At 37.2% G+C, this 72,089-nt stretch overlaps 3 protein-coding genes across 3 annotated transcripts; 2 read left to right on the top strand and 1 right to left on the bottom strand.

The window, feature by feature from the left end:
* Positions 1-30,332: 30,332 nt before the first annotated feature.
* LOC129754042 (zinc finger protein 16-like) lies at positions 30,333-31,385 on the top strand. The gene has a single exon (XM_055749899.1). The coding sequence runs from the start codon at positions 30,333-30,335 to the stop codon at positions 31,383-31,385; it is 1,053 nt and encodes a 350-aa protein (XP_055605874.1).
* A 13,792-nt stretch (positions 31,386-45,177) lies between these two features.
* Positions 45,178-46,230, top strand: LOC129754041 (zinc finger and BTB domain-containing protein 14-like). The gene has a single exon (XM_055749898.1). It carries the CDS (start codon positions 45,178-45,180, stop codon positions 46,228-46,230), a length of 1,053 nt encoding a protein of 350 aa, XP_055605873.1.
* A 12,785-nt stretch (positions 46,231-59,015) lies between these two features.
* On the bottom strand, positions 59,016-64,316 carry LOC129754040 (uncharacterized). Its single transcript, XM_055749897.1, has one exon. The coding sequence runs from the start codon at positions 64,314-64,316 to the stop codon at positions 59,016-59,018; it is 5,301 nt and encodes a 1,766-aa protein (XP_055605872.1).
* Between the last annotated feature and the right edge of the window lie 7,773 nt (positions 64,317-72,089).

The following is a 72,089-nucleotide window of genomic DNA, read 5'->3' as shown; positions in this document are numbered from 1 at the left end:
GTGTTTCATGTATCAAGCACAATACCTGAAAGTTATAACTAAAACTTGTTGTGAAATTCAATAGTGATGATATTTCTTATCTTGAATGTGTACACATTGTGTAGATAGGCTCGAAAATATGCACTATTTAAAAACTCTGTCGTTTGATTTGCAGTATTTAACTTCCGAGGTTAATTTTTTCACGCGATCCTACGAAAATATCATAGATAATTATTACACGTGCTATACACATGAACGTGCAGTAGTTAGAAAAGTTCTTTAATTTAGTGTACTAAAACAAATACACGTTCTACTATAGATAGTCCTTTTAAGAAAATAACGTGAATTTTTAAGAACGACAAACCGATGAAACAAAGTGTGATGTAATAGAGATCTCTTATAACAATAAATTTGATATTGATATTATGTTCAATAGAAAAAACCAAAGCTGTTAGATAACGTATATCTATGATAACAAATAAATAAGCCATTAAATTTATTTGATTAGTAAACCATTCTATAAGATTACGATTTCATACCATATTGCATAAGCAATTGTGCATTCCATTCATTCATGTTGTAAATTTTAATTTAAAGCAGCTGAAAATCGGGACTGTGAGTTGTATTAAAAAAAAAAATAATAAATGCGAGACGGATGGCAGCCCTACTTTACCTGTATCAATTCATCGATTATCGATTACTCTATGCGATGAGAATGAAACCCGACCGACTCACTGATGTGAAAATTAAGTTGATCGACTTCGACATTAAAGTTGTAGTACAAATTTCTAAAGCTGTCAGACGGAAAAAGCTCACTGGGAATTGGAAATGTGTCTTGATATTCAATTCAATGTTTTGTCATACACGACTTCATGAATGTTACACTAACACACTTAAGAAATAAAAATAATACTCATCTTGCTGATCCTTTGTGACTCGACGATGAAACATATCGGTGGGGTAAAACATCGCATCAAATTTAGCGGAGACACAGTTGTGAAAGCTTTCACAAATCGCACAATAAGCACCACCTGGTTTTCACATACTGTAAGCTTCTACTGAAATTTTTTTCTCCACGTAATCGATCAAACATTAATCACAACACAAATCACATATTTCCCGTTTTCTACTTAAATAACATGATCCATTGAAAAAATTCACTGTACTCGCGACCACTAGAATTTCATGCGTCGAATACGTTTTTTTTTTTTTTTTTTTTTTTTTTTTTTTTTTTTTTTTTTTTTTTTTTTTTTTTTTTTTTTTTATATTTTATAATACATTAAACTAGGTGTTCAGCTCAATAATGAACTGTTCATAGCCCTATAAGTAACTAGATTATAAAAATTTATTTATAAGATTTAAATTTGCTGAACGCAATCAAGTTTTTAATGTAGGAGAACATCCTGTAATAGCAAAAATATTTTATACTTAAAACTAAACACTATCTTAAAATTAAACTAAACATAAAGAGAACGAATCTCTGCGATGGAAGACTGCATCGATTTGCCTCTGAAGTTGGAGATGATGTTGTTGGCCATCTCTTCGATAGATTCTATGCCTGCAATCCGATGAAGATCTTCGGTGCTGTGACAAGGTGGAAGCCGCAAAATCATTTTCAGAACTTTGTTCTGAATCCTCTGGATGGCTTTCTTCCTCGTCGCGCAGCAGCTAGACCAAATCGGAACTGCATACATGATCGCTGGTCGGAAAACTTGTTTGTAGATGAGCATCTTATTTCGCAGACACAACCGGGATTTCCTGTTGATGAGAGAATAAAGAGATTTAGTGTATTTATTACATTTAGATTGAATATCTTCAATGTGCTTTTTAAAAGTAAGATTCCGATCAAGTGTGAGTCCCAAGTACTTCACGTGATCAGACCATTCTAATGAAACCCCATTAAAAGTTATGGAATGATTTTCATTAGGTTTTAAAAAATTTGCTCTTGGCTTATGGGGAAATAAAATAAGTTGAGTTTTGGAGGCGTTAGGAGAAATTTTCCACATTTTCAAGTAATTCAAAAAGGAATTTAAATTTTGTTGCAATCTACTGCGTACCACCCGTAAATTTCGACCTTTGGCTGAAAGCAAAGTATCGTCAGCAAATAATCTTCTACCTTTTCCTTCTGGGACATCAGGAAGATCAGAAGTAAAAATATTGTATAAAATAGGCCCAAGTATACTGCCTTGAGGGACACCAGCTCTAATGGGTGTCCTTTCAGAGCATGAATTTTGATAGCTTACTTGTAAGGTTCGGCTAGTCAAATAATTTTGAATAATTTTGGTGAGATATACAGGAAAATCAAATCGAGCTAATTTAGATACTAAACCTTTGTGCCAAACACTGTCAAAAGCTTTTTCAATATCAAGAAGAGCAACACCAGTTGAATAACCCTCAGATTTGCTAGCGTTAATCATATTAGTTACACTCAAAAGTTGATGTGTAGTAGAATGTCCATGACGAAAACCAAATTGTTCATCAGGGAAAATAGAATTCTGATTAATGTGAATCATCATTCTATTCAAAATAACTCTCTCAAATAGTTTACTTAAAGAAGGAAGCAAACTAATTGGTCGATAACTTGAAGGCTCTGAAGCACTTTTTCCAGGTTTCAAAATTGGAGTTACTTTGGCATTTTTCCATTTATTGGGAAAATAGGCCAAGAGAAAACATTTGTTGAAAATGTTAACTAAAAAATTTAAAGTGCTTTCAGGCAACTTTTTAAGAAAAATATAGAAAATCCCATCTTCCCCTGGAGCTTTCATATTTTTAAATTTTTTGAAAATCAATTTAAGTTCATCAATATTTGTCTCACAAGAACTTTCAAACACATTTTGCTTAGAAAGAATATCATCAAATTCAAGGGAAATTTGAGCATCAATTGGACTTACAACGTTTAAATTAAAATCATGAGCAGACTCAAATTGTTGGGCTAATTTTTGAGCCTTTTCTGAATTAGTTAAAAGAAGTTTATCCCCATCTTTCAAAGTAGGAATTGGCTTCTGGGGCTTTTTCAAAATTTTAGTTAATTTCCAAAATGGCTTTGAGTAGGGTTTTATATCCTCTACTGCTTTAGCAAAATTTTCATTACGAATGAAATTTAAACGACGTTTGATCTCTTGTTGAAGGTCGCAATAAATAAATTTTAAATAAGGATCCCTAGTACGTTGATATTGGCGTCGACGAATGTTTTTCAGTCGTATCAAAAACTGAAGATCATCATCGATCAAAGGTTGATTGAATTTATGTTTAACTTTAGGTATTGAAGCGACTTTAGCATTGACTATTGCAGTTGTCAAATTTTCTACAGCCAAATCAATATCTTCTATTGAATTCAGTGGAACGTTTACATCTAAATTACGTTCAATAAAATTCATATATCGCTCCCAGTTAGCCTTTTGAAAGTTAAAAGTTGATTTTAAAGGGTTTTCAATGGGACTTTGGGATAAAGAAAATGTTACTGGAAGGTGGTCGGAATCGAGGTCCGCATGAGTAACTAATTGACTACAATGCTCGCCTAAATCCGTTAGAACCAAATCAATTGTGGAGGGATTTCTAATTGAAGAAAAACAAGTATGCCCATTAGGATATTCAACAGTATAATAACCTGCAGAGCATTAAACAAAATATTCCCATTTGAATTTGATGAAATATTATTCCAAGATCGGTGTTTTGCATTAAAGTCACCAATAATAAAAAATTTAGATTTATTTCTGGTGAGTTTTTGCAAATCTCCCTTCAAAAAATTTTTCTGTTCGCCGCTGCATTGAAAAGGCAAATATGCGGCAACAATTATAATTTTCCCCATAGAAGTTTCTAATTCAATTCCAATTGTTTCTAAGACTTTTGTATTGAAAGAAGGAAGAAGTCTAAATTTGAGACGACTATTGATGACAATAGCTACACCCCCACCTTGTCGATCAAGTCGATCATTTCGTAAAATTTTAAAGAAAGCATTGCTTTTCAAGTTATTGTCTGGCTTTAAAAAAGTTTCAGTGATGGCAGCAATATGTATGCTTTGAGTTTTCAAAAATAAAAAGAATTCATCTTGGTTAGCCAGCAAAGATCTAGCGTTCCAATTCATAATATTTAAACATCTATTTGGATCCATGAGGGAATCGCAAAGTCATAATAATTTTGTTAGCATAATTAAAAGAAGTTTGAAAAGCTTCAAACATTGAATTTGCTTTCAACATAAGTTGCATCATTTCCATTAAATTTTGATGCAAAAATTTTAATTTTTCCTCAGTAATCTCACCCAAATCAACAAAATTGTTAGGATCAGAAAATGAAGGAGAAGAAAAAGTATTTGAATTTCGGGGATTTTCCCAAGCCTTCGCATGAACGTTGAGACTTGGTTTTTTCCCATTTTTATTAGTTAAACCTGAAGAGGGCAACCCATTTTCAACCACCTCTGAGAACGATAAACAACGAGTTTGTGGCGCAGAATCAGCCCAGGTAACATTAAATTCACTTCGGGTATTACCCAGCCGTGATTCCAATGTAGGCCGAGGCTGACCGCGAACAGGCAGGTTGTTTGCCGGTCTGACTAGTGAAGACGAAAGAGTGGAAGGAGGAGAAGAAACTTTTCTGGAAACTTTGGGATTTTTCCTAGAAGCAACAATTTTTGCCCTAACGGGACATTCTAGAGAATTCGAGGAATGATTACCTGCGCAATTCGCACACTTAAAAAATTCTGTTTTTGGCTTATCACCACCAAAAAGGCATTTAGACTTTTCATGATCGAATGAGCCGCAAAACATGCATCTGGCATTCATTCTACAATTTTTAGTGCCATGACAAAAAGCTTGACAACGACGACATTGCGTAATATTTTGTAAAAAATTGGTATGGGATTTACGAAAAGGTTCAAATTTTACTCGACAATGAAACATAAGACGAGCCTTTTCCAAAATTTGCAAATTATTGACCTGATCCTTTTTAAAATGGATCAAATAAAGCTCAGGAGCAAAACCAACACTACTGATATTATTCGTGTTGGTTCTTTTCCTCATTTGAATTACTTGAATTGGAGAAAAACCTAACAAAGAATTTAATTCAGCTGTGATCTCATCCGGTGTCTGATCGCCGGTGAGACCACGAAGTACAACTTTAAATGGACGATCACTTCTAGTGTCGTAAGTAAAAAATTGATGTTTTTTATTATTCAAATAATTTAAAATTTTTTGAAAATCATTAAAAGATTCCGCCAATATACGAGCAGTTCCCCTTCGACCGATTTGAAAAGAAATCTTCACATCCTTAACGGAAGTGACGATTTCTTTTCGAAAGGCATTGAAGTCAGGAATCGTGACCGTTATTGGTGGAATCTTTTCGTTTTTAAGAGTATAAGAAGAAGAAGGTTTCTTAGTACTCTTATCAGAATTAAATATGAATATTTCCTCATCACCGATGTTATGAAGGACATCGAATGAATTGGAAATTTCAACTTTTTTGGGCGATGGACCTGAATTAGTTTCGGCAATTCGCTTTCTACCAGCCCTTGACCCAGCCGATGACTTCCCCATGCTGGAAAGAAAAGAGAAAATATGAATAAAAGAAAATGAAAATAATTTAAGCACTGAAAAGTGCTGATTGAAAAACAGGTAAGGAAAAAAATAAATAATGTGAAATGTTCCTGCAGATACACAGCAACGATACGATGCTCCGGCGTACGTGTTGACGGCTCAACGGTACAGATGGAAGTCGCGTCGAATACGTTAAATCAATATATTTAAAAGCCATCACAACACACAATATCGATTCAAATTTTATCGCTTGAAAAATTCGCGGCGTACTCTAACCAGTGTTCCCAATCTCTCTTCTGAATTCTTAATGATTTAAATGGTAGAAAAACTCATAAAAATGACTTTATTTTCCATCAAAATATAAATCAATCGCGTAGTTTTAAAAGTAAAACATGATCTTCAGTGGAACTATTTTGGATTTTGAGCGGAACTACTATTTAGCTTTCGAAATCAACTGCTAAGTGCGCTGCCTTATGCCTAATATATCTCACGTAGTTTTTACCCCTGAATGTATGCATCACCACTGTAATTTTCTACTTGTATCAGCTTCAGGTACATGAAAGATGTAAAATTAAGTTCGAATAGATCAAAAATTACTAGAATTGGTGTCACAGTGTACCAAACAAGATGTTTGCAAAATGTTCTAATGTTTCAATATGGTTAGTAATTTTTATTTTTTATTTCAATTTGATGACTATTTTAAACCGTTTTTGAATAGCAGCCAACCAATTGACTGATCAACGGTCAAAATAGAGAGCCAAGCACCACTCAATCGTTTTCTGCTCTACCCGTAAAACGTGAGTTTATTTGCATCAGTTTTTCACAACCCACGAAGGCCAATCCAGACCGCGCCGCCATGCCACTTGTATATCGTTACATAATTCAAGCAGCCTGATTCCAACCCCAAAATCCCAATGAAATAATCATATACACGAGCGCACTCGCAAATAAATTTATTTTTTTGTTTTTTTTTGTTTTCTGTATCTGTTTTTATGCGTTCGCTTCCATATCTGATTTCCCCAAAGGCCCACAAACGCACTGTTGTTTTCACATAACCGAATAAAATCGCCGGCCGCCCAAACAATTGGTGGAGGAAATTTTGGGTGGCTGGGTCCGAGCTTCTGTAGTGGGTGGAGTGGAAAGTCGAATGAGAAGGGGGCGGTCAGCAGGGGGCGCGTCGGGAAAATTGATTCGATTATTTTATCGTTTTACCTCATACCAACTCCCTAGCCTTACTAACGGCTTGTATTTTCGAAACAACACAGAAAAATCCCTAGGAAGTATTCAAAAATTCCGTCCTCGTTTCATTTGTGACCTTACATACAGTTAGAAGTAAGAAGTTAAGATTACTTGATTTTGTTATACAGGAATAATATGTTTGTTAGGTTAAAATAAACTCAGTTTTAGGGATAGTAATATTTAGAATTTTTAAATTATAGGACGTCCCCTAGCCTTAATCCCCGATACGAGATTTTAAACCGGGCAGCAGTATCATTGCAAATTTCCCAACAGAAAATTGACCCCTCCGAAGCGTGTTAAATCTGCAGGGAAGACAATCAAAAATAAAAGTACACAATTTCGTTTGCGAATCGAGCCATTGGGGGTCTGTTCAATTTCCAGCCGGCCTCTGATCCCGAAACCCTTCAATTACGTAACGTGGCGTAATGAGCCGCTGCATGGTTCTATCGGGGATTTCCAACGTGTACCGGTGCGTGTGAGTTTATTGTTATTTTCCGAAAGTATTCAATTGAAAAATTTGAAAAACCAAAAAAAATAAAACACACAAAGATATAAGGGCAAACCAAAGCCAAAAGATGGCCTCGTTCGGCATGACGCTTGAGCTGGCTGACTGCCTGATCTGTTTGGCTGGATGCTGGGTCGGATAATCCTTTTAATTGCGTGCTCCGAATTTCACATTCTGCGTTGTGTTGTGGTTGAGCGTGGTTAATGAATTTACGATTGTTTTCAATCGTTTTGTCTCTTTTTTCTGATTGCTGGAAGGGGTTTTGCTGGGCGGCTGCTGGAGAATTTATTAAATTTTATGAATTAACTGCGAGCGTTTTGGTTTAATTGTTTTCAGCTGATCGGTAGCAATCAAACTTGGCTGTTGTTTGCTGTTGGGTTGCAATTATCATAATGAATTGGGTCTTACAGAGAATGTTTTGAAGGTGGCCTCTGAACTGAAAGAATTTTTCGATTTTATGTTTGATGCAATCGAAGCATAAACTTTTGATTATCGTGGCTTTTATAGAAGTTATTACCTTTTGCAATGGAATGGATAAATTGAAAATTTTCATTTAAAAAAGTTTTTTATTCTACTTTTAAATTCTCTACTTTTTGTAGTTTGGTTTCTAGATCTTTTAATAGAATAAATTTAAAAAAAAAATCGTGAACTTGATTAACTGACCAACATTTTTTATGTAAAATCGGGCGCTGAATCCGAAAATGAAAGTCAAAAAAATCTCAGTAAAACCGTTTTTGAGTTATGCTCCAAATGTGAAATTTCGAAAAAATTAAAAAAAGTTCTTATACTCAGATTAAAATATCTCGAACGGCATAACAGTAATTTGAAATCCCTCTTTTGCATATTGAAGGTGAATAAATTTTCTATCGATCATCTGAACACTGTTTTTGCGTTTGACCAACAGTATTGTTGATATTAGTGACTTAATGAGAAAAAAAATTATTAAAAACGCATTTTTTAGAGAAAATTTTGTTTCAATGAAAGTTTTAGACTCAATGGTGACATTTAAAAAATTTGATTTTCTTATGCGCTTAAATGTCAATTCAAAACAAAGAATTCAAGTGGTTATTTATCAAAATCGGTTGAAAATTGAAGAAGTTATGGCTACTTTACAATAACTGTAATTTTTGCAGTTTTTAATAATTTAACGAACCGCAGTACACTTATAATAGTACAGGAAGAATGAAACTTGATAAATCTCACTCGTTCCTAGTCAAAATTATTTATTAGCTTACCAGAAGACCACATGCCAAGTTTCAGGAAGATCTGACCATAGGGAGGGGTTCCTTGAGTCTCAAACGTGAATAAAATTTTAAGGTTTTCTGCCCGGAAGGAACAAAAAATACTGGTTTTTCATCAATAACTTTTTTCATCACTAGCTGATTGTTTTTTATGGTTAAGTTTTTAAAAGCCTTAGTTAAGACAAATATTTGACCCGAAGACTGCAACACGATTGGACTTGAAGTAAAAAAGTTGTTGCAGTTCAAAGGCCGCAAATTTTGTCCAACACGCAATGATACTTTTTACGCATTGCGTTTTATACGATAATTTTCGACCAAAATACATTTTTTGAACCGCAATAACTTTTCTGTTTCAAATCCAATCGAGTTACAGTCTTCGGGTGAAATATTTGTCTCAACTTAGGTTTCAATAAAATCAACCATAAAGAACAATCAGCTAGTGATGAAAAAAGTTATTGATGAAAAACCAGTATTTTTCGTTCCTTCCGGGCAAAATACCTCAAAATTTTATTCACGTTTGAGACTTAAGCAACTATGGTCAGATCTTCCATAAACTTGGCATGTGACCTTCTGGTAAGCTAATAAAAGATTTTGACTTGGAGCGAGTGAGTTTCATTCTTCCTGTACTATGATAAGTGTACTGCGGTTCGTTAAATTATTAAAAACTATAAAAAATACTGTTATTGTAAAGTAGCCATAACTTCTTCAATTTTCAACCGATTTTGAAAAATAACCACTTGAAATCTTTGTTTTAAATTGGCATTCAAGCGCCAAAGAAATCAGGTTTTTTAAATGCTACCATCGAGTCTAAAACTTTCGTTGAAACAAAATTTTCTCTAAAACAATGCGTTTTAAATAATTTTTTTTCTCATAAACTCACTAATATCAGCAATACTGTTGGTCAAACGCATGTGACCCTTCAACCTATTCCGGCCACTAAAATACACTACTTCCCGTCGACCCATGAACCTCCAACTTAGAAAAACTTAAACTCCGCCGAATCTCCCGAATATTTTAAGAACTTCTGTTCTAACGATCGAGTTCTACCGCTCACTTACCCGGCTCAAACTTGACTGCCTCTCCTCTTCATCTCCTTTTTCTTCCTTCCTGTCTTTTCTTCTTATTGCTTCTATCGGAATTAGGGTGGTCCGTTACAACACCCCCTTCCAGCGCAAACTAGCGAATGGCACATTTGCCGGTTTCGTGACTTCCTTAAGATTCACCATTCGCGGATTGATATATATTATTCTTCTGAGCGATCATAAAACGGTTTCAAAAGACTTATATGAAACCGTCTTCGCTCTTTCCGATTTTTAGGGTAGACCAAACAATAAACGTCTTCGTGTAACACCTTTGATATTTGATACGGCCCCTCATAAACCATGAAAAACTTCTGTATTTCACCATCTTGTTCCGAAGACACAGGATTGGCCTTCACTAGCACCATGTCGCCTTCTTGGAATCGTGGAGATGGATTCGGTGCTCGACGATTTCTTTTTCGCGATTTGAGCAATAATGTCGCCCGAACAACGGCCACATCAACCATGTCTTCGCTGCCCGGAGGAAACTCAAGTAACTGACGCAGAGTATCCAGTGGCTTTTTCCCAAACTGTAGCTCGAACGGAGTACACTCAGTTGACTCGTGACATGCAGCGTTTAAAAATTCAGCGAACTTATCAATTTTGTTCGCCCAAGTTTTATGGTTACCTTGACAATATGTTCTGCATAAACGTGACAATTCTCGCATGACTCTTTCCACCGGATTAGCCTGTGGGTGCCGTACGCAAGTATGAATCAACCTGATTCCAGCATCCTTGCAACTGTTCACCCAAAAGTTTGAAGTGAATTGTGTCCCTTGATCACAAAGTATTGCATCCGGTTTACCATGATCTTCCGTATACTTTTCAAGACGTCGCCACAATACTACGGAAGTTGGTCTCCGCACTCCGTAGAAGGTCACAAACTTAGTGAAAACATCCAGCAATACCATGATATGCTTTACTCCGCCCCTGCTTGTTGGCAAAGGTCCATATAGATCTATTGAGATTATCTGGTTTTTCCGCTGGGGAAGAATGCTCCTACACGTTCCCGTAAGTTTGAAGTTTTGATTCTTAGCTAATTGGCAAGTCAAACATTGCTTTATGAACGTTTTCAGATCTTTTCGCATTCCTCGCCAATACATTGACTGTTTCATCGCTCTGTAGGTTTTGCCTACAAAATGACCTTTTTCTTCATGGTAGTACTTGAGGACATCGGAAACGGCTTCACAGGGTATCCATAGCCGCCAAACCTTGTCTCGTTTCTGACGCAAAAATAATACACCCCCTTCCAGCCGATAGTTTGCATTTTCATCATCGGAGCTGATCAAGGTTGATTTGATTTTACTAATCTTCGAATCTTGAGCTTGTAAGGTATCAATATGCTTCATTGCGGACCTGAAGTTTCTCTCTATTTGCGATGTAGGCTTAATTGCAGCAATATTAATCGTGGCCTGAGCGGCCTGATGCAGTGATATGATTTTGCCCTTCCGGATAGCGAGATAACGTGTCTGCAATGGTGTTTTCGGTGCCCTCGCAGTGTTCGATGTCAAAATCATACTGTTGCAAAAATAGAATCCACCTCGTTAGTCTACCATTAAGCAGCTTACACTGTTTCAAGAATATGAGAGCTTTGTGGTCCGTTATTATGGTGATGTGTCGTCCTAGTAAATACTGACGCCACTTGTCCAGAACCCAAACTATTGCCAACGCCTCCAGTTCTGTGACCGTGTGATTGACTTCTGCTGGCTTAAGTGTTCGACTCGCGTAAGCTATCACCATTTTGTTCCCAGAGTCGTCTCTTTGAAAAAGAACTCCAGCCAAACCTCTTGTCGAACTATCCGTCTGCACCACGAACTCCTTATCTAAATCTGGATGCCGGAGCATAGTATATACCATGAACAACTCCTTTAACTTCCGGAAAGCCATTTCTTGTTCCTCTTTCCACCTCCAAACTCGGCCTGCCTTAAGAAGCTCATAAAGAGGTCCTGCGATGATCGAAAACTGGAGAACAAAGCGCGCTACGTAGGTGGCCAATCCAAGAAATGACCGCAGATCGTGAACAGAACGTGGCAGAGGAAAATTTTGGATTGCCGATGTTTTTCCAGGGTCGATTGATATCCTTTCAGCTCCAATAATATGACCCAAGAAGGACACTTGAGATCGGAAAACAGTGATTTTGATGCACTGATCTTTAATCCTGCCTTTTTGAGTCTGCTAAAAAGTGTTCTGAGATGCTCCAAATGCGGGAAAAAGTAGTGGAGTGAACTAGCAAATCGTCCACATATTTTTCTACAAACTCAAGAATTTCTGCTCCCAAAATTTGGTCCATCGCTCTTGAGAAACTAGCTACTGCAGTACAAATGCCGAACGGTAGAACATTGAAAACATAGGTTTTCGAGTTGTACATAAATCCAGTAAATTTCCTGTGTTCCGGTACGATAGGGATTTGCCAGTAAGATGACGTTAAATCGACCGAAGAAAAATATTTTGCACCATCAAACTTTTGGAGAATCTCCTGAATGTTCGGGGCCTTCTCATGATCCTTAACCAAGACTTTGTTGAGTTTACGTGCATCCAAACAAACACGTACATCTCCGGTTTTCTTGATGGTAGTTACTAATGGGCTGACATACGATGTAGGGCTCCGAGAGATAATGCCCCACTCCTCCATTTGCTCCAGTTTTGATTCAACAATACGTGCTCGAGATATCGGAATTGGATACTGTTTCATATTGAATGGTTTTTGATCCGCGACGTAAATTTCATGATGGTATTCTTCCGTTAACCCCGGTTTCTCCTCGGAAAAAATGTTCAAAAATTCGCTCTGAAGTTCAGACCAAAGCTGTTGCTCTTCGGAGTTCAGCTGTATGTGGTTTCCAATGGATTCGTCTATTTCTTCCTCTTCATCCAAACTACCTTCGATAAAGTTCACCATCCGTTCACATAGAGAAATTTTTTCTGAACAGTTTGCTTTATCAGTGTTGCAACAAAACGGTACCCAGAATTCCAATTTGTTATGTATCATTCGGATTCGTTTTTCGTCATGATGAACCCAAACAGCGTAGTTTTCTAGAAAGTCTTCACCCAGAATAATTGAATTCATCAATTCTCGGACAATTATGAACGAAACACCTATTAGCTGATTTGCAATTCGAAGAGTAATCAAGACTTGTGAAGTTACCTTCTTACTCTTTTTACCGAAAGGACCGCAAACAGTAATGGCTTGAACTGGAAATTCAGCCATAGAAATTTCGGCAGCTCTTAATCTGTCATACAGGTCACCTGAGATGCATGAAAGCTCACAACCACTGTCAACTAAAGCTTCAATGTAAATTTCCGAAATTTGTATCGCCAAATAGGGTGACTGGTGAACTCGAGCGATGCATTGCTGCTCCTCTGCCTTGCCGTCTTCCTCCAACAGCTCTTCCCTTCCGACAAATACCGTTAGCACCGCTGATTCCCGTTGATCGTTTCCTTCCTGCTCCTCCACCGTGGCCAAGCGAATATTACCTGATGTCGAGCTCCCCCCCTGACTATGGCCATTATTTCCCGACCTTTGATACCGGCCTGGAGTGGATTCTCTCCCCATTTGCTGATTTCCGGAGTTAGCATATGGTCTGGTATTGGTATTAATGAACCGATCTTCGGACTGCAGGATTTGATAAGCTGAACCTATTTCTAAACACGAACCCAATAGATGCTGAACATTTCGGGGAAAGTGACGAGAAATGTTTTGAATGAGCTCACGCTCCGTTAGGGGTGGAGTCAAGTATCTTGCCTTGGCAACAATATTTAAAAAATATTCTGCCATGTGCGAACGATTCCGCTGGATATATGAACCTCGCATAATTTCCTCTGACACTTGACGTTGGCTAACTTGCCCCCAGAAGTTCTCTCTAAAATAGTAGACGAAGAACTCATAGCTTTGAAAAAGATGTTCAAAACCCCTAGCCCAAGTTTTCGCTTCGTCAGTCATACACGACAAAGCTACCAACAGTTTTTCGAAAGGACTGATAGAATTGTGCAGAAAATATCTTTCGAGACTCCTTAGAAATTCCACTGGGTGCTGCTCATCATTTGTTCCCTTGAAGGTGGGTTTTTCAACACAAAACCCTCTGGGTGTAAACGTTTCCGTTACTTCCGGCCTTGGTAAATGGTTTGTTGACGCTTTTTGATGATGATAAAGACCCGATTGATTCCCTGGCCCTATTCCCACGACATTTATACCTGGCCAAGTCCCGTAACTATTTACAAAAGGTTGGCCCATTGGCAATCCTGAATTAGGTTGATAAACGTTTGTTTGAGGCCAAATCGGAAAAGTCGCTCCCCCAATGGTTGTTTGTGGAGATGCTCTCATCGAATTCGGCGCCTGCCTGCTACTCCCGGCGCATTCCATGTTGTTGTTGATTGCTGGCGCAGTATTAGGCGGTATTGAGCAATCGTAGTTTCCTCTGGGAGGATTTTGATGAACCTTCGCCCCGCCTAAATTGTTCTCCAAATCCTCGATCCGAGCGTTCAGAGCTTGAACCATGTTCAAAAGGATGTTCTGCCCACGAAGATTTTGTTCTAAAAGGCTTTGTGTCCGTTGTTCATCCGATATTTCCCCGATCGGCTCCGCATTCCGTTCAGCGTTCTTTCCAGCCATATCATTTTCATTCGCAGATCCGTTCTGTTGTTGGGGCCTAGATGCGTCTCCTACCTCTGGCACCACCTGCTGCGTATCCACTACTCCTGCTTGATTTGTCGGCATAACAACATTCCCCTGGCTTCTCGGGGTCGAAGCAAACCTTATTCTTGGAAGCGGATTTTGTTCCGCCGTCGGTGGTATGCTGAGCCAAGAGAAATCATTGTTTTCCATTGCAGTACAAATGGTTTGTTTTGCTTCCCGGTTTGTTTTGATTAAGTATTCGTAAAAATCATACAAACACCTATATCTGGTCTCCACTTCACTAATATTTATCAAATCAATAGTATTCGTTCCACACAATATTCTCTCACTACAATACCAATCCCGGAGTTTAGTCGGCTAAGCTCTCAAAACCCACACTTCTCAAACACTTTTGTTTTCAATTATCTTCTCCTATAATTTGACGCACTGCACTGCTCCAATCAGGTCTCCTGCTTCAACGTCGCCTTTCAATACGCGCCTCGGTCAAAAAGCGCTCACGTGCTCACCAATGTTGTGATCTCACTCGTTTCTGCTCGTCTTCCTAAAAACTCTTTGTCGACACTCGTATAGAAAGCTTCTTACAGACCAGACGTCTGATCGCGCCAATTCTTTTTAGATCTGTTTGGCTATTTATTACACTTTTGTTTCCACCATTATCTTGCATCGAATCCACACTCAATATTCTGATGGGATTAATCCCGGTTGAGCCCCCAGTTGTGACCCTTCAACCTATTCCGGCCACTAAAATACACTACTTCCCGTCGACCCATGAACCTCCAACTTAGAAAAACTTAAACTCCGCCGAATCTCCCGAATATTTTAAGAACTTCTGTTCTAACGATCGAGTTCTACCGCTCACTTACCCGGCTCAAACTTGACTGCCTCTCCTCTTCATCTCCTTTTTCTTCCTTCCTGTCTTTTCTTCTTATTGCTTCTATCGGAATTAGGGTGGTCCGTTACACGCAAAAACAGTGTTCAAATGATCGATAGAAAACTTATTTACCTTCAATATGCAAAAGAGGGATTTCAAATTACTGTTATGCCGTCCAAGATATTTTAATCTAAGTACAAGAACTTTTTTAATTTTTTCGAAATTTCATATTTGGAGCATAACTCAAATACGGTTCTACTGAGATTTCATTTTCGGATTCAGCGCCCGATTTCACATTGGAAATGACCTTCAGTTTACTAGAATGCGCAATTAAAACAGAGCCAAACAAATTTTGAGCAGCGAAGCTCGCTCAATTGAGCTTGATTTTCAAACCCTACAAAAGGGGCATCATGCAACTGCAGGAATATAAAATATAGTTTGAAATTTCCTTTTTTTTCCACAAAATTACGAGCAGTGTTTTTTCTAAGACCCACCGAGAATGCAGCTGAAGGTATAAACAATAAAATTAAATGTTGTTTCAAATCCATCTCCGCTTTGTTCTTACATTTACAAATAAAAGAAAAATGAAAACTTTCTGAAGACAATCGATGCCATTCCTAGGTGAGTCAATGAGTGGAAATAATTTTCTGTTTTCTCACAAAATTTGCGGTCAATCGATGTACCACCTCACTATCCCACAACCTCAGTTAACATTCGTCTCTGGTTTGCTAACCATCCTATAAAAGGATAATTTAAGTAGATGTTATGGTTCAATAAGCGAACATTTTCCGGTAGAGAAAAAAAAAGTTAGTTAAAACTGAGCTACAAAATCGATAGATCAGCATAACTGTGGAAGCAGCAAGAAGCAACGATAACTTTCCTTCCGGAGATATTAAGATGTTATTAGTCGGCGCGCCCGGTAAAAGGAAGTGCTCATCTTTATTGGCAAAAAGTCAACAACCAAGAAGAAAACACCAGAACGATCAGTTGAAACAATGTTAGCGATGGCTGGCTGGCTGGCTGTCGAAGAAAACTTTTCGACCGAACCGAATAGTGGCAGTCTTCAAAAAGTCATCGGAACAAAAAAAAACTTGAGGGGTTGCAAAAAAGTCTTTGGAAGAGAGGAAAAAAATCATCCCAGGGAAGGTTGCACGAAAAGTTTTCGAAAGTCTGATCCCAGCTCTTGGGTTGTGAAGCTACCCAATGGGTTTGTGATTTTTGCTTTTGCTCATCTGGCAAGCGCTTCAGTCGGTTGTAGGTATCTTAGCGGAAAAGTGTGGAAAATTTTTCAAGGAAATTGAATTGAGTCGGGTAAAAGTTTTTTACCGATTCAATGGGTTTCTCTTTTCTTTTACTACAGAGTCAGGCAGCTGGATTTATGTCTTCAGTGGCTATTTGAGGGAGTTACATCAGGTCGATATTTTCATTTTTATTTTTAAGCCATTTGTGTCTTAATTTAAAACATTTATATTGTACTAGCTGACCCCTTCTATGCCCAATTTGCTCAATCATTTCTCGAGTTATTTGAAAACATAAATGGGGGCACCCCTCTTCCTTTTTTTTCAAGAAGTAGGGAGTCTTTAATGATCATGCCTTTCACAAACTCTCCCATGCCAGTTTTGCCCCATTTGCTTAAAAAGTTATCTAGCTTTAATTTGCTTTAATTTAATGTACTAAATTTGGTATCTTTCCTATGATTTATTTTTTTTTTTTTTTTGTTTCGATTATAGTCGTTTTACCATCTTTATGGCATTCGCGACTTTATCAACGTTGCAGTTGGCGGATCGTTATTGAAAAACTATCGTTACAACTGTGTTCGATGTTTACTCTTGGGCTCGAACTCGCGGACATCGGCTCAGGAGACAACAGACTTGCCAACTGAGCTATATCACAAGCCACTAATATGATTTATTCTTTTGATGTGCAAAAATAATGTTTAGATCTCTCGTCTCCTCTTCTTATCTCATTCAATGGAAGATAAAGGGGCCTCAAACAATCATAAAATGATGATCGTACCCAAATAACCACCTACGCAAATTTGGTCTCATTTTATCGAATAGTTCTAGAGCTATGCAATAAACTGCGTACCCTACCTACCTCCTAGGGGTCTAAAATAATCATAGAAACGTTACTCGTATCAAAATACACGCATACCAAATTCGGAACCTTTTGACCCCCTCGCCTCTTCCTATCCTCTTAATGGAAGTAGGAAGGGGTCTAAAACAATAATATAATTTTTTCACATATCTAAATATTCTCCCATGCCAAAATTTGATTGATTTGCTCGACTTATTCTCGAGTTATTAAAAATCAGTATGAGTGCCCCCCTCTCCCCTTTCAATCTCTATAGTTAAAGGAGTTAGTTACCATCTTTGAAATGTTTCAGCTACTCAAATACGCTTGCATGTCGAGTTTGGCACCATTTACTTGAACAGTTCTCGAGTACTGTAAACATTTGTCTTATGTATTGAAGGCTCCCTTCCCTGTTCCTATGAAGAGGAGATGTTTAAAACCATAATAGGAACTTTCCCCGGCCTCAAATACCCTCACCTGCCAAGTTTCACGCATATCGGTTAAGTAGTTTCAAAGTCTATAGGGAACAGACAGACAAACAGGCAGAAAGAAATCCAGACCCGATGTGCTTTGCTACAACTTCTTAAATTGATGGAAAATTAACTAAAGAGATTAACTCTTGTTTTCTTGAATATGCTTTTCTGTTTTCCAAACCTGTCTTAAAATATGTTTTCCACTCATTATTTCGTATCTAAAATAAAGACTCTGTATTTTTTTTATTCATAAGTTCCTAAATTCTGTCACAATAAATGTTTTAGTTGTGTAAAATTCCTCTACCAAGCTAAATTTGGTTCCATTTGCATGATCACTTGCTTGATTGCCTTCTTTGCAAATCTTGGCCGATCATTTCTCGAGTTGTTGAAAAAAGAATGGGTGTTTTTCAAATTATCATTTCCATATACTTTCCTATGACAAATTTGACCCCATTTTCTTAAAATGCTATCGAGTTATGCAAATATGTATGAGTGCGCTCCTCTTTCCTATTCATCTCTTCATTGGAGGGTGCCCGAATAAGCATTGCATTTCTACATCCCAAAAACTCCCCCCCACTAGAGTTCGTTTCTTTCGAGTAACTTATTCTATACATATGCAACAAAAATGTATAAGGCTTCCGCCTCTTCTTCCTATCTCACTCAATGGAAGAAAAGAAGGACCCCAAATAAAAAAGGATCCCAAATAACATCACTCGCCAAAATACAATCTCATACCGAATTCGGTGCTTTTGCACTGATTAACACTCGACATCTTAAAAAAAACTGTGGTAGCTCCCTCTTCTCATCCTATTTGTTTACAGGGATCAGAAGGGGCTCCACAACTATAGAGTCGTTTTCCATATCCAAATATCCTCTCATGCCAAATTTAGTTCCATTTGCTTGATTATTTCACCAGTTCTGCAAAAAAATGTATGGGAGACCCTGTCCATATAATGTTTCTCTAATGAAAGGTGGGAAGAGCTTCAAACTATCTTGGGAACATTTCGTTCACCCAAATACCCTCGCATGCCGAATTTTATTCCCCTAGGTTGATCAGTTAACCAGTTTTGCAAACATTTGTATGGGCTGCCTCCCTTCTTCCTATCCTCCCAATGCAAATCGGGAGGTGCTTCAAATAATCATAGAACCTTTTTCCATATCCAAATATCCTCTGAAGCCAATTTGGTTCCATTTGCTCTAAAAGTTACCGAATTTTGCAGTAAAAATTGTATGGAAGCCACCCTACCCATTTCAATATCTCCACTGGAAGAAGGGAGCATTCTCAAATATAATCATTGAAACATTTTCCGTATCCAAATACTCTCACATGCCAAATCTAGTTCCATTTGTTTGACTAATTCTGGAGTTATATAAAAAATTATAAGAGAGTCCCTCTCCCCCTTTCTTTTTCCCCTCTGTAATTAAGGAGGAGTACCAAACATTAAATTAAAAATATTTCTCGCAAAATCCCCTACCATGCCGAATTTGGTTCCATTTGTTTGAATGGTTCTCAAGTTGTGCAAACATTTCTTTCTGCTTTGGAGACCCCCTTCCAGAAATAGGGATGGGTCTCAACTGTAATAGGAACTTTCTCCGGCCTAATAAACACCCACTTACCAAGTTCAAGAAAATCGGTTCAGTAGTTTTCGAGTCTATAGGGAATAGAAAGACAGACAGAAATTCATTTTAATATAAGGACTGTATTCGCAAAAATTTTCAAGTGGTTTTGAGATAGCATCTAATAAATAAGTTTATTGGCCAAAATGTTTTGGCAACATCTGTGCCATCTATATTGCATACTTTGAACTACCGTTTTTATACGTTAAGGCTATTTTTGATGACGTTTTGCATTTCCTAGAGCTTGAACTCAAAAGAACTCAAATTTTCTAATTAACCGAAGTTATTTCTGCAACATTTTTGACTTTTTATCATTCTACTACAGTTTTTAAAGATTTTATCGATTTCAGATCTAACCAAAAAAAGGGTATCAACTAGAAGAAACCTTCGAAAATGCTGCGGAAGGAAAATGGTCTGTTTTGTAGAAATTTGTTCCGTATTTTGGCAGTTAATTTTGTCGATCGTTTTGTACCACCACTTCCACTGATCATCATTCAAATTTAGTACTAGATTAAAATTTTTTATTAATTTTTCATCTGTTTCTTCTCCGGAACATTCAGATGAGGCTTGTTAACAAAAAAATTCTGACAGGAGGTCTGCCCGCTAGAAAGTTAGTTTTGATATCCTTCACGAAATTTTTCAAAATTTGACCCTGCTAACAGGTTGACCATTTTTCGCACGATTTAACCATCGTATTAAATTGAATAACTTAAAAATGTGGAAAATTTCTCCTCACGCTTCCAAAACTCAACTTATTTTATTTCCCCATAAGCCAAGAGCTAAATTTTTAAAACCTTATGAAAATCATTCCATAACTTTTAATGGGGTTTCATTAGAATGGTCTGATCACGTGAAGTACTAAAGACTCACACTTGATCGGAATCTTACTTTTAAAAATCACATTTAAGATATTCAATCTAAATGTAATCAATACACAATATCTCTTTATTCTCTCATCAACAGGAAATCAAAGTTGTGTCTGCGAAATAAGATGCTCATCTACAAACAGGTCTTCTGACCAGCGATAATGTATGCAATTCCGATTTGGTCTAGCAGCTGCGCGACGAGTAAGAAAATCATCCAGAGGATTCAGAATAAAGTGCTAAAAATGATTTTGTGGCTTCCACCTTGGCACAGCACCGAAGATCTTCATCGGATTGCGGGCATTGAATCTATCGAAGAGACGGCCAACAACATCATCTCCAACTTCAGAGGCAAATTGATGCAGTCTTCTATCGCAGAGATTTGATGACAATTAGTTTAATTTTTGGGTAGTTTTTAGGTTTAGGTTTATTATTATTTTTTTGGACATTACAGGATGTTCTCCTTCATTTAAGTACTTAATCATGCTCAACAAATTTAAGCCGAATAAATTAATTTTAGTGATTAGAAATCTATAGGGCTCTGAACAGTTTGTTATTGAGATAAACACCTAATTTGATGTAATAATGTAATATAAATGTTATGATAAATTGATACAAATGAAGACATATTTAAAAAAAAGTCTCTTCACTAAACAACTTTTTTCTTTCATTATGACTTTGAAAAAACATTAGCTTAAATGTGGAATGGTCTGATTTAAGATGTCTTTGGATGTCCGAATTCGGAATGGTCTCTGGAGCCACTTTATTTTGATGATAAATAGTCGCACTCTCTCAATATCTATATATATAAAAAGCAATTTCTGTATGTTTGTTTGTTTGTTTGTTTGTTTGTCCTCTATAGACTCAGCCGTCTTAAGGGCTAGAGAGCTGAAATTTGGCATGCATGCTCATTAGGACCAGGAAGGATGAAAAATGTTTTTAGATTTTCGGATGACCCCTTCTGAAGGGGGTCGTCCATACAAGACAAATATTGTTTTCGCGATATTGACGTTAATTTTCGTCGGATCGTGTTGAAAATTTGCAAATAAGTGTTTTGATAGACGAGCAATCGATTTCAGGTGTTAAATTTTGTGTAAGGGATCAGCCAAAGGGGTCGTCCATATTAACTGTTCACTGTTTTTACGATATTGACGTTATTATACATCGTATTCTGATGAAAATTGGTACACAATAGTTTTGAGTGACGTGCAATCGATTTGAGGTATCAAATTCAGTGTAAGGGACCGGCAGAAGGGGTCGTCCATATTAAATTTTCAATATCTTAGTGATATTGACGTTTTTATACATCGGATTGGGGTGAAAATTTGCACATAGGAGTTATTAGGGACAAACAACTGATTTCACTTATCTAAACTGAAATCAGGGGTCAGCCAAAGGGGTCGTCCATATCAAAAATTCACTGTTAATGCGATGTGGTCAATATTATACATCGGATTCAGACGAAAATTGGTACACGAGAGATTTGAGAGATAAGCAATGGATTTCAGGTATTAAATTCAGTGTAAGGGGCCGGCAAAGGGGGTCGTCCATATAAACCTTTCAATATTTTTGCAATATCGTCGTTATTTTACATCGGATTGGGATGAAAATTTGCACACGGTAGTTTTCAGGGACAGGCAATCGATTTCAGATGTCAAATGTTTTGCCAGGGGTCGACGAAAGGGGTCGTCCATATAAATTTAAAACTGTTTTTAACAATATTGACGTTATTATACAATAGATTGCTTTGAAAATTTGCACACAGGAGTTTTGAGGGAAGGGCAATCGATTTCAGTCATCAAAAATTGTATAAGAGCCCCTGAAAGGGGTTTAGCTTTTTGGCAATAATTGCGTTGTTATGCAATGATCCAGTCGAAATTTATACACGTGGTTTTTTGGCACGGTCAAAGGATTCCTAATTTCCGATTTAGTAGCAGACAACAGACAAAGTGATCGTCCAATATTTTTGCAATTATTACTTAACAATGAATTCAGAAGTGCATCTGGAAAATGCTTGGCAATTGGCTTTCATACAAACTGTTCATGACATATTCCAAGTTGAAAGCGAAACGGAGTTCGTATGGGATCAGCTAGTTACAGATATTTTAGTGAGCTTCTCTTGAGTCAACTTTTACTTGTTTCTTTTTTTTAATATGTGTGTCAATACAGCGTAGCAAAAAGTCAATTGGCAAATACAAGCAAAATTTACGATGAGTTGTGAGCATAAGAAAAAAGATTAGTGCGAACCTCGACTATTTTTTCTTTCCTTATTTCTCTCGAAGTTAAATAAAACGTTATATATTTTGAAACAATTGAGATTCTGGAGATCTCTTAGCAGGATCTTTTGTTTTATGTTATCACCATTTTGCGACCGGGGTCGAAGTACAAAGATTTAAAACAAGTCCTTATCAATTCTCGCGGATCACCCAATCTTAACAGCATGATATAATCTCTATGCGAGGCATGCACGAAATTTGATTATCAATCAATTACGATTAAATCGCAATCGGGCGCCATGTCATCAATTTGTATTGCCGCATGAATCTCTAATAATATATGTGTTCGAGATTTGGTTATCCATCATTTAGAATTCATTTTCGTCGCCAAGCAAAGGGAAGGTGCTTTCCGAAAATGTTGCCACCCCCTTCGAATTTGAAAGGAAAGGTAAGAAAAACTCCTACACATTAACTCCTCATCGTTTCCACCGGGGAATGGTCATTTGTCACGATACCCACGATACATTTTATTCGCTGTCCGGAAATAACGCTCATTATTCATTTCCAATTGCTAATAATCACCAAATTCTGATCGTCCGTAATGGTAGGGAAAAAAACTCAGAAAAACGCCAGACCGATCCGATGAACGGGTGGAATCTTAAAAAGACGATTTATTTAATGGTGACTGCTTAAACATTTCGGGCAGCCCATCCAGCTTCGACTTCGTTTGCTTGAGAATATTCGAGGTGGGTGGAGCTTTATGCGATTGGACTCTGTAATTATTCCGACATGTCAACCGAACGAAATGGAAAGTATTCACCCGGTCGAGGTTTCTTTTTGGGGTAATTTATTTTCGCTTTCGCGGCTGGACCCCCAAATTACCCAAAGTCACGCCACTTTTCATTCTAGGTGGCAAAAAAGTCCTAAGCTGGGGACCCTGAATGACCTTGTAATTTCATCAATTAAATTCAAGAAGTTTTTGTTCGCTTCTGAAATTTGAGAGAAAGTTGATTTTGATTAATTTATTTTTCAAACATCTATTTATAGAAGTTTATTCATAAAACGAACAATGAAATAAACATTTGAAGCAATTGTGAGAATAATAAAATATTCAAGAGCTTCGGTCACATGTAAAAATAACCTTCCATCTTAATCTAATTGAACATTTCGGTGGTGAAAATTCGAGACACGTAACAAATAAACGCTCTGAATCACAAATGACACATTAGGAAATTGATTTTACTTTCGCTGTTCGCGTTTTTTTCATCATTGCTCCCATCAAAAAGTGATTGTTACCGGATTTAAAATTCAATTCGAGGAAGACTTCCTTTGAGAAAAAAAAATCGAAAAGGTTTTTTCTGCAACCTTCCGAAAACACCGTGAAACGGTATTTCAATTATTCACTTATACATTTGTGGAATTGGCAATGTGGGAAATGGGTTCCGATTTTTAAGAGGACATTTTTTCCATCTCCCTTCCCACATACAATTTTCTGCGGAAAAAAGTCAGGGAAAATTCCTTGCCCATCGCTATGCTAACTTTGTAGGGGAAAAATCAACAAATATTTGCAGCATCATTTATTTTTTGTCCGCAATGAAGAGCGTCTAACCAACCCAGGAGACAGCTTCTCAAGATGAAGAAAAACTAACAAACTGCAATCTAAAACCCTTTCGGAACAGAGACAAAAGCCCTGTTTTGATGAGAGATTCCTGAGATAACATTCTTTCGAAGATAATTGCATTTTTATCACTCTCTTAAAATCTTCTTTAGGCATCTTTATGAGGATGTACACATGTTGGTAACTATGTGATGGAGATCTGGCTGGTTGGAAAAAAGATAGACGGTTTACTTTCTACATAAAAGAGCTCGTGATAACAGGACATTCTTTTGCAAAAGGATATGGACGAGCCTTCACAGTTTCATTCCGGTTTGGGATTTTTGAAAGGCGGAGATGCATCTTTTTCGAGCGCCTTGAATTCCTTTCTGAGATACCCAAAAGCATGATGATTGAAGAGGTGATATTTATGTATGAGCAACGTTCCCAATGTTATATTATTTAGAAACTTATTGAAAAACATAAGATTGAACGAAAGCTGTACGATAGCTTAACAATTATTATATGAACATGGCCGTAGGAACGGGATGTTTCGGGGTTTAAACTACCACTTTTTTTTAAAGATCTTTGTGCAGAATCTTGACGCAGAACTAAAATTAAAATCCCAAAACTCATCTAAGGTGGTCAATAATTTGCAACTCGAGACTCCATACATCCAAACTTCGGGTAGTGGTCATATCACCACATATCTTACAACTCAGATTCTGAACCTCCTCGTGGTGCTAGCAGGGGAACGAGCAACCATAGCGGAGATCGGGTACCCAACCCCGATTTTTTTAAAAATATGTCTTTATTTGTATCAATTCATCATTACATTCATATTACTTTGTTACATCAAATTAGGTGTTCAGCTCAATAATGAACTGTTCATAGCCCTATAGATTATTAATTACTTAAATTTATTTATTCGACTAAAATTTGTTGTGCACAATTAAGTATTTAAATGCAGTAGAACATCCTGTAATGACAAAAAATAATAATAATAAACCTAAACCTAAAAACTATCCTAAAATTTGTAGCTGCCACTGACCGATCCCTTACTGGCGTACGACTTAAGCACCACTCCTTACACAGCTTATTTGTACATGGAACCCCCATGTCCTTCCTTGAATCCCCAAGAGTGGTCAAAATCTTCATTTAATCGAAGAAACAATCGAATTACAATTTACAATATATATTAGAATTTATTCCCTAATTTTAAAGAAATCATTTAACGTTTTAAATCTAAATCCTATCTAACCTACTTGCGTGCAATTTTTAAACGCTTAAAGTTATACCTCCCCGTACGTGCATGTTTTCATTTATTTATTTATTTATTTATATTCTCAATTTCATGCTACAAGCTTTGGAGCAGCATAGCTTGTTGCACTCGAATTTTATGCTTTTGATAGTGGCGCTTCCGTAAAGGATGAAACGGAAATAAAATTTAGATTTTTTACGTTTTAATTCAGTAAAATTCGAAAAGATTGGTTATTTTGATTAATTTTACTAAGCATAAATGTAAAAAAGACCCAATTTATCATGGAATTTCAATGAAATCAAAGGAAATATTATCACAGAAAACCATCACAGAATATTTGGGTAAAATCACAGAAAGTCAGAATTGTTTTTCTCAAAAACACAGATTTTTTTTCGGCAACCTTGCCTCCGGCGTATCTACCCGCATTGCTCAAACCGTCGATCGCGCGGATCGATATTCGAGATGTTGTCGAAAATGTTGAATTTTCGAATATAAGGACTGCTACAAATTAAACTAGGGGAGGAGCGGGTTATATGCGCCTATTAAGCATAACACTGATTTAATCAAATATCACATCGAATATGTGTACAAAAACTATATACACGTGTGCAGGCATCTGTTTACTGTACAATGGAGTAATTTTTATGTTAAAATTTTCTTCTGTTTCCAAGAAAACGATTTTATTATAAGTGTTGTCTAAAATGCCGAACCTCAAACCGTGCGGGCTAAATGCGCCTATTTATGTTTTGAACAAAATTTCTGTTTTTTGGGCCATATTTCCGTGAAATTTCATTGAAACTGCTAGAAAGTAATAATTTCCGTACGACAAAGCTGAAGTTTTATAAAAATCTATGTATATTATAATTTTATGGAATAAAACAAAAGTTAGGGTTGCCATACTATGGAGGCAGTTCATCCATGAGAAAAACTTTATCAAATCTGTTTTTAGATCTTCATTTCTCTCTTAAGATGTTATTCAGAGCTTAGATTTGAAGGTTCAATGATAAAAATCATTTATTTATCCTATTTAACCTGTTATTTTAGGGTGGAGGCATTTTACAAACATGATGGGGGCATACAAAAACACTCTATTATTCCACTAAATTATCATTATTAAACCTCCACAAAAGCTGAAATATTTTTAATTTCTTAAGTTCATTTGAGTAAGAAACAAAAACCATCCTTGTTTTTGTTTTAAGCTTCTTTACGTATTATTTTTAAGAGTCGAAATATTACATCAAAATGTATCAAAACCTTGTATGATTTTTTTAAATTTTATTGAGTTTGTAAATTCATAAAACTCTTTCTTGCCTTATGTTCTAAGCGTATCACCCTCAAAATGCATTGGTCAGATAAGCTGTCTAGTCAGCCATTTCATCAACCATCCATAGGGTCATTTAACCCGATAGGCCCATTTAGGAAACCTTTCCCCTAATTGTCATCGAATCTCTGCGATGGAAGACTGCATCCATTTGCCTCTAAAGTTTTAGATGATTTTGTTGGCCATCTCTTCGATCGATTCAATGCCGGCAATCCGATGAAGATCTTCGGTGCTGTGCCAAAGTGGAAGCCGCAAAATCATTTTTAGAACCTTTTTCTGAATCCTCTGGATGGTTTTCTTTCTCGTCGCGCAGCAGATAGACCAAATCGAAACTGCATACATTATCGCTGGTCGGAACACCTGTTTGTAGATAAGCAACTTATTTCTTAGGCACAGCTTTGATTTCCTGATGATGATAGAATAAAGAGATTTAGTGTATTTATTACATTTAGATTGAATATCTTAAATGATTGTGTGAGTCTTAAATGATTGTGTGAGTGTGAGTCCCAAGTACTTCACGTGATCAGACCATTCTAAAGAAACCCCATTAAAAGTCATGGAATGATTTTCATTAGGTTTCAAAAATTAAGCTCTTGGCTCATGGGCAAATAAAATAAGTTGAGTTTTGGAATCGTTAGAAGAAATTTTCTACATTTTCAAGTAATTCAAAAAGGAATATAAAATTTGTTGCAATCTACTACGTACCACCCGTAAATTTCGATCTTTGGCTGAAAGCAAAGTATCATCAGCGAACAATCTTCTACCTTTTCCTTCCGGAACATCAGGAAGATCAGAAGTAAAAATATTGTATAAAATTGGCCCAAGTATACTGCCCTGAGGGACACCAGCTCTAATGGATGTCCTTACAGAGCATGAATTTTTATAGCCTATTTTTAAGGTTTGGCTAGTCAAATAATTTTGGTGAGATATACGGAAAAATTAAATCGAGCTAATTTAGCTACTAAACCTTTGTGCCAAACACTGTCAAATGCTTTTTCATTATCTAGAAGAGCAACACCAGTTGAACAACCTTCAAATTTGCTAGCGTTAATCATATAAGTTACACTCAAAAGCTGATGTGTAGTAGAATGTCCATGACGAAAGCCAAATTGTTCATCAAGGAAAAAAGAATTTTGATTAATGTGAACCATCATTCTATTCAAAATAACTCTCTCAAATCGTTTACTTAAAGAAGTAAGCAAACTAATTGGTCGATAACTCGAAGGCTCTGAAGCACTTTTTTCAGGTTTAAAAATTGGAGTTTCTTTGGCATTAATCCATTTATTGCGAAAATAAGCCAAGTGGAAACATTTATTGAATATATTAATTAAAAATTTAAAGTACTTTCACGCAACTTTTCAATAAGAATATAGTAAATTCCATCTTCCCCGAAGCTTTCATATTTTCAAATTTTTTGAAAATCAACTTTAGTTCATCAATATTTGTCTCACATGAACTTTCAAATACATTTTGCTAAGAAAGAATATCTTCAAATTTAAGGGAAATTTGAGCATCAATTGGACTAACAACGTTTAAATTAAAATCATGAGCAGACTTAAATTGTTAGGCTATTTTTTGAGTTTTTTTCTATTTAGTTAAAAAAAAGTTTATCTCCATCTTTCAAAATAGAAATTGGCTCCTGGGGCTTTGGGTAGGGTTTTATATCCTATACTGCATTGGCAAAACCTTCATTACGAATGAAATTTAAACGACGTTTGACCTCGTTTTGGAGGTCGCAATAAATAAGTTTCAAATGACTATCCCTAGTACGTTGATATTGTCGTCGACGAATGTTTTTCAGTCGTTTCAAAAACTGAAGATCGTCATCGATCAAAGTTTGATTAAATTTTTGTTCATTTTTGGGTATTGAGGCAGGTTTAGCATTGACTATTGAAGTTCTGAATCCAAATCAATATCTTCTATTGAATTCAGTGGAACGTTTACATCCAAATTACGTTCAATAAAATTACTATATTGCTAACAGTCAGCTTTTTGAAAGTTAAATGTTGATTTTAAAGGGTTTTCAATGGGACTTTGGGATGAAGAAAAAGTTACTGGAAGGTGGTCTGAATGGAGGTTCGCAAGAGTAACCAATTGACTACAATGCTCGCCTAAATCCGTTAGAACCAAATCAATTGTGGAAGGATTTCTAATTGAAGAGAAACAAGTATGCCCATAAGGATATTCAACAGTATAATAACCTGCAGAGCAGTCATTACATAAAATATTCCCATTTGAGTTTGATGATATGTTATTCCAAGATCGGTGTTTTGCATTAAAGTCACAAATAATAAAAAAAAAACTTAGACTTATTTCTGATGAGTTTTTGTAATTCTTCCTTCAAAAACTTTTCTGTTCACCGCTACATTGGAAAGGCAAGTGTGCGGCAACAATTATTATTTTCCCCATCGAAGTTTCTAATTCAATTCCAATTGTTTCTAAGACTTTTGTATTGAAAGAAGGAAGAAGTCTAAATTTGAGACGACTATTGATGACAATAGCTACAACCCCACCTTGTCGATCAAGTCTATCATTTCGTAAAATTTTAAAGAAAGCATTGCTTTTCAAGTTATTGTAAGGCTTTAAAAAAGTTTCAGTGACCGCTACAATATGTATGTTTTGAGTTTTCAAAAATATGAAGAACTCATCTGAATTGGACAGCATAGATCTAGCGTTTCAATTCATAATATTTAATTATCTATTTGGATCCATGAAGGAATCGTAAAGTCATAATAATTTTGTTAGCATAGATAAAAGAAATTTGGAATGCTTCAAACATTGAATTTGCTTTCAACATAAATTGCATCATTTCCATTTAATTTTGTTTCAAAAATTTTAATTTTTCCACAGTTATCTCACCCAAATCAACAAAATTTGTAAGGATCAGATAATGAAGAAAGAGAAGAACAAGTATTTGAATTTCGGGGACTTTCCCAAGCCTTTGCCTGAACGTTGAGACTTGGTTTTTTTCCATTAGTTATACCTGGAGAGGGCAACCCATTTTCAACCACCTCTGAGAACGTTAATCAACGAGACTGTGTGGCTGAACCAGCACAGGTAACATTAAAATCACTTCGAGCATTACCAAGACGAGATTCTTAAGAAAGCTGAGGCTGACCGCGAACAGGCAGATTGTTTGCCGACCTGACGTGTGAGGATGAAAAAAAGGGAGGAGGAGAAGAAATTTTTTTGACAGTCTAGAGAATTCGAGGAATAATTACCTGTGCAATTCGCACACTTGAAAAATTCTGTTTGTGGTTTATCACCACCAAAAAGGCATTTAAATTTTACATGATCGAATGGGCCGCAAAGCATGTATCTGGCATTCGTTCTACAATTTTAGTGCCGTTACAAAAAGCTTGACAACGACGATATTGAGTTATATCTTGAAGATTTTCGAAGAGGTTCGAATTTGACTCGACAATGAAACATAAGACGAGCCTTTTCAAGAATTCGCAAATTATTAATCTGATCCTTTTTAAAATACATCAAATAAAGCTCAGGAGCAAAACCAACACTACTGATATTATTCGTGTTGGTTCTTTTCCTCATTTGAATCACTTAAATCGGAGAAACCCTAACAATGAATTCAATTCGGTTGTGATCTCACCCGGTGTCTGATCGCCGGTGAGACCACGAAGCACAGCTATTCTAGGTAGCTTAATGTTGAGATCGCCATCACTGCCCTTACGTCCAAGGTAACCAGGTAGCTGACAATCGAAATTCTACTACCAAAGGGCCCATTTATAAGCACCGACCCGTAGCTCCTTCAGTCATTCAACTTTCGAACTACTTACAATTAACAAGTGCAGTGAAAATACCCCACCCCAAGTTTCATCATTATGGAAAACAGCCTGGACAACACTGATTTGCTAAAAATAGCTGAACTGGATCGGCAGTATCTGGTAGACGCACTAGCCACCATGGAGTATCCCGCTGAGATGGTATCACCAACACCGACGGTTTGCTACGAACAGACGCCCTTCACATCGAACATTGCCGCAGCAAGTCCGGAACCGATCTACGAAGACATCAGCTACCGGCGCTCCAACGATCAACAACTATTTCACAAGGAATTGCACGGTCGTCAGAAAGGGTTTGGATCGGTGGATTCTTTCAGTCAATACGGATTCCAATACTACCAGGAACCAACGACTGGGCCCTTGGGCCAGCGATACAGCGATGATAGCGTCCCGAGTTTCGAGGCCATCAACGAGCAGAGTAGCAACGACAAATCCCCTTGTCCTGTCAATGTTGAGGAACGTCAGTCCCCTGCTGGTAGACAATCGCTTCAACAAAACTTTTCCGGGTTTTCTGGTATCATTGAAGAAGAATCGAAGCAAATTGAGCATGAACCATCGAAAGCAACCCGGATTCCCACAGTCATCGAGGACTTTGCGACTGAAACTTCACAAAGTTCAACAGATGGGCCCATCATATCGTACGTCGAAGATGCCGAACTAGGTAGGGTGCTGGTAATCGAAAATAGGAAGCCCAAGACGAAGCGAGGCCGGAAGCCAGTTGCCAAAATAGTGGTCCAAGTCACCGATCACAAATGTGGCGAGTGTGGCCGAATGTTCGCCAGGAAATGTGGACTAAACCAGCACATCAACCAAGTTCATGGAACCCAGCGAAACTGCCGGTGTCCCATTTGTGGAAAGTGGTACGCAACAGAAAAGCAACTAAATGTTCATCAACGGCGCCACGATAAGGGCAAAAGCTTCCCCTGTACGGTTTGCAATTCGGAGTTCAACTTTCAATCCGATTTGGTGCGCCATGTCAATCATCGTCATGGAGAGGCCCGATATCGGTGCAAATATTGTGACAAACCATTCGAGCGTAAGGACTATTTGAAGAAACATGAGATCGGTCATGTTAATAATACCGTGAAGTGATCCTGCTTCTTTAAGCTTACCTACATTCAACGAACAAGTTCCTTTGAGGACTTAGAATTTTAGATTTATTGATTTTTTTATATTGAGTGAACAATAAAATAACTAATACAATAAAAATACAATACAAATATTATCTAAAACTATCCAAAAATAACATTGTTTTCAGCATAATTGAGCGTCTCAATTCATCCGATGGAAAAATTGGGTGTCATTAAAGAATCATTATATTAAACCATGATGGCAAACCGACACCAAACTAAGAATCGATATCTGAACAATTGTAATTTAAGGTTTCGATTTCTCTTCAACAATGCATCATTATGGATCATTCATTCCCATAAAAGGAGATCCTAATGATGGCATGATTTGGCATTCATTTTTCAGACATGGCAAATTTAGGTATCGTAGAGGTATTATTGAACAGCGAAAAACATTTTAGTGTGTCTTTTTAAATCTTTTTGTGAATATTCATACATGCTCAAAATCCCCCCAAAATACCACAAGAAAGTTGCTTCATTCATTCCAAAAGCCAAAAATCACCAATTGTTGTACCTACACTTTACAGTCCAGCAATAAGACTGAACTCTACGATTGATGGTAAAAGGGTAAAAAAAATGAAAAACCAGCTGTGGTCAGCTTTTTGTAAACCGAACATAATTTCCAACAACTTTGTTATCGGCTTTTCAATGCAAAATCAACAAAACGACAAACGATGCGATGGTGGGAAAATTTATTTGATCTGGAAGGCAGCCATTCCTGGGTGATGAGAACGGTAAAACTATGATGATGATGTTCTCCAGCAGCCAGCTGCTTACTGTTTGAGGTCTTGTGGCAAGGGAAAAGCAGAGCCCTTGGGAGGCCAGAATTGTTTGCCGAAGCCATTGAAACCGTACCGAGGAGATTTGGATTCCGAATTCTGTCTGCGGTGGTCAGCAACTTTCAAATCATCTGATTCAAAGTACCAAGTCCAATGAGTTATTTAAATTGCTCATGAAGAGAAGCTCAATAGAATCTGAATTCTAGAGTCTATCAAAATTAATATTAAGGCAAATGATCCCTATTTTTTCCAAGCAACAATAAATACATAAAATTTCAATCATTTTTCGAATTTGTATCTTTTTCTGAATACGACTCGATGCAAACTCGTAGCGTAGCAAATGCTGTTGTGCGGCAACTTCATGCTAATAATGCATAATTCATATCTGTAAGCAGTATCTCGGCATAAAGGACACACAAAAAACAACTGACATAAAACTGAAACAAATTGCAAAACGGTCCAGCAATTGGTCAAACTCTAGCTGGAACACCCTACAATGAATCCTTCTCTGGAGCTGGTGATGCAGTGGTTTGTACGAAACCAACTTTGCCACGATCGCGCAAATAACTACAGCAGCATTATCATTTTTTGGCACAGACAAGCAGACGTAACATATTTAAATATTCGAAAATATTTTCTTTCAGAATATTTTTGAAAACCAATGATTAGTAAAAAACAGTGATTTTTCTTAAACTCTTCTTTCAAACTTAAACGATTGAAACCTCGATTAATATTTATGACTTTAGTTTCCAACTTTGTTTTTGAATAATTTGCAATATAAGCAATGTTAAACAACAAACCTATTAAATAAACATACAGCTTAATTTCTGCATAATGATTAATTACAAGTTCTTTGGTCAATAAAAATTCATCATGAATAATATATTTCATAATAAGAATACTGTAAATATTAAACAAAAAATTACAATCTTGATTTTTCAAAAAACAAAATCTTTAAATGAATCCAAATTTTTTATTCTATTTGTGGTTTCTTCTGGTTTGTTTTACCGATATGACATTGATTGAATAAAACATTTAAATTTTGAATCCAGAATCAAAGCTATGAAACTGCAATCTCCTGCATTTTAATTCCCTTATGAAATCTGAATTTTCAATTTCAATTGTGGATCTGAATTCTGCCGATTTTTTGGCCAAAGTTCCAGATAATAATTTATAATAATAATAAACCAAAATATGGAATTTGTATCAGATCCCTCAACAAGAATTATCTTATTTGTATTCTGAATGTTCGGCTTTTAATATGAATCATTTTTTCAGTTAATTATTTGAAATTCATTTATTTAAATTTCAATTCTGGATCACCAACTCTGCAAAAGAATTAAAAGTTTTAATGTTTTAAATGTCGTAATTTTTTCCCATTCCGAAATGATATGATTCGAATATGGAAAAACGTATCTAGTTGAGGTTTGGAATGGAAACCCAAGATTCGAATCAGAATTTATTCTGAATGATTATCAAAATCTGATTACAGAAATTTTAGGCTCATAAGCAAGTTTTAAACAATAAAAACAGAATTATTCAAATCTAAGCTTACCAGATATTTAAAGTTTACAAAAAATCTTTCATGTTAATTTTGATGAAATTTGCTCACAAAATTGAGAAGCAAAATACATTATTCTGATGAAAAAAATCAAATTCTCGCTTGATTTATCGATTGAAGTGAACAAAATCGGGCAACATTTGGGCAATCTCGCTAGCTTAGTATTATCGTGTGGAAATTCGATATTCTGGAATAAATTTCAATTAACTGTTAAGAAATTTGTAGACAAACAGTACACGTATTGTGGACTTGGAATAAGATTTCTTAGTTTTGGTTTTAGTTCTGGGTCAAGATTGTTACTCTAGAAGCATTTCAGTCGTTCGTCAAAAATTTACTAAGAATTTGGAATTTGGAGTTTAGAGAACATTTTACTTGATATTTTTGGACCCTCATTCATATCACCAAGATTAGACAAAATACTTCGAACATCCGAATTCTCAATTTTGCCCAGCCCTGCCTAAACAAAGTTCATTAAATCAATTAATGTTATTTGAAGTTCAACTTTGAAGACGGTCACTGGACGAAAAGAATGGCAATTCGGAAAGAAAACAGTATAATTGAAAGTAAGATTGGATTGAAAATACAGAACTTTCCTAGAATTTAAAAAAATGAAGTTCTTAGAGTTTAATATTTCAAACAACGCGAATATTCATTAAAACAAACATGCATTACCATTTCTTAACTTAACCACTCCCGCTGAAACAACTCAGATAGAGATTTTCTGGTAACTCTTTAACAAATTCTTCCTGGGTAATTCAAGTAAAAATTTAAACTTAAAATGGATTTGCAAGCAATGATTCACTGGAAAAAAGATAAATTCTAACAAAATGTGAATAGTTCAGTTCCGATCTACAGATTTGGAGCTTTTTTGAGAATTGTATCATTCTCAGTTTTTGGGGAGGAGCAGGCGTTGACTTGCCGGGGACGGACGCGTTTTTTTTTTTCTTTCGTCTCGTGAAAATTTGTTCCGATCTGTGAAATAAATAAAAAGTAAAGAAAATTATTATCAAGTTATGGTGTAAATAGTGCACATCGTTTGTACTTAGCATAAGCCGTCGAAAAGACGATCATCTTCGTTCTTATTCGTGTTTAAGAATGGTTTCCGAAAAACAAAGTTGAAAATTTGAAGAGTGCGCTGGATATCATCTATTGAGTGGTGTTTTTAAAAAAAATCAAGCTGCTGCGCTGCAGCTTTTTATCCCGAATTAAGGAAAATTAATGATGTTTTAAAAAAATGTTTACCCTAACGAGTATTTGAGCCCAAACAGATGTAATATGTCACATAAAGATATGTTTCGAAAAATTTTTTTTTCGCATTTCCGAGTGTGCGTTGTATCGTATATATCGCTCGGCCCACTGCTGTTAAAAATGTTTTCGCGATTCGGCGTTAGTCTGAAATTTATCCGAAGCTTGAAAATAGTTTAGTCTGAAATGATGTTTCAATAAGTACGAAAACATTGATGTAGAGCGTTGCTAGATTTGAACATTTTTAACCAGCAAACGTGGCTAGTATCTTAATTTTAGATCCTTCTCGTGAACTACGTGCGTGCAAAGACTTGACATTCTGGACTGCTTTGATTGAAAGAAATGCGTATTCGAAGAACATGAAGTGCATTCCCGGATTAAATTGAAACTGTTAAATTTTTTAAAACGAATGACGAACATCGACATGTAAGATCTTTCCTTGTCATTTTAAATTAAATATAATTTCTAGAAAGCTAAATTAAACCGTTAAGAATTAATATATATGTACCTCTTCACAGCAGAATCGATTTTCTTAAGTCAGAAAGAACAGTAAATATATTCAAAAAACTAATTCAAGCTGGGGATGTCTTTGTTGATTTATTTATGTTTTTTTTTATATTTCCAAGGAATGGATTAAGTTATACGAGTTTGCATCTGAAGCGAAACGAAATTTTCGAGTTCTCGACAGACCTCTAAAGGTTATGTGTTTAAATAATAGTTTATTTTTTGTTCTTATTTATTTTCAAGAGCGAGTAAAGGCACTTTTATCTTGGTCGATGACCAGAAATGAGGGTACACTGGAATCAAAGACAGAACATAAAAATCATATTTTCACGATTTTTTTTTGTTTTACTAAAAATGTTTAGAGGTTTAAATTCTTCAACACATTTTTAAATTTCTGTGTAAAAAATAACTCATTTCCAGCCATTGAAGGTTGGACCTACTACTATTATCAACAAGGAGCACTTTTTAGCGTGCTTCCAACGAATTTCTCCTCGGACGTATGGTACTAGTGGTCCACGCTCCTTATTTCCTTTTGATCCTTACGTCTCACCGTTTTCTGCTCCACAGTGGGCCCGGCCGGTTTATGTTTTATATTATTTCAATGTTTTTATGTTAACTTAATGGAAAACATGAACAGAGAAAAGAAGAATAATAATAATCTTTTATCATTCTCCGGGATCAGCCTGAAGTTCTGGCTGTGGAAGTACAATTATTTTTATTTTTTATTTACATAGTATTCCGTCTCACGACATAACTTTACAAAGTACAATTAGTGATTAGTGATTAGTGATTGCATCATAGTCAGTTTTTGAACCTAAATACCCTCTATGGTAGGTTAATATAAAACGAAAAGATCCACTTTTCAGTTTTCAGGTCACCCTACTTTGAAACAAAACACCCTATGGGCCGCCTATGTTAACCTAACTTTTCAAACGTGTGTTTTACCAATTAGAGTTGATTAGAAGTGTTTGGAAAATGAAAGGGCAGCTACTAAAAGGATAAGGACCTGAGTTCCGCACAAATACATGTATATTTTTCAAATTTTTTTTATAAAGTTAAGCCACTTTCAACATGTGAATAAGGGGAAATTTTAAATTATTATTTTATGATCATAATGAAAAGAAATGACAATCAAAGTGTTCGAAACATTTTGAAAATATTTTTGTCCGCTAACTTGTATGACAATCTCACATTGTGCGTTACGATAGTTACCAGAGGTAGCTCAGAAAATGTTATATTTTCATTATAAACAAGAATGAGCGGAAAGGATAAGCATGAAGTAAACTTAAAAATATTGGTTTTTTTTATCAAAATTTATCAGCAGTTTTCAAATTGCATTTTAGGTATTCTAAAAACCTTTCGTGATTATATTTAGGAAGCTTGTTGAAAAAATTTCTTTTTGGACACATAAATAAAAAATCTGAAATTTGATCTGAAAATGAGAATGAGAATAAACCCGGGCAAAATCCAGACTTTTCTTATGGAATCCGGGCAACCAGGCCGGACCGGACTTTTACAAAATTTTATATTTAATATCCGGGCAAACCCGGATAAAACCGGGCACTCTGGCAACCTTAGATTAAACCCAACTTCACACTCAAAAAAGCATTGATAAATTACACAAAATTTGGACGCTCTTTTTTTGTAAAATTTTTGAAAATTGTAAAACTTAACTTTAAAATTCATTGTTTCTCTAAAACTACAAAATTCAAAACCAAAATCCTCCATTGAATGAAACTGATTAATAATTTCAGAATCAGTCGTATTCCTTTCTGTAGGTGAGTAGTATTTTGTAATTTAAAGCTTTCAATGTTGAATTGGACGAGTAGGCGTAGTTTTGATGGCAACGGACGTGTTTTTTCGGGTCAGAAAAAATTTCGTGTATTTGATTCTTTTTAATAAAAATTTTGTGATCAAATGGTTGAAAAATGTTCAACGAGTTATCGGATAAGGATCACAGGATGTGTTTTGAATAGGATTGAGGGATTTTCGTACGATCATAAATTATTCTCTAAGCAAGTGGTTTTTTTTCTGTGCAACTGAAGGTGACTATGGTGAGTTCGTGACTTTCATGGGTTTAAGTTTATTTCACCCCAAAATCTGAAACTTGTTTGTGTTAAAGTAATCTCATACCATCGTTGAGATAACTCGCAAGTTCCGAAAATGATTCGTATTAAGTGTGAAAAGTGTTTGTTGGTCCAAATCCTTGAAGAGATGTAACATCAAGTTGGAAGCATGAACATTAATATTAAAAATTTTTTAATGCTTTTTTTCAAAATAAACTGGTGAACATTATGCAGGTGTGGGAAATTTAAATGGCCTTTTTATTTATTTTTTTTTTTTAAATATATCTTTATTAGTACCAATTCATCATTACATTTATATTACATTATTACATTAAATTAGGTGTTCAGTTCAATAATGAACTTTCAGAGCCCTATAGTTTAATTATCACTAAAATTTATTTATTCGACTTAAATTTGCTGAGCACAATCAAGCATTTTTATAAAGGAGAACATCCTGTAGTGAAAAAAAAAAAATTTTAAACTAGAAACTAAAGCTATCCTAAAATTAAACTAATTGTAGAGAGAGCGAATCTCTGCGATGGAAGACTGCATCGATTTGCCTCTGAAGTTGGAGATGATTTTGTTGGCCATCTCTTCGATAGATTCAATGCCTGCAATCCGATGAAGATCTTCGGTGCTGTGCCAAGGTGGAAGCCGCAAAATCATTTTCAGAACCTTGTTCTGAATCCTCTGGATGGCTTTCTTCCTCGTCGCGCAGCAGCTAGACCAAATCGGAACTGCATACATTATCGCTGGTCGGAAGACTTGCTTATAAATAAGCATCTTATTCTTCAGGCACAGTCGGGATTTCCTGTTGATGAGAGAATAAAGAGATTTAGTGTATTTATTACATTTAGATTGAATATCTTCAATGTGATTCTTAAAAGAAAGATTCCGATCAAGTGTTAGTCCCAAGTACTTCACGTGATCAGACCGTTCTAAAGAAACCCCATTAAAAGTTATGGAATGATTTTCATTAGGTTTTAAAAAATTTGCTCTTGGCTTATGGGGAAATAAAATAAGTTGAGTTTTGGAAGCGTTAGGAGAAATTTTCCACATTTTCAAGTTATTCAAAAAGGAATTTAAATTTTGTTGCAATCTACTGCGTATCACCCGTAAATTTCGACCTTTGGCTGAAAGCAAAGTATCGTCAGCAAATAATCTCCTACCTTTTCCTTCGGGTACATCAGGAAGATCAGAAGTAAAAATATTGTATAAAATTGGCCCAAGTATACTACCCTGAGGGACACCAGCTCTAATGGGTATCCTTTCAGAGCATGAATTTTGATAGCTTACTTGCAAAGTTCGGCTAGTCAAATAATTTTGAATAATTTTGGTGAGATATACAGGAAAATCAAATCGAGCTAATTTAGCTACTAAACCTTTGTGCCAAACACTGTCAAAAGCTTTTTCAATATCAAGAAGAGCAACACCAGTTGAATAACCTTCAGATTTGCTAGCGTTAATCATATTAGTTACACTCAAAAGTTGATGTGTAGTAGAATGTCCATGACGAAAACCAAATTGTTCATCAGGGAAAATAGAATTCTGATTAATGTGAATCATCATTCTATTCAAAATAACTCTCTCAGATAGTTTACTTAAAGAAGGAAGCAAACTTATTGGTCGATAACTTGAAGGCTCTGAAGCACTTTTTCCAGGTTTTTAAATTGGAGTTACTTTGGCATTTTTCCATTTATTGGGAAAATAAGCCAAGTGAAAACATTTATTGAAGATTTTAACTAAAAAATTTAAAGTGCTTTCAGGCAACTTTTTAATAAAAATATAGAAAATCCCATCTTCCCCCGGGGCTTTCATATTTTTAAATTTTTTGAAAATCAATTTAAGTTCATCAATATTTGTCTCACAAGAACTTTCAAACACAATTTGCTTAGAAAGAATATCATCAAATTCTAGGGAAATTTGAGCATCAATTGGACTTACAACGTTTAAATTAAAATCATGAGCAGACTCAAAATGTTGGGCTAATTTTTGAGCTTTTTCTGAATTAGTTAAAAGAAGTTTATCCCCATCTTTCAAAGTAGGAATTGGCATCTGGGGCTTTTTTAGAATTTTAGTTAATTTCCAAAATGGCTTTGAGTAGGGTTTTATGTCCTCTACTGCTTTAGCAAAATTTTCATTACGAATGAAATTTAAACGACGTTTGATCTCTTTTTGAAGGTCGCAATAAATTAATTTCAAATAAGGATCCCTAGTTCGTTGAAATTGGCGTCGACGAATGTTTTTCAGTCGTATCAAAAACTGAAGATTATCATCAATTAAAGGTTGATTAAATTTATGTTTAACTTAAGGTATTGAAGCGGCTCTAGCATTGACTATTGAAGTTGTCAAATTTTCTACAGCCAAATCAATATCTTCTATTGAATTCAATGGAACGTTTACATCTAAATTACGTTCAATAAAATTCATATATCGCTCCCAGTTAGCCTTTTGAAAATTAAAAGTTGATTTTAAAGGGTTTTCAATGGGACTTAGGGATAAAGAAAATTTTACTGGAAGGTGGTCTGAATCGAGGTTCGCATGAGTAACTAATTGACTACAATGCTCGCCTAAATCCGTTAGAACCAAATCAATTGTGGAGGGATTTCTAATTGAAGAAAAACAAGTATGCCCATTAGGATATTCAACAGTATAATAACCTGCAGAGCAGTCATTAAATAAAATATTCCCATTTGAATTTGATGAAATATTATTCCAAGATCGGTGTTTTGCATTAAAGTCACCAATAATAAAAAATTTAGATTTATTTCTGGTGAGTTTTTGTAAATCTCCCTTCAAAAATTTTTTCTGTTCACCGCTACATTGAAAAGGCAAATATGCGGCAACAATTATAATTTTCCCCATAGAAGTTTCTAATTCAATTCCAATTGTTTCTAAGACTTTTGTATTGAAAGAAGGAAGAAGTCTGAATTTGAGACGACTATTGATGACAATAGCTACACCCCCACCTTGTCGATCAAGTCGATCATTTCGTAAAATTTTAAAGAAAGCATTGCTTTTCAAGTTATTGTCTGACTTTAAAAAAGTTTCAGTGATGGCAGCAATATGTATGTTTTGAGTTAAGATAAATAAAAAGAACTCGTCTTGGTTAGCCAGCAAAGATCTAGCGTTCCAATTCATAATATTTAAACATCTATTTGGATCCATGAGGGAATCGTAAAGTCATAATAATTTTGTAAGCATAATTAAAAGAAGTTTGGAAAGCTTCAAACATTGAATTTGCTTTCAACATAAGTTGCATCATTTCCATTAAATTTTGATGCAAAAATTTTAATTTTTCCTCAGTAATCTCACCCAAATCAACAAAATTGTTAGGATCAGAAAAGGAAGGAGAAGAGAAAGTATTTGAACTTCGGGGATTTTCCCAAGCCTTCGCATGAACGTTGAGACTTGGTTTTTTCCCATTTTTATTAGTTAAACCTGAAGAAGGCAACCCATTTTCAACCACCTCTGAGAACGATAAACAACGAGTCTGTGGCGCAGAATCAGCCCAGGTAACATTAAAATCACTTCGGGTATTACCCAGCCGTGATTCCAATGTAGGCCGAGGCTGACTGCGAACAGGCAGGTTGTTTGCCGGTCTGACGTGTGAAGACGAAAAAGAGGAAGGAGGAGAAGAAACTTTCCTGGAAACTTTGGGGTTTTTCCTAGAAGCAACAATTTTTGCCCTAACGGGACAATCTAGAGAATTCGAGGAATGATTACCTGCGCAATTCGCACACTTAAAAAATTCTGTTTTTGGCTTATCACCACCAAAATGGCATTTAGATTTCTCATGAACGAATGAGCCGCAAAACATGCATCTGGCATTCATTCTACAATTTTTAGTGCCATGACAAAAAGCTTGACAACGACGACATTGCGTAATATTTTGTAAAAAAATGGTATGGGATTTACGAAAAGGTTCAAATTTTACTCGACAATGAAACATAAGACGAGCCTTTTCCAAAATTTTCAAATTATTAACCTGATCCTTTTTAAAATGGATCAAATAAATTTCAGGAGCAAAACCAACACTACTGGTATTATTCGTGTTGGTTCTTTTCCTCATTTGAATTACTTGAATTGGAGAAAAACCTAACAAAGAATTTAATTCAGTTGTGATCTCATCCGGTGTCTGATCGCCGGTGAGACCACGAAGTACAACTTTAAAAGGACGATCACCTCTAGTGTCGTACGTAAAAAATTGGTGTTTTTTATTATTCAAATAATTTAAAACCTTTTGAAAATCATTAAAAGATTCCGCCAATATACGAGCAGTTCCCCTTCGACCGATCTGAAAAGAAATCTTCACATCCTTGATGGAAGTGACGATTTCTTTTCGAAAGGCATTGAAGTCAGGAATCGTGACCGTTATTGGTGGAATCTTTTCGTTTTTAAGAGTATAAGAAGAAGAAGAAGATTTCTTAGTACTCTTATCAGAATTAAATATGAATATTTCCTCATCACCGATGTTATGAAGGACATCGAATGAATTGGAAATTTCAACTTTTTTGGCAGATGGCCCTGGATTAGGTTCAGCAATCCGTTTTCTTCCGGCCCTTGAGCCGGCCGAAGACTTCCCCATGCTGGAAAGAAAAGAGAAAATATGAATAAAAGAAAATGAAAATAATTTTAGCACTGAAAAGTGCTGATTGAAATTTTGATAGCCTATTTTTAAGGTTTGGCTAGTCAAATAATTTTGGTGAGATATACGGGAAAAATCAAATCGAGCTAATTTAGCTACTAAACCTTTGTGCCAAATACTGTCAAAGGCTTTTCCAATATCTAGAAGAGCAACACCAGTTGAACAACCTTAAAATTTGTTAGCGTTAATCATATTAGTTACACTCAAAAGTTGATGTGTAGTAGAATGTCCATGACAAAAACCAAATTGTTCATCAGGGAAAATAGAATTCTGATCAATGTGAATCATCATTCTATTCAAAATAACTCTCTCAAACAGTTTACTTAAAGAAGGAAGCAAACTTATTGGTCGATAACTTGAAGGCTCTGAAGCACTTTTTTCCAGGTTTCAGAATTGGAGTTACTTTGGCATTTTTCCATTTATTGGAAAATAAGCCAAGAGGAAACATTTATTGAAGATTTTAACTAAAAAATTTAAAGTGTTTTCAGGCTACTTTTTAATATGAATATAGAAAATCCCATCTTTCCCCAGGCTTTCATGTTTTAACATTATATGAAAATCACTTGAAGATCTCATTTGTCTCACATGAACTTTCAAATACATTTTGTTTAGAAATAATATCATAAAATTCAAGGGAAATTTGAGCATCAATTGGACTTAAATCGTTTAAATTAAAATCATGAGCAGACTCAAATTGTTGGCTAATTTTTTAGCTCTTTCTGCCTTTCGTAAAAGAAGTTAATCTCCATCTTTCAAAGTAGGAATTGGCTTCTGGGGCTTTTTCAGAATTTCAGAGTAGGGTTTTATGTCCTTTACTGCTTTTGCAAAATTTTCATTACGAATGAAATTTAAACGACGTTTTATCTCTTTTTGAAGGTCGCAATAAATAAATTTCAAATAGGATCCCTAGAAAGTTAATATTGGCGTCGACGAATGTTTTTCAGTCGTATCAAAAGCTGAAGATCATCATATATCAAAGGTTGATTGAATTTTTGTTTAACTTTGAGGATTGAAGCGGCTTTAGTATTGACTTTTGAAGTTGTCAAATTTTCTTCAGCCAAATCAATATCTTCTATTGAATTTACATCTAAATTACGTTCAATAAAATTCCTTTATCGCTCCCAGTCAGCTTTTTGAAATTTAAAAGTTGATTTTAAAGGGTTTTCAATGGGACTTTGGGATGAAGAAAATGTTACTGGAAGGTGGTCTGAATCGAGGTCCGCATGAGTAACTAATTGACTACAATGCTCGCCTAAATCCGTTAGAACCAAATCAATTGTGGAAGGATTTCTAATCAAAGAGAAACAAATATGCCCATTAGGATATTCAACAGTGTAATAACCTCCAGCGCAGTCAACCAATATAATATTCCCATTAGAGTTTGATGAAATATTATTCCAAGATCGGTGTTTGGCATCAAAGTCACCAATAATATACATAAAGATTTATTTCTGGTGAGTTTTGTAAATCTCCCTTCAAAAAGTTTTTCTGTTCACCGCTACATTGGAAAGGCAAGTATGCGGCAACAACTATAAGTTTCCCCCATAGATGTTTCTAATTGAATTCCAATTGTTTCTAAGACTTTTGTATTGAAAGAAGGAAGAAGTCTAAATTTGAGACGACTATTGATGACAATAGCTACACCCCCACCTTGTCGATCAAGTCTATCATTTCGTAAAATTTTAAAGAAAGCATTGCTTTTCAAGTTATTGTAAGGCTTTAAAAAAGTTTCAGTGACCGCTACAATATGTATGTTTTGAGTTTTCAAAAATAAAAAGAACTCATCTGAATTGGACAGCATAGATCTAGCGTTTCAATTCATAATATTTAAACATCTATTTGTATCCATGAAGGAATCGTAAAGTCATAATAATTTTGTTAGCATAGATAAAAGAAATTTGGAATGCTTCAAACATTGAATTTGCTTTCAACATAAATTGCATCATTTCCATTTAATTTTGTTTCAAAAATTTTAATTTTTCCACAGTTATCTCACCCAAATCAACAAAATTTGTAAGGATCAGATAATGAAGAAAGAGAAGAACAAGTATTTGAACTTCGGGGACCTTTGCCTGAACGTTGAGGCTTGGTTTTTTTTCCATTAGTTATACCTGGAGAGGGCAACCCATTTTCAACCACCTCTGAGAACGTTAATCAACGAGACTGTGTGGCTGAACCAGCACAGGTAACATTAAAATCACTTCGAGCATTACCAAGACGAGATTCTTAAGAAAGCTGAGGCTGACCGCGAACAGGCAGATTGTTTGCCGACCTGACGTGTGAGGATGAAAAAAAGGGAGGAGGAGAAGAAATTTTTTTGACAGTCTAGAGAATTCGAGGAATAATTACCTGTGCAATTCGCACACTTGAAAAATTCTGTTTGTGGTTTATCACCACCAAAAAGGCATTTAAATTTTACATGATCGAATGGGCCGCAAAGCATGTATCTGGCATTCGTTCTACAATTTTAGTGCCGTTACAAAAAGCTTGACAACGACGATATTGAGTTATATCTTGAAGATTTTCGAAGAGGTTCGAATTTGACTCGACAATGAAACATAAGACGAGCCTTTTCAAGAATTCGCAAATTATTAATCTGATCCTTTTTAAAATACATCAAATAAAGCTCAGGAGCAAAACCAACACTACTGATATTATTCGTGTTGGTTCTTTTCCTCATTTGAATCACTTAAATCGGAGAAACCCTAACAATGAATTCAATTCGGTTGTGATCTCACCCGGTGTCTGATCGCCGGTGAGACCACGAAGCACAGCTATTCTAGGTAGCTTAATGTTGAGATCGCCATCACTGCCCTTACGTCCAAGGTAACCAGGTAGCTGACAATCGAAATTCTACTACCAAAGGGCCCATTTATAAGCACCGACCCGTAGCTCCTTCAGTCATTCAACTGAAAAAGCAGTGAAAATACCCCACCCCAAGTTTCATCATTATGGAAAACAGCCTGGACAACACTGATTTGCTAAAAATAGCTGAACTGGATCGGCAGTATCTGGTAGACGCACTAGCCACCATGGAGTATCCCGCTGAGATGGTATCACCAACACCGACGGTTTGCTACGAACAGACGCCCTTCACATCGAACATTGCCGCAGCAAGTCCGGAACCGATCTACGAAGACATCAGCTACCGGCGCTCCAACGATCAACAACTATTTCACAAGGAATTGCACGGTCGTCAGAAAGGGTTTGGATCGGTGGATTCTTTCAGTCAATACGGATTCCAATACTACCAGGAACCAACGACTGGGCCCTTGGGCCAGCGATACAGCGATGATAGCGTCCCGAGTTTCGAGGCCATCAACGAGCAGAGTAGCAACGACAAATCCCCTTGTCCTGTCAATGTTGAGGAACGTCAGTCCCCTGCTGGTAGACAATCGCTTCAACAAAACTTTTCCGGGTTTTCTGGTATCATTGAAGAAGAATCGAAGCAAATTGAGCATGAACCATCGAAAGCAACCCGGATTCCCACAGTCATCGAGGACATTGCGGCTGAAACCTCACAAAGTTCAACAGATGGGCCCATCATATCGTACGTCGAAGATGCCGAACTAGGCAGGGTGCTGGTGATCGAAAATAGGAAGCCCAAGTCGAAACGAGGCCGGAAGCCAGTTGCCAAAATAGTGGTCCAAGTCACCGATCACAAATGTGGCGAGTGTGGCCGAATGTTCGTCAGGACATATGGACTCAAGCAGCACATCAACCAGGTTCATGGAGCCCAACGAAACTTCCGGTGCCCCATTTGTGGAAAGTGGTACGCAACAGAAAAGCAACTGAAGGTTCATCAACGGCGCCATGATAAGGGCAAAAACTTCCCCTGTACGGTTTGCAATTCGGAGTTCAACTTTCATTCCGATTTGGTGCGCCATATCAATCATCGCCATAGAGCGGCCCGATATCGGTGCAAACATTGTGACAAACCATTCGAGCGTAAGGACCATTTGAAGAAACATGAGATCGGTCATGTTAATAATACCGTGAAGTGATCCTATTTCTTTAAGCTTACATTTAACGAACCAGTTCCTTTGAGAACTTAGAATTTTAGATTTATTGATTTTTTTCTTAATATTAAGTGGACAATAAAATTTCAATACAAATTACTACAATAAAAATTACCAAAAACAAAAATATTTTCTTCAATATTATCTGAAAATATCCTAAAACAACTTTTTTTTAGCATAATTGAGCGTACTGAATACTTCTGATGGAAAAATTGGGTCCCATTATAGAATCACTATGTTTGGCAAACCGAAACCAAACTAAGAATCGAACGATTGTTATTTAAGGTTTCGATTTCTCTAAACAAGGCATCATTATGGATCATTCATTTTCATAAAAGTGAGATCCTTATGATGGCATGATTTAGCATTCATTTTTCAGGCATGGCAAATTTAGATACCGTAGAGGTATCATTGAACAGGGAAAAACATTTAAGTGTGTCTTTTTTTAAATTAATTTTGAAGAATTCGGCACATGGATTGCTAAACTAGCTGTGCTCTCAACATTTATTTTAAAATCGCATTTAAACGAGTTCCACAATGTCTCAGAATACCTTTCACACTTGACATTCAGTGCAACCCTTTTCCGTTGTAAGATCCAGCTCAAAATTGGCATATAGCTTTCTGATGATTCCTTCAAATCATCCAAGAATTTAACCCAAACAAAATAAAAAAATATAAAAAAAATTGAATTGTGTGAAAATTTTCTACCCAGAATTTATATAAAATAAAATATTTTGAAAGTGGACTTTTTTCAAAGATCGACCTTGCGGAACTTCTAAACATGATTTTTTTCAGTCGGCCCCAAACAAAAGTTTATTCTCCACATTCCAATCTACCGATTAGAGGGTGAGCCCCGAGATTACCAGAAATTATGCAATTTTTGGACACCCAGCAATAAGACTGAACTCTACGATTGAGGAAAAGGGTAAAAAAAAAATGGAAAACCAGCTGTGGTCAGCATTTTGTAAACCAAACATAATTTCTCTGTTATCGGCTTTTCAATGCAAAATCAACAAAACGAAAAACGATGCGATGGTGGGAAAATTTATTTAGTCTGGAAGGCAGCCATCCCTGGGTGGGGAGACGAGGAAAACTATGATGATGATGTTCTCCAGCAGCCAGCTGCTTATTGTTTCAGGTCTTGTGGCAAGAGAAAAGCAGAGCCCTTGGAAGGCCAGAATTGTTTGCCAAAGCCATTGAAACCGCACTGAGGAGATTTGGATTCCGAATTTTGTCTGCGGTGGTCAGCAACTTTCAAATCATCTGATTCAAAGTACGATGTCCAATGAGTTATTTAAGTTGCTCATAAAGAGATTCTCAAGAGAATCTGAGTTCTGGTGTCTCTCAAAATAAATATTATGTCAAATAATCTTTGTTTTTTCAGTTAACAATAGACACACAAAACTTTAATCATTTTTCAAATTTATTTCTTTTTCTGAATGTAACTAGATGCAAACTCATAACGTGGCAAGTGCTGTTGTGCGGCAACTTCATGCTAATAATGCATAATTCATATCTGTAAGCAGTGTCTCGGCAAAAAGGACACACAAAAAACAACTGACATAAAACTGAAACAAATTGCAAAACGGTCCAGCAATTGGTCAAACTCTGGCCGAAACACCCTACAATGAATCCTTCTCTGGAGCTGGTGATGCAGTGGTTTGTACGAAACCAACTTTGCCACGATCGCGCAACTAACTACACCAGCATTATCATTTTTTGACACAGACAAGCAGACGTATTTTAGTTCGTTTAAATCGCAAAAAAGTAAAACATATTAAACATAATGGCGATAATAACCATACTTTTTGTCAAACAGAGAATAAGTCGGATTACTGTGTCTTCACCGGCGTAGCGTTGTTAAAATATTTCGTAATTACTTATTTAATTTACATTAAAGCCTATGTATTCGAATAAAATTAATAAACTTGTTCGAGAGAAATTCCTTCATTTCAAGTCTAGTCAGAATTCAACACGATTACTTCACTGTTACTATGGCTAAATCATGTAATAGAAAAAATTTCATTCTTCCAATATGAAAGCATATGAGATCCTCCCAAGTAGCAATTTTAGCTTTATCATGGTCAGCACAACTTCATAAGAGCTATTGCAATAATCTTCATAAAAAGCTGCATTCTATACATAACCAGAACTCAAATTAAGCTATTTGGCCCTGTTCTAGAAACGTCTTCATGACTAGCTTTTTAATTTTCGATAAAATCATCATGCTGTAATTGTGTGCACGCTTGTTCCGTCTCCAAAGTTTTTTAATGCTTTTATAAAACATGATAGCAATTTTTGTTTTTTTTTTCGATTCCGTGAGTTCTTCGAGTTTTTTTTTAATTTTCTCCAGCAACCATGGTGGTTGATGAATGGTTTTAACCATATAATGACAATCTTGTCTACTGTTTGTGATAATTAGCATGATTGCACCTCGTCAAATCTTTAGAATATGAAAATTTTAATGAAATATTAATTTTTATGGGAAAAAGTAAAATTAAAAATATATCGCAAAAATCATTTTTCAATAAATGTAATTGATGATAAGTTAAATTTGCCGATACAGTGAAAACCCGATTTTATCACCCCCTTGATGAATTTTAGAGTGATAAATCGGGGAGAGTGATAAAATCGGGAGATTTTAAAAACATGATTTTAATCCGTTCTAATCTAATAAATTACTACAAAAAACGTATATCATACTAATAAAACAGTGTAGAGGATTTGTAGTAGATATTTCCTTTTTTTTTACATATTACTAGTAATAGGTCCTTTTTACACCAAATTATCATACAATATTGTTTTTACGTTTCTTTAAACACCTTGTTTCGATCGTTATTATCAGAAAATTAAGTAATCTAAAATGGTTCAAATCCTAATGATCAAATTATTTCTTTTGGAATTACTGAAGATTAGACTCAAAGCTTCTGTTTAAATCAAAATCAAAACCGACCACTGAGGCAACATCACTTCTGCTAACAGCTCAAATGATTTACAACTCAGATGAATCTGGATTGTTTTTTCAAATGCTTCCATCAGAAACACTTGGTCCTAGCGAGAAATATGCTGCAGGGTGTAAAGTTGACAAACAGCGAATAACTTTTATGCCATATTGTAATGCAACCGGAGACCACAAGTTACAGATGGTTATCATCGGAAAATAAAAAAAATCCTAGAGCTTTCAAAAATTTTAAGGTGCCCGTCGCATATTTCGTCTCTAAAAATGCCTGGATGACTTGAGTGATTTTCCAAAACTGGTTCCTCCAGGACTTCGTATCAGCAGTATGCTAATTTTCAGCCGAAATGTCTATTCCTCCTAAAGCTGTGTTGTTACTAGATAATTGCTCAGCACATCATATGAATGATGAGCTAGAAAGCGATGATGGTTTGATAACTGTTTTTTTTTATGCCTCCAAATGTGACTGCAGTGATTCAACCCATGGACCAGAATGTAATTCAAAACTGTACACTAAAATATCGTCAAAAACTTCTGCTGCATGTCATGGCTCGCGAAATCGATATAGGTCAAGGCTTGAAGAGCATAACGTTGAGGGATGTATGTTTCTGGATGCACGATGCTTAGAGTGAAATACAGCGGCTGATGCTTCAGATCTCTCGATAGATGAGGTCATCTCCTTGCGACGTATACGAGAGGTTGCTTTGAAGAAAGCTCAAACAATATAAAACACTTTGATTTGATTAAAATTATAATAACAAAAAACCTGTTCAAAACTTGACTTTTTTGTGTAAAAATCTTGATACGTCCCTGATCAATCATCTTCACTTTCAATATCGATGTAATCATCCATCAGTTTCGTTCCTTCAAAATAATTTCAACGTTAAAATATCCAACGAAAATGAAAAAAAGGCGATATTTAGTATTTATGCTTTGAATAAAATATGATGACACAATCGGGTGAAAAAATGAGACAAAATCAGGGGTAGACAAAATCGGGGGTAGACAAAATCGGTGTGTGACAAAATCGGGTTTTCACTGTACATTTATATGAAGAACAGGCGGATAGGTGAGAATCGGATGAGCTTCGTAGGATAAAGTTTAGGAAAGGTATTGAACATTGTGAGTCTACGGCATTTTTGTATTGGAAAGCATGCAAGTGTGGCGGTTTGCCTTTGCCGTACAACAAACTACTCTGTATAGGAAGTTTGATCGACTTTTGATCACACATTCCAAAACACAGTAGGCCAGTTGGTTTGTTTTCTGTGCTGTGAATACACAATCGAGCAAAAAACGTAGCACTTACCTACATGTGCTTTCTTAGATGCGCATCCGATTCTAGCGATGATTGCAATTTTTAGGGTTCACTTAGAGTAGTTGCTGCTTGTTGATTTTTCACATTTAACTACTCGGCCTCCCTACTTTGTGACAATTATCTAAGTGAATCGTTATTTGTTTTTTTTCCCATTTAGGGGAAAACTGTACAGAACGCACCAATTAATTTTACATTACTATTTACAGCTATTTACAGCGCTAAAAATCATGTAAGAACCGAATTGAACACACTGTGGGGTAGAACGCCGAAACTAGTGGACAGAACGCACCATGCCAGAAGGGTGGTCAGAAATAGAATAATGATTATATAAAATAAAGTAGTTGTTAGATCAAATGTATACATAGTAACATGTATTGCGCATTTTTTTTTTACTAAGCATACTTTACGTAGCCATAAGTTGGCGTGTTTTTGAAAAAAAAATGGCATGGGCCATCTTACTCCGCTGGTTTGTCTTGTACAGTTTTCCCCTATTGACCCACTTTTTGAGAAAAATATAGGTTGATGATAGGTTTTAATCGCCAAAAATTTCACGATTTTTTAAAAGTACCACCACCCTTTCATGCTTTCCAATCCAAAAATGCTATAGACCAGGATTGAGCGATCTTTTGATTTTGAGTCACGTTGATTCGAATCCCATGTCGATCATGTCAACAAGAGTTCTCAATATTCAAGAACAAAAATAGTGCTTTTGGTAATAATGGTTTTATTTTTTGCCGGAATTTGAGCAACGGGCTTAGAAATGCCTGTTTGTTCTCAACAGTACGTAGTTTTGGTATCAAGAGTACGTTTGAAGTATTATTATTTAGGCCAGTGGTCGGCAATCTTTTGAGTTGGAAGAGCCAAAAACTTTAAGTTATCAAAATTTCAAAATTTGAAAGAGCCACATTAAAGTTGTGTTGTATTTGTTTTTAATATAAGAAATATAAAAAAAAAGAATAATCAATGAAAGGTTTACGAAAATTAAAGCCATTATAGTTTTTTTTTCAAACTCTTGAATTTTGTCTTTTGAATCTGTTTCTGATTAGCATAAACTACATGGATTCCCTTCTGGATCGTCAATTCTTCTAACATGGTTTGATTGTATATCAATTTTAATATGATGGCAGATATCAGGTCAAGAAAGTATTCAATCCAGAATGATTTGAACGTATTTACAAAATCAGAATATTCAAAGTTTTTTCGGCAAAGAAAAGCTTTTAAAATAACAAAATAAATTTTCTAAAAATGATCAAACTTTTTTAAGCCATTCCCCAGATTTAGCTAATCCTTTCCAAAATCCAGAACTAAAAGGAAAAATTCAACTTTAATTTAAGTAGTCGAAAATTTTAATCTTCAAAAGTTTTTCTCCTGAATACGTGTAGAATTTTCAAAATTCGTGACTTCAAGTGAACGTGTCTTCAGAATTTTATGCGTTTGGAAATCTCAAAAATATTATTTCATGTCACATGTGATTCTTCAGGATTGTGAAAATTCGTGAATAATAAAGAAACAGTAGGGGAGACAAGGGCATAACGAGCACCCAGGGCGTAATAAGCATTGCTTTTTTCTATAAAAGCACGTATTTTCTTAAACAAATTTTCATGCGGATTTTTTTCGTACTACCAAGAGTATTAATTTTTCAGCAAAAAATAAATATGCTTATTTTGCTTACAGAAATATTTAATAATATCCAGCTAGGTTCTCAAGTGACGAAAATATTATAATTTTTGAGCACCACCAAATAAGCTTTAATGACCTTTAAATCATCTTGATCTGAAATGTACGCACTGCAAAATGATTTACACATTATTTCTCAATTTTCATCATCATAAAATTTTTGATTTTTCACTTTAATCAATTTTAAACGCGTTTTTACTTAAAACAGAGCACTTTTAATCAGGGAAAGATGAGCATTTTCTGCCGTATAATCTAGCAACGAATTCAACTCGATGAAGTCAACTGAATAATAGAGCTACAGCTTGACTTGTATCATCTGTCGATTTGGCCTTTTTGTAAGGTGTCGGAGAGATGGTCAGTAGGCTCGAGTTCGATTCCAGTTCGAGGGGATTTTTTGCACAAACCATTCATGATTGATTTATTTCAATGTTACATTATACGGCTAGTAGCATCATACGTCAAACAAAACACCAGAAACATAATGTGTGAGCATGTGTTAATCGTTTGAAATTTACAAACAGACCTAGATTATTTTGTTACTGCTTTATTTGATGAATCTACGCCTCACCGTTTAGTGCAAAATGCATCGATCATGAATGATAAATGGAAAAAAAATCAACTTGACCAGGAATCGAACTCGAGTGTACTGATTATCTCCCCGACACCTTACCAATAGGCCAAATCGTCAGATGTAAACTAGTCAAGCTGTAGCTCTATTATTCAGAATTCGCTGCTAGATTCCCCGGCAGAAAACTCTCATCTTGCCCCGAAAAATGGTGCTTATACTGCACCAGGGGGGGGTTCTCATTATGCCCCTAGAGTGACTGGTTTTCAGCTTTCGGCAAAAAATTTTAAAATGAATTTTTGAACGTTTTTATCTACTTTTTCAAGTTTCATCCAATTAGGCAATAGACTATTTGAGTGTCTGAACACGAAACAATGATGTAATTCATATATTATAGCTGATCTCTATGGTTAAATAAGCGTTTTCCTTAAGGTGGCCATTATGCCCTTATTTCCCCTACATTTTAAACAGCAAACTCGTACAAGGATGCTTTTAAATTTCCAAAACAAAAACTAACGAAAATAAATCAAAGGTGATTAACTAATTAAAAGAACAATGTCAGTTACTAGAACTTCGTTCAGAATTGGTGTGCTTTTTGTAAATATTAGCTGAAAAGGTCAATGAAAATATTTTGATAATTCAGCCATTTATTAAGTTTTAAAATAGATTTTAACAAATGAAATTTTCATTCATTCTCAATGCTGATTCGTCAAGCTTTATTTGAAAATTTCAATTCATAGTTTAGGAATTATCTTTTAAATTTTTAACCCGTTATTTGTTGAGTAGGCTTTCCAGTTTTTTTTAAAGGAATCTAGGCCGGCAACATCCGAAGGAGTAAGCCATGACTTTTAGGCAACGCACGTGTTTTTGTTTTCGTCCAGAATTTTTTTAATTAAATTACAATAAAACTAAAAATTTTAGAATTAAACAGTGGAAAATGATAGATTAAGTGACTGGTGGTAGTTCCCGGAGTGATTCGTGTTTTGTTTCGGCATGCTGAATCGTGATTGGAGGACTTCAGAAGGAATTTTAAAGCCAGCTGGTCCAGACTAGAGGGAGAAGTTTCTAGTCGAAAACTTTCAAGACTTATTTGGTGAGATCCAACTTTTTCCATTATGTCACATAATGTCATTAGATTAGTGTAGCTATTTTCAAATTATGCTGTAGGTATATAAGTAATCCATATGAAGCGTTTGGTAGGGAACTCCACGCTTTATTCCTCCCCTGGCTCCAGAATCTTTTGCGGTATTCACCATATGGTTGGCCTGGTCGTAGTTATCTCTGCAATGCATGTTTTATGTAACAGAGATAACGTTGAAAAGAAAAATGAAGGACGCAAGTCTTGTCATTTTCCAGGATGCTTACACGTTTTGGCTATGTTGTTAAAAAATGCATGCAAATTTATTTTGCTAAATCAAATTAAAAATGTAGAATTTCGTAAAAAATTGTGGAAAATCCTGGATCGTGGATCTTGATCCTGAATCCTGGATCCTGACATATTCCATTTTTTTTTTTAAATCTGGACAAGCCCCAGTTAAACCGGGCAATTTGGAATGCTACTGAGGTATCAATATGATTCAAAAATAAACACACGTTTTGGAAGTTAATAATTGATATAAGTTTTGTTGTTTTCAAAAAAAAGTTATTCTTTGCATTATGGTTAATTATAAATTTAATTTGATGATGCTTCAAAAAAAAGTAAAAGGCAAAAAGTTGTAAATTCAGGCTTCAAAAAATGCTGTTTTGCCATTTGGTCCTTTCCGGTTGTTCCTAAAGCGGATGCAATTTTATAGTTCTCATTTTAAAATTTTCAAATTCATATGAAAATCTGTGTGCAAGACTCAATTATCGCTTTAGCAAGATTTTATAAATATTTTATTCAAAAATGTATATATTTATTATTAGCGCAGTGAACTAAAGAGCCACAGCTTGACATCAAAAGAGCCGCATGCGGCTCGCGAGCCGCAGGTTGCCGACCTATGATTCAGGCAAAATTCTCTTTTTTTCCCAAAATCAACTGGTATTTCCATGATACTTACTTACTTAATGATCCCGCGCCGATCCACCGGTGCAAAGGGCCGTTGTAAAAGACCTCCACTGTTGACGATCCGGAGCCAGCGTCTTCACCTGGTCCCAGTCAAGATTTTTGTCGACATTTCGGATTTCAGCGGCTAGGCTTCGCCGCCACGAGTTTCTGGGTCTGCCTCTTCTTCGATGACTTTCTGGATTCCAATCTAGCGCCTCTCTGCAAATATCGTTTTCATCTTTCCGCAGTGTGTGCCCAATCCATCTCCACTTACGTTCCCGAATCTCGATTTCTAGCACCCTTTGATGACACCGGCGATGAAGTTCCTCATTTGAGATCCAGTTGCCAGGCCACCAAGCGCGGATAATATTCCGCAGGCAGCGATTTACAAAAACTTGCAGTTTTCGCGTCGTTACCGCATATGTGCACCAAGTTTCGCACCCGTACAGCAATACGGATTTGACGTTTGAGTTGAAGATTCGGATTTTTGTTCGTAGAGAGATCTGGCGTGACCGCCAGATGTTTCGGAGACTCGCAAACGCAAATCGGGCCTTTCTGATCCGGGTTTCGATGTCTTTCCTGGTACCACCATCAGGCGTTATCTGGCTACCAAGATACTGGAAGCACTCCACTTTCTAAACTTGTTGCCCAGCTACCATGAAACTGGAGGGATTTGCTGTGTTGATCTCCATAGACTTGGTCTTTCCGACATTGACTTTGAGACCTGCTGCCTTGGAACTTTCGGTGAGGTCGTCGAGTTTGCTCTGCATATCCGGTTGTGTTTGGGCGAGCAGCCTCGGAATTGCCAACAGACGGAACAGTCGAAGAACAGTGGTGTGGAATCAAGAATGCCTTTATCACGACGAGCCATGGTACTCTCGGTAAAGTGTGTGGAAGAAGCAGTGAATGGATGTCGGATGAAACTTGGAGGATGGTCGATGATCGAAGAAAGGCGAAAGTCGGAATTGAGCAGGCATGTACCGGGTCAGCCAAAGCAGCCGCCCGCTTACGATATGCGGAGCTGGAAAAGGCAGTTAAACGAGCTTGTAGACGAGACAAGAGAGCCTGGACAAACTCCCTAGCCGAAGAGGGAGAAAGAGCCGCCGCCAATGGAGATATCCGATTGCTTTATGACATTTCTCGCCGCCTCAGTGGTGCAAGGACTAATGCAAGAATGCCGCTGAAAGACCGAGCAGGTCAGTTATTGACCGATCGAACAGATCAGCTCAAACGATGGACTGAGCACTTCGAACAACTCTTCCGAGTCACAAATAGCGTTGGCCAACAGAACACGCAGCTCGAAGCGCCAACAGTAAGTCGCATAAATGGCGTCAACTCGGAAGCGCCTTCGCTGGCTGAAATAGAAGCGGCAATCAAGAACATGAAATCCAACAAAGCACCTGGGATCGATTGCATCCCTGCTGAAATGCTGAAAGCCGACCCTGCCCTGTCAGCACAAATGTTGCACCGTCTCTTCGCCGACATCTGGGATACTGCATCATTCCCGGCCGACTGGATGCAGGGTATCCTCGTAAAGATCCCGAAGAAAGGAGACCTGACAGAGTGCGGTAACTGGCGAGGCATAACGGTACAACCCTCAAAGTACTCTGCAAAGTGATCCTGAACAGGATCCAGGAGAAAATTGACGCTACACTCCGACGGCAACAAGCTGGATTCCGATCCGGACGATCATGTGTGGACCACATCACAACGCTACGAATCATACTGGAACAAATCAACGAATTCCAGGACTCTCTTCTGCTGGTGTTCGTTGATTTCGAAAAAGCATTCGACCTACTTAACCATGAAAACATCTGGGCGGCTCTAAGGCGACGAGGGGTCCCAGAGAAACTAGTCCATCTCATCGAAGCACAATACGAGGCATTTTCGTGCAAGGTCTTGCACGACGGTGTCTTGTCCGAGCCAATCCCGGTAACTGCTGGAGTGAGACAAGGATGTATTTTATCACCGCTACTTTGTCTAATCGTAATGGATGAGATTCTGACTGGATCGATCGACTGTGCACCGAACCGAGGATTGCCGTGGAATCCTACAACAATGTTTGCTCGCCCGATTAAAATAATAGCAACAAAAAACCTATTGTTAGTTTTACGGCCGACGTAATAAGCGTCCGATAAGAGGTATATTTTAACATGACGTAGAATTAGAGGAATTATTTTAGCAAATCACCCGATTAACGAAAGAGTACTTTACATGAAGGTGCACAAATATGGGAAAAATTTTAAACGGCTCATCCGTCTCATCCATATTCAGCTTCAAAATTCGCGATGACGCAGCCCGCTTGCTGCGATTGCTGCTTTTCCGTTTTGCGTGTGCGCACATGTTTGTCTTTGATGTTTCAGTTCACTACCACTTAATCAGTTCACTACCTTCCCCCACTGCCTCCTCCATCACAATAATCACCCCATGGCGTACATCCTTTTTTTCTTTTTTTCATTCAGTCACTAAAAGTCACTAACTTAACTCAGAAAAAAACACTTATTCACCTCACAACGTCTAAAAAAAACCAAAAAAAAGTTAACCGTGCTGCCCGAAGCTTCGAACACAACTCTGCCTATCCGCGTGTTCTTCATTCCTTTACATTTTTTTCTACCTAGCATTCCATCTCGCCGCACGTGTCAAATGAACATACGTTTAAAAAATCAATAAATATAATTGTAAAAAAAGACATAATGACATCGCAAACGTGATGGAATAAATTGAAAATAGGCCTGAAAAAATATTTTCGAATATTTGACATTGTGAATCAACATGGCGTCATTTTGTGCCCTTCTATTTTCAACCAACATGGCTTAGGCAATTTAATGCTTAATATCTTTATAATGCTAAGATAAATGGCTGATTAGTTTTATAACGGTTTTATGCCTTAGGTATTACAACAGTAAATGAAGACAGACAACGACTAACGAAACAAATCAGGGATTTGTTGTGAATGTCCGGTGGAATGATACCATAAATTGAAGTAGAACTTCGTTCTCAAACGCCATCTTGAAATAAATTTTCAGTGATTTACAGCATTTTTAAGTTAATCGAAAGCATAACAGCATTTTTAAGTTAGAAAGGAATATTTCACTTTTACTCGTTAGCCCTTTCACCTAATACCCATGTTGTGGTAGTTTCATACGATTTTCAGTGATTTACAGCATTCTGAAGTTCGGTGGAAGTCGCTACCTTAGAATTCAAGATGGCGTCAGATAGCGGAATTTGACTCCTTCTGGTTTGGCCCTTTCACCCAATAGCATATTTTAGGGGATTTATTAAATTTTTTATATATTTTCAGCATTTAAAGATTCGCGAAAGGCGTCAGATAGCTAAATTAGACTTCTACTTTCACTCAGAACCCTTACTCTGTGTGTTTCAAGCGATTGTCATTAACATGCAGGTTGGAAAATAATAGATTTCAAGATGGTGTCAGACAGCGAAATTAGACTTGCACTTTATGAGTCCTTTCATCCATATTGTGGATGTTTCATTAATTTACAACTTTGAGAAGAAAAGCGGAAGCCGCCATTTTGAAAAAATGATGGCTTCAGTCAATAAATTTATACCACTTCCGGTGATTTTAAGTATTTTAAAGGTTTTATATATTTATTTATTTAACTCAAAAACAACACACATGACTTATCAAAAATGTTGGGGTGCTGGGGTACCTTGGGTGGACTGTATGTTCCTTGGGCGATTCTGGGTGGCGAATTGGTAGGGCTTCCTTCAGGTAAGTACTCGTTCCGTACGGGGGGTTTTATCGGTGCCAATTCCGTAATGAAAATCCGTGGGTTTAACAATCACACAATTTATTGATCACAACTTTATTTGGGTTTTGGTACTATTTATTCACAACACATTATTTAGGAAAAATCAACGCTGAACTTTAACATTTATTACTACAATTTTACTGACTACATTTAACGATCATCTATTTCGAATGGCGAATCTACTTATTACTAAAGGACTGGATACAATACAAAAATGGTGTTGTTGGTAAGGGACAAAATAATACAATTTGATACATTTTCGTTTTCTATCTCATCAGACAGGTGCAGCGATCAGCTGCTAATTAGAGATGTTGACAGTTCCCAAATGAATCTCCCTTAATCGTCCGTCTTCCTCAGTGACTCAGTGTTGTAAGAAGGGTCTTCGATACGCTCTCTAGTAACCCAACATCCTCGCCCATCCTGAAACCGCTTGCGTTTCTGAAAATAAAAGAACAATCTCACGAACACAAGGGGGTGGTCTGATCTGTCTGGTTTTCGTAGGAACGTGGGTCATCTTCTTGAGGCTGAAACGCTTCTGGTAGTATGCAAAGTTTCTCAATTGGTCGCGTAGAAGGTCCTGTAGCGGTCTTCAGAGTTACTACTCTCACAACACCGTCTGATCCTGGATGCAGCTTCTCAACTCGTCCCATCTTCCAGCGGCAGGGTGGTAGATTATCGTCTTTGATGATGACTAGTCTCCCAACAGATATTTTAACCGGTGACTTCCATCTCTTATACCGTCCTTGCAGCTGCGTAAGATACTCAACACTCCATCTATCCCAGAAATGCTGAAGTTTCTTCTGTAGAACTTGGCTCTGATTTAGTCGATTCATCGGTATCTCACTGTAGTCTCTTTCTGGTAGTTGTTGAAACGCCTCACCAATTAAGAAATGCCCGGGTGTCAATGGTTGAAGATTATTTGGGTCATCGCTTAACGCAGTGATTGGTCTCGAGTTCAAACAGTTCTCTACTTGAACTAGAATCGTGGTCATATCTTCGAAGGTAACAGCGTTTTCTCCAAGAACCTTGAGAAGATGCTTCTTGGCCGATCGAACTGCTGCTTCCCAAAGGCCTCCAAAGTGAGGAGCTGCTGGAGGGATGAAATGCCATTGTATATGGTTTGTTGCACACTCCTTGGACACCTTCTCCTGATGTTGACGATTACGCAAAAGATTTAGCAATTCTCGTAGAAAGTTGCGAGCTCCAACGAAGTTAGTCCCATTATCTGAATAAATATCCGAACAATGTCCTCTTCTCCCAGTGAATCGTCGCAATGCTTGTAAGAAACGGTCCGTTGAAAGGTCTGAGACTAGCTCGAGGTGTACCGCCTTTGTGCAAAGACAGATGAAAACTGCTACGTATGCCTTGATTGCTGGTCGTCTTGGTGCTAAGCGAACGTATACTGGTCCAAAGTAGTCCACGCCGGTCTTGGAAAACGGTCTGGATCTTGTTACACGTGCTAAAGGTAGTTCACCCATGAACTGCTGAATGGGACTCGGCTTGGAGCGGAAACACTGCTTACAGTTGTGTACAATCTGTCGGGGAACATTCCGACCTCCAAGTGGCCAATACTTCAAACGAACGGAACTAAGCAACAACTGTGATCCAGCGTGCATCAACTTCTGATGATAGTGTTCGTACAACATAACTGTAAAAGGGTGTTTCGCTGGTAAGACTATAGGGTGTTTGGTATCTTCTGACGCCTCCGATTTCCCTAATCGGCCGCCAACTCGTATCAAATTCTCCAAAGAAATTCGAGGAACGAACCATCTTAGGGGTGAACTTCGATGAACATCCTTCCCTTCGGCTAGGCACTTCCATTCTTCGGGAAACGTCTCCTGCTGTATTTGGCGGATTACGGCGTATTCGGCATCTCTAAGCTCCACCACCGTTAGAAAACTGTTGGGATTTGTTTCGTTTTTCCTCAAAATTCGCATCAGTCGCATCCAGTATGCGGTGCTGCGTATAAGCTTGTTGAACGACGAGAATTTGCTAACGTATTCCATTCCGAAATCGGTCTGACTTGTTGTCAGGTTCGCTGCAACATGCCGAACTTCTGCATCTGCTACCTCAGTGTAAAAGCTGCTGGGTTGTTCCGGATAATAATTTTTCAGGAGCCATTCGGGACCATTCCACCAAAGTTTGTTCTCCTGGATCTGATCGGGATTTAAGCCACGGGAAATTAGATCTGCTGGATTCTGTACCCCTGGAACATGTCTCCAAACACAGTTCTCCGTCGCTGATTGGATTTTCGCTACACGGTTTGCAACGAACGTAGCCCACGTCGTAGGAATCGCCTTCAACCACTGCAGTACGCATGTTGAATCCGTCCAGAAAAACATCTCCGTTTCGACCTTCAACGCCTCTCGTACCTTTCCGGATAATTCAGCTGATAAAAGTGCTCCGCACAGCTCCAACCTGGGTATCGACTGGCATTTCAGAGGGGCGACCTTCGATTTCGACGCTAGTAGATGCACGAAAATCTTTCCTTGTGGATCGATGCTTTTAATGTATGCGCAGGCACCATACGCCTTCTCCGATGCGTCTGAGAAGAAATGCAGCTCCATCTTAACGGAATTTGGGATGATTGCACAACGCTGTATCTTCAACTCGTTCATCAAGTGGAGCTGCCGATGGAAATTATGCCATTCTCGTTCAACTTCAGGTGGAACCGGATGATCCCAGCCAAGCCTTTCTCCTTTCTCGTTCAATTTCCACAGCCTCTGCATGAAAATTTTGGCAGTTGTGGTGACAGCTCCTACCATACCAAGCGGGTCGAATAACATTGCTATTGCCGACAGAATTTTTCGTTTCGTTAGCCTTTCGTTTTCCGGGGTATCCAATATGGTGAAGTTGAATCGCAAGATGTCAGTTCGGGGTTGCCACACAAGTCCTAGGGTTTTGACTGCCGGGTCTGGATCCAATAGTATTTCGGTCGTATGCGGCAACGCAAGGTCTTCCTCGTCTACTAATCGCAAGGCCGTTGGCGAATTGGATGCGAACTTTCTTAGTCGAAACCCTCCACGTTTCGTTAGGCTGATAAGTTGTTCGCAGAGTATCGAAGCCGCTTCTTCGTTATCCGTTCCAGTCAAAACGTCATCCATGTAGACGTCTTCCATGATTGCCTTGGATCCCATTGGATATGATTCCTGCTCATCTGTGGCCAACTGCTTCAGTGTTCTGGTAGCGAGAAACGGTGCCGGTTTTGTACCGTATGTAACGGTGGTGAGTTCATACGTTTCCACGTTCTCCGATGAATCTTTCCTCCACAGAATGCTTTGAAGTGGCATGTCTGCTCTATCGATACCTATTTGTCGGAACATTTTCTCGACATCTGCGACAATCATTATCCGCTTCATTCGGCAACGCATGATAAGGGCTCGTAGCTCGTCTTGGATCACAGGTCCTGCCAGGAGTGCATCGTTCAGGGAAACGCCACTGCTGCTCTTACACGATGCATCAAATACCACTCGAACCTTGGTTGTTGTGCTTGCCTGTTTGATGACCGGATGGTGTGGTAAATAACAACGCTTCTCTGGGCCCACATGCGCCCTACGCATGTGCCCTAGGTCCACGTACTCCTCCATAAACTGGTTGTATTGGTTTCGCAACTCGGGATCTCTCGCCAATCTACGTTCCAAGCCATGCAGTCGCTGAAGTGCTATGCCTCGCGACTCGCCCATCGTCGAAAATACATGGTCGTTCTTCGGTAAACCCACAGTATATCGCCCATCAGAACTCCTCTGGATTGTGCGAACAAACTGCGCCTCGCAGCGTTGTTCTTCCGGGGAAAATATGTTCGGAGACCCTATCTCCTCACACGACCAAAACTTGGTGAGAAGTTCATCTAGATATACTGTAGAAGCCGTATTGCAAACGATGCGCCGAGTTGAACCCTGGTGTTCAACTGCTCCGGTGACTAACCAACCAAATACTGAATCTTTCAGCATGGGCAATCCATTGCCTAGCGGGATTTTGTTGTCGGTTTGGAAGAACGAAAAGAAATGCTGTATACCAAGTACCATATCTATCGCCTTCGATTGGAAAAAACCTGGATCTGCTAGTTCCACACCCTGTGGGAACTTCCATAATGATACTGTAACGCTGGTTGTAGGCAGATCTGCGGTAACCGTTGGTAGAAGTAGAAACTCCATATTTTTAACAAAACTAGTTGTGCGTGACCTGACAACTGCTGAAATCTGGTACTTCACAGTTGTGTTTGCGTTGCCGATCCCAAGCACCGAGATATTGGAACGCCTTCGGGAGATCTTCATCCGCTGACAGAGCCTCTCTGTCATGAAGTTGCTTTCTGATCCGGAGTCTAGTAAAGCCCTTGCGTGGAAAGCCTTTCCTGTGTCATCTTCAACCAAAACGACTGCTGTGGCGAGAATTATCGTCGATGAATGGTTCCTGGCAACATTTGACGAGACTGTTCCTGCTGATGTATCTGTTGGCTGAGATGATTGTTGACCTCTTCTGGGGGGTGTTGCTGTTCGTGGGTTCCGATAGACTCCTTCATCTTCTCTGAAGCACACTAAAGTGTGGTGCTTTCCTCTGCATTTACGACACACTTGCATGGATCTGCATTCTGTAGCTTGGTGACCACGTCGGAAACAATTTCTGCATAGAGAATGCTGCCTCAATAGTTTATCGCGAGCGGATGGACTCAACCTTAAAAACGTCGGACACGTGTAAAGCAGATGAGACTCTGGGCAAGCAATACACGTTACGGATGACACCTGAGCTGCGCTGTAGCTCGTTCTAGAGGCGAAGTTCTTTTTAAGAGGTTTTGAGGGTTCCAGCTTCGTATCCTGAGCCTTTGATGGTAATGAGGCAAGGATTTTGACTCGCGTTTGTAGAAATTGGGTGAGATCTTTTACGGTATCCTGGGTCTGCAGCGCGCTGTGCTCCTCCCACGCACGACGAGTTACGGGATCCAACCTAGCGCACAATACCTCCAACAGCAATAGATCTTTGTAATCCTCGGTCTTCACCAGTGGATCCAAAGTTTGCACCACTCGCTCGAAGCCTTCCAGTAATACCTGAATTTCCGATGACGATTCCTTTGTAACCTTTGGGAGTTTGAATAGGTTTGCCACTTGTCTGCGTTTCAAGACCTTACTATCGTTGTATCTCGTCATCAGTGTTTCCCAGGCGATGGTGTAGTTGGCCCTTGTCAATGCCAAAGGGTCGATGAGAGCTCTGGCTTCTCCGGCTAGGCATCCCTTCAGATAATGGAATTTTTCAACATCCGGTAAGTCCACCTTGGAATGGATCAGCGACAGGAAAAGATCCCGGAAACTTAACCACTGATCTATGTTGCCGTCGAACGTCTGGAGCCTAATTTGGGGTAACCTCACGTGCTCCGTTACTGGCTGAATGGATGAATCCATGATGCGGGTGGACTGCAGAACACTGGTGTTCGCTGCGTTGCCTTCTAACTCCTTGATCCGGTCTAACATGCTCGCCTTAGCATCGTAGAAGCGTGTGGTGAAGTCCAACCTAATGCTTGGACATGTGCCTTCCTTTGCCGAATACTCATCATGCATTTCTACATCCATGATAGCATCGTTGACCTTGTCCCATAAATCATTCAGCTTTTCCAACCTCACTTGGATTTGTTGAATCGATGTTACCTCCCCCAGAGTATTCGAGAAAATGGTTAGTGCTTTGAACATCTCCAGCATCGCCTTTAATCGAGTCTGAAGATTCCTCAGCGGTGGGTTCCTAGTAGATGATGAGGCGCCGGAAGTAGCCATGGTTCTCGTTGAACGGTTGCACGCAGTGATTCACAATAATACAAACAACAGGTGAGTATTCGAACTAATTTCAAGCTTCGGCAATGGACATATACACTGTAGAGCTTAACTTACTTTAAAGAAACTAAAGTTGCACTCCTCTACAGGTATCGATCGACTCCCGAAAGCGTTGACGTGAACACGTGTGCGTTGTCTTCAAAAAACGTGGGTACGCGCCTCAATATGCGCCTCAACATGCGCCCCAATATACGCCTCAATATGCGCCGCGGTGGTGATGATTTGTTCTCAGACCAGATCAGTTAACAGGATACATACGAGAAAATATCGATGTAATATTCAAATTCGACCAAGCTTCGGCAAAGAACATATACTGTAAAGCTTAACTTACTTTTAAAAAAATAAGGCTGAACACCTTTACAGGTATGCTCGTCCAGGCCTCAAATTCCGAGTCGAGGAAAACTTCACGCCTCGTTTCCGTGTTTAAATTTGTAAATGACCAACTCGTCGATGTCCTGATCGAAAACTTGTTGAACGGATTCAATTCCAAAATTTTCGAATCCAAAATTTTGTTGACCGGTGTATGATGTTCGATTTGCACACAGTACCGTTAGTGCATCATACAAAATACCGTTGCTCCAAATCAATAGCCAAACAGAAACTCATTCATATGGGGATACAATTTGTGTTCGTGAGACGAAAGAAAATTTCATGTGGGTTTGTATGGGTACGGTACAGCTTCAGCTGGCAGTAATATTCGGGCGATGGGATTAAGTACGTGGTTTTTTACTCACCTCCGCGATCGGGTGTGCGTTTTTCGGTCGAAAAGGTGTTTTCCGTCGATAATTTGGCCGGGTGATGACAAGCGGGTGTTGTTCGGCCGGTACCGTTGTTCGTCGAACCAAACAACAGCGATTTCAACAGGATTTTTTTTGGTAAGTTCAAGGTTGAGATGTGACCTTGAAAATCTCAAGCGACAGCAACAATGGCTCCTCGATTTAATCAGCCCCCCTGTGATGATGAACAACTTGTGCCCAATTATTGGACTAGGCCCATACAACTGGCTTTCTTAATTGAGCTGGATTCGGGAGATGATTTGGAAATTGCGGTGGGGTGATTATTATAGTGCCGAAAAGTGTTTGGGAAAGGTGATGTGGTGACGTCAGGGCCGTTTGCAATCAGCAATGATCGCAAATTGATGATTGCTGATATGACGTCAACGCTGCCAGTAGTATTGGTGTTCGTTTCTCCCAAAGCTCCAAGCCGTGGGTAGTGGTGAGATTCGCGAGATTCGGATGCAGTATTGGTGATGATCGATGTAGCGTGTTGGTGAGATGTCTCATGTGCGATGTTTACGAATGAGATGGGTGGAAAAACTACGTTGTAGTAAACCGAAATATCCAAGGCTTCGACTGAACATAAACTATTCTCATGTAATTTACCTGAGAACCGTTTTTAGCGGCTAAATCGTGGATATCCTGCGCTGACCGGGTGGGTTGATGGGTAGATGGGCTCGTGTATGATGGTTCCAGGTGATATTCAGTGCCGATTCCAAGTGACGTTCAGTTTCGAAGATTTTCCGAAGATTCCAAAGGCATCAATCAACAGAAGAAGTGCTAAACGCAACGTTTGAGTTTTAAACGGCGATAGCTGACTTCTGTTGCACGGAGGTCGGCTGAAGTCTACCAGCTAATAGTGAGCTGGTGACTTGGGTGATGAGCGTTGATTGATTGTGAGATAATTGTGCTGATTGGGGACCTTCTTCTAGTGCCAATTTTTCGGAGCAATGGCGATCGAAGTTGTGATTTCTTGGTGGTGTTATCGGGGTTGGGCTGGCTGATCCGGTTCGGATGGACCAAAATGTTGGGGTGCTGGGGTACCTTGGGTGGACTGTATGTTCCTTGGGCGATTCTGGGTGGCGAATTGGTAGGGCTTCCTTCAGGTAAGTACTCGTTCCGTACGGGGGGTTTTATCGGTGCCAATTCCGTAATGAAAATCCGTGGGGTTTAACAATCACACAATTTATTGATCACAACTTTATTTGGGTTTTGGTACTATTTATTCACAACACATTATTTAGGAAAAATCAACGCTGAACTTTAACATTTATTACTACAATTTTACTGACTACATTTAACGATCATCTATTTCGAATGGCGAATCTACTTATTACTAAAGGACTGGATACAATACAAAAATGGTGTTGTTGGTAAGGGACAAAATAATACAATTTGATACATTTTCGTTTTCTATCTCATCAGACAGGTGCAGCGATCAGCTGCTAATTAGAGATGTTGACAGTTCCCAAATGAATCTCCCTTAATCGTCCGTCTTCCTCAGTGACTCAGTGTTGTAAGAAGGGTCTTCGATACGCTCTCTAGTAACCCAACAAAAAATGTGTAAAATTGGGAATTCCAATTCAAATATGTGCAATGTGTCCAGTTTTGACTTCTTGATCCTGATTTTACGGTGACGGTTTTAAAATCAAGCACTGCAAGTGCACAATCTGTTAGCCTGTGGTGGGAAAAAGTTTTCGTTTGGAGGTGTTGCTTTTGTGGCGTTCGCTCCGTGATTACTCCTATGCAATAGCATCCATAATTATTGGTGCAGCAGAGGATATTTTACTTTGCCGAGAACAACAATGGCGAACAGAAGCAGTTGCAGCATTAAAAAAGCACCCCACTCAGTACGGCATTATTATTAAAATAAGTTCCAGCTCCGGCACAAAGTCCTACGTTCCTACAATAAAGTAAAGTTTGTTTACTGATGATTTGCAGCTGGCGGCGATTGCGGCAATGCAGTTTGTTCTGTTTGATTTCAGCTGGTTCAGTTTTTTTTTTGCCATTTTTGTCCTCCTCTGTAGAAAGTACAAGGTACTACAACAGTTTTCCGCCGTTGTCCTAATGAGGGGTGTAATCCGATTTGCATAATGCGCAATTATGTCATAGTTTTATATGTTTTTACCATCTGAAAGTTTTGGAGAAAATTACATCTCCACTGAATAATATCTTTACAAAAATCAGTGTGAGAAAAATGCGTTAAACTAGTTAAACATCATAGAAAGTTCGTCAAATAAATCATATGGCCGATTAGAACACTTGTCATGCTATCTTGCAGCCTTGAACTTGTGGTGGGATAATAAATGGCTTTGTTGCCACAAATAATACAAACGCAAACATAATTATGATGGCAACATTAATGCGTTGCAAAATTCGGAAAAAACCCATTATATTTTCCCCAAAAGATAATCAAAGCGACTTACATTGTTTCCTTTCTGCATGCTGCTGACCCGACTTCCGGGAACCTTTTGTCGGAGCACCTCTCCGAGTGCCCTGCCATCTGGAGGCTGTCCGGAACCACGTCAATGATGCCTGTTTGTCCGGCTGCAGATTGTCGACGAGCGATAGCTTGATGCACACCTAGCCAATATCGCTGCACCCACATGCCACAATTCTCGAGGCTCGCTGGCCTTTGCTGACGACCCTGCACGCTCCGGCTTGGGCCGCTGAACGCGCAGATCCTCGTGCTAAACGACAATCCAGTCGCTTTGGTGATTCTCCGGAGAAATTGCTCCTCCTCGCTTGTCATCCGATGACCCAAGATGTTTTTCCCCGGTTGCAACCGGGGAACGCCTTCCGCTGATTTCGCCGATCCCTCGACGCCACTGGCTCCTCTCGCGCGTACCTTCCCTTGGGGAACCTTTGGCGCTACTCGTCGCCTCGTGCGCGATCAACACGGCAAGGAAAACCGTCAGATGCAGCGAAAATTCGCTGATGAATGTTCGGCGAAGTGGGCTGTTTGTCCCCAAAAACGAAACGCTTCCACGACTGGCGAGAAGATGGCACCAAGTGCTGAATCCGGGAAATTGAAATATCACCAACGGGTGACAAAATGTGGCAGAAAAGGAAGTGACAAAAGGTATGGCAAAAAAGTGTCCAAAGCAGGTGTCAAAAATGCCAAAAGGCGTCCAAAAAAGTGCCAAAAAAGGGGGGTCCTATTGGAGAAAAGCGTCGGTCAGACGTGGCATACTAATGGTAAATAAGGTACTCACGTCTTCGACCCCCTTGTGATTTCTCTTCCTTTCTAGGCTGTCAAAACTTCCGGGCGTCTGTGACCCTTTTCTGGGTTGGCCGATTTTGGTGGCAAGCCTACAAGAATGCGCATTTCAGTTGTTGGCAAATTTTTTTTTTTTTTTTCCGAAGGTTTTTTGCTTACCGTTCCGGTTCCGGATATTTATCCACCGAGCAACCCTTGTGCTTCCGGAAGTGCCTCCGGATGTTTTGGAAGTTGATGACGAGGCCACGTTTTTTTCCGTTCCGGCAATATTGTCCTGCTCGGAAGAATCCGGCAGCGACCAATCGGTGGAGCGAGCCTGGGGAGTGTAATTTTTGAAGATGCGGTTTTCTGGATGTGGCTGTTATCCGCTTACCTGTCGATTCCTGCTTTCCGGGGACCAAAACTCGGTGAATCGACGACGGCGTTTCCCCGACCGATGGCGCACCTTCACGTCGCGTGTGCTTTTTATTTTTCACCGGAAACACGAATGAGCAAGCAATGTTGCCAAGTTTCCGAATTTGCTTGTGTCATTTTTGATTGACGGCTATTCACACGCTAAACGAAGTCCCACTCAAATTATGCGTTTTTCTTCGCCGTATCTTGTTTCAGTGTTTTTGCTTTTTACACTCCGAGAAAATTTCCGATATTTCTGCAGTGCGTATTTGTATCTTTATGAGGGGGAATGGGTTAAAAAAAAAATGTTTGCAAAATACGCTCTTATCGTATCGTCAAATATAAGGGAATAATTAATTGTAACAAACTGAAGAATCAAAACAAGGTAGGAGCATTCATAATTGACCTTCCCGCCACACCCCCAAAAAAAGAAAATCATGCTAATGAAAAACATACTAACAACACACACGAAAACGACAAAAACCGCAGCAATTCCCATGTTGCTGTTGGTTGGAATTTGCTGTGACACGCCGCGACGCTCTATGGTTGGAACCCACTAGCTTGTCTCTGTTGATTCGGATCATGATTTATTCATTCGGGCTGGTATTAGAATGAATATTTAATCAGGGCTGATTGAGGCGACAAAGTGATTATAAGCAAAGGGTCTGTGGACACAAACACAGCTTGGAAGTTTGGAAGTTGATCGAAAAGTTTGCCTAATCATTTCTCTTGAAAAAAAAAAATGATCAATTGAGCTCTGACTGAAACTTGAAAGAAAAATTAATAGTGCGTTGGAAAATAAAATGCAGTTTGACTTTTGTTTTAAATCTGTTGAACTTTTGCAGTTTATTAAATAAATCATGAAATCATCAAAAAAAGTCCTCTGATTCAGGGATATGAGATGAGATTGCAAGATTGACCGGTTTTATCCGAGTTTATCCGGATATTTCATACAAATTTTGATTAAGTTTGGTCCGGCCCGGTTGCCCGGATATTATTGAAAAAAACCTCATATTTTTTTATGAGTTATTCCTAGGTTTTCACCAAATTTGCCTGAATGTTGCCCAGATTATTGGTCGACAATTTTAAAATCAAATAACCGGCCCGGATACTTGCTATAAAAAATTCTGGCAACTTTAATATAAGATCCAAAAAATTGTTTTTTCTCAAAAGCATTTCAAAATTTCGAATGCGTAGAATTTTTCTATTTTTTTTATAATTGTTGTGATATTCTTGCAATATTTTGAAAATTTCAATAGAAAACTTTTTGTAATTCTTGTCATTTTTTGTCATTTTTGTCATTTTTGTCATTTTTGTCATTTTTGTCATTTGTCATTTTTGTCATTTTTGTCATTTTTGTCATTTTTGTCATTTTTGTCATTTTTGTCATTTTTGTCATTTTTGTCATTTTTTGTCATTTTTGTCATTTTTGTCATTTTTGTCATTTTTGTCATTTTTGTCATTTTTGTCATTTTGTCATTTTTGTCATTTTGTCATTTTTGTCATTTTTGTCATTTTTGTCATTTTTGTCATTTTGTCATTTTTGTCATTTTTGTCATTTTTGTCTTTTGTCATTTTTGTCATTTTTGTCATTTTTGTCATTTTTGTCATTTTTGTCATTTTTGTCATTTTTGTCATTTTTGTCATTTTTGTCATTTTTGTCATTTTTGTCATTTTTGTCATTTTTGTCATTTTGTCATTTTTGTCATTTTTGTCATTTTTGTCATTTTTGTCATTTTTGTCATTTTTGTCATTTTTGTCATTTTTGTCATTTTTGTCATTTTTGTCATTTTTGTCATTTTTGTCATTTTGTCATTTTGTCATTTTTGTCATTTTTGTCATTTTTGTCATTTTTGTCATTTTTGTCATTTTTGTCATTTTTGTCATTTTTGTCATTTTTGTCATTTTGTCATTTTTGTCATTTTTGTCATTTTTGTCATTTTTGTCATTTTTTGTCATTTTTGTCATTTTGTCATTTTTGTCATTTTTGTCATTTTTGTCATTTTTGTCATTTTGTCATTTTTGTCATTTTTGTCATTTTTGTCATTTTGTCATTTTTTGTCATTTTTGTCATTTTTGTCATTTTTGTCATTTTTGTCATTTTGTCATTTTTGTCATTTTTGTCATTTTTGTCATTTTGTCATTTTTGTCATTTTTGTCATTTTTGTCATTTTTGTCATTTTTTGTCATTTTTGTCATTTTTGTCATTTTTGTCATTTTGTCATTTTGTCATTTTTGTCATTTTTGTCATTTTTGTCATTTTTGTCATTTTTGTCATTTTTTGTCATTTTTGTCATTTTTGTCATTTTTGTCATTTTGTCATTTTTGTCATTTTTGTCATTTTTGTCATTTTTTGTCATTTTTGTCATTTTTGTCATTTTTGTCATTTTTGTCATTTTTGTCATTTTTGTCCATTTTTGTCATTTTTGTCATTTTTGTCATTTTGTCATTTTTGTCATTTTTGTCATTTTTGTCATTTTTGTCATTTTTGTCATTTTTGTCATTTTTGTCATTTTTGTCATTTTTGTCATTTTTGTCATTTTTGTCATTTTTGTCATTTTTGTCATTTTTGTCATTTTTGTCATTTTTGTCATTTTTGTCATTTTTGTCATTTTTTGTCATTTTTGTCATTTTTGTCATTTTTGTCATTTTTGTCATTTTTGTCATTTTTGTCATTTTTGTCATTTTTGTCATTTTTGTCATTTTTGTCATTTTTGTCATTTTGTCATTTTGTCATTTTTGTCATTTTTGTCATTTTTGTCATTTTTGTCATTTTTGTCATTTTTGTCATTTTTGTCATTTTTGTCATTTTTGTCATTTTTGTCATTTTTGTCATTTTTGTCATTTTTGTCATTTTTGTCATTTTTGTCATTTTGTCATTTTTGTCATTTTTGTCATTTTTGTCATTTTTTGTCATTTTTGTCATTTTTGTCATTTTTGTCATTTTTGTCATTTTTGTCATTTTGTCATTTTTGTCATTTTTGTCATTTTTGTCATTTTTGTCATTTTTGTCATTTTTGTCATTTTTGTCATTTTTGTCATTTTTTGTCATTTTTGTCATTTTTTGTCATTTTTGTCATTTTTGTCATTTTTGTCATTTTTTGTCATTTTTTGTCATTTTTGTCATTTTTGTCATTTTTGTCATTTTTGTCATTTTTGTCATTTTTGTCATTTTTGTCATTTTTGTCATTTTTGTCATTTTTGTCATTTTTGTCATTTTTGTCATTTTTGTCATTTTTGTCATTTTTGTCATTTTTTGTCATTTTTGTCATTTTTGTCATTTTTTGTCATTTTTGTCATTTTTGTCATTTTTGTCATTTTTGTCAT

Source organism: Uranotaenia lowii, chromosome 3 (assembly GCF_029784155.1).
Source record: "Uranotaenia lowii strain MFRU-FL chromosome 3, ASM2978415v1, whole genome shotgun sequence".
Classification (NCBI taxonomy): domain Eukaryota; kingdom Metazoa; phylum Arthropoda; class Insecta; order Diptera; family Culicidae; genus Uranotaenia; species Uranotaenia lowii.
Note: the sequence above shows the minus strand (reverse complement) of the source record. Positions and strands in the feature narration are given on the sequence as shown.

Excerpts from the sequence above, each read along its gene's own strand:
- LOC129754040 (XM_055749897.1), bottom strand. The coding sequence starts at position 64,316 with ATGGCTACTTCCGGCGCCTCATCATCTACTAGGAACCCACCGCTGAGG.
- LOC129754041 (XM_055749898.1), top strand. The coding sequence starts at position 45,178 with ATGGAAAACAGCCTGGACAACACTGATTTGCTAAAAATAGCTGAACTG.
- LOC129754042 (XM_055749899.1), top strand. The coding sequence starts at position 30,333 with ATGGAAAACAGCCTGGACAACACTGATTTGCTAAAAATAGCTGAACTG.